The sequence below is a fragment of the Apodemus sylvaticus genome, chromosome 1 (assembly GCF_947179515.1).
Source record: "Apodemus sylvaticus chromosome 1, mApoSyl1.1, whole genome shotgun sequence".
Classification (NCBI taxonomy): Eukaryota; Metazoa; Chordata; class Mammalia; order Rodentia; family Muridae; genus Apodemus; species Apodemus sylvaticus.
In genome coordinates, this window is record NC_067472.1 from 179,342,542 (window position 1) to 179,403,489 (window position 60,948).

Sequence of the window (60,948 nt, forward strand, 5' to 3'; positions counted from 1 at the left end):
CTGCAAGCGCTCTGGGCTCTGTCCATCGCATTTGACCTTTTAGATCCGAGGTCAGCAAACATTCTTTTCAAAGGTTTCTGCCACAACCATTTCCTATGCCACTGTGGTATGAAGAAGGCCGCCCAGGTGGGATGTGGTGAATGAACATGGCCATTTAAATATCCCCACACAAACTCACTCGGGCACTCTCCTGCAATCCCAGCACTCGGGAGGTACGAATAAAGAGATCACGTTCTAGCTCCTAGAAAGTACGTGAACTGTCATATAAGCTCCAGGCAAGCCTGTGTGGAAGTAAACACCTTCAGTCTTGGCACTTGGAAGGCAGAGGCAGGTAGAGCTCTGTGAATTAGAGGGCCAGCCTGGTCTACATAGTGAGTGCCAGGGCAACATAGAGACCCTCAAAAAAAAAAAAAAATCTGCCAGGCAGTGGTGGCTCATGCCTTTGGTCCCAGCACTTGGGATGGAGAGGCAAGTGGATCTCTGAGTTCCAGGCCAGCCTGGTCTACAGAGTGAGTTCCAGGACAACCAGGGCTACACAGAGAAACCCTGTCTCAAAAAACCAACCAACCAAACAAACAAACAAAAAGTCCAAACAGAAAAGGCCAGCCTGGATTACTGAAACTCAGTGTTAAAATATTTTTTTAGGAGAAGGGTCTAAAGGAGAGAGGGCTCAGAGGCTAAGAGGACTTGCTGCTTTTTCAAAGAACCCATATTTGGCTTCCCAGCACCCACATTGTTTGACTCCCAGCCTGTTACTACAGTTCCAGGTGATCTAACAACCTCTTCTGGACTTCAAGGGCACTACACACATACAGACAAACAGGCAGATGCATACACACACACACATACTTAAAAGCAAATACTTTTTAAATTTAAAAATAGGATTCTTGATATGGTGCACAGGGTAAAGGCTCCTGGGTTTGATCCCTGGAATCCACACAGTGGAAGGAGAGAATCTACCCCTGCTTCTTGTTCTCAGACTGCCCCACACACTGCGGCATGAGCACACAGACACACACACACACACACACACACACACCATAAAATAAAATTAAACATAAAAATAAAAGTGAAAAATATAATCCCCGTTGTGAATTAGTGAGATCAGACCAGAAGCCAGGCATGGCGGAAGGAGGCTACACCCACCGTGGTGGAGTACAACCTTAATCCCAGCATTCAGGACCCAGAAGCAGGGGGATCTCTCTGAGTTCAAGGCCAGACTGGCTCAAGGACAGCCAGGGCTACAAAGCTGAATGGTCTCAAAACAAAACAAAAACCAGAGTGAGAGCCAAGCCAAGGACTTTTAATCAGTGGTTAGATGGGGAAGGCCCTGCTCCCGGAGCACACTAGTGCGCATGTGTCAGAAGGCTCAGGGGTCAAGTCCACAGCGGACCTGCTAAGAAAGCCAGTGTGGCTCTGCCTGCACCTGCTCTCCATGTGGTGCCCTCTGTCATGCCACAGCCCGGCAGGATGGCCTTTGCCACATGCAAGTGCCCGTCAATGCCCTGTGAGACTTTTCACACTGCAGGAGTGTGAGTTAAATAAACCTTTAGTTCTTTAAGTCACCCCATACTCGGTTACCGCAACAAAGTTAGACTGTGGCCTTTGGCTGTTCTCAGGGAGATGGTATTTTTTCCTCCTGTGGGGTTTGCTGCTCTCTTCCTTCCCTGTCACAAACATACATGGATCTGTAGGGACAGTGTGAGGGCAAAACCCTGCTTCCAGAGTGAGGCTTCTCAGTGAGCTCAGATAGCACATGACAATTTACCAGTATGACATTCGCTGCACCAGAGTTTGCTGACACATATGATATATATATGTTTTTAAAGTTTGTACATGGGTGTTTTGCCTATATGTACATCGCATATATTATATGCCTGGTGCCTGTGGAGATTAGAAGAGGGTTACTGGACAGCCTGGAACTAGACTTACACTTCTAGTTGTGAGTCACTATATGAATGTTGGGAATTGAACCCCAGTTTTTCTGGAAAATCAGCCAGTGCTCTTATCCCCTAAACCATCTCTTCAACCCCCTATTTGATTTGTTTTTGTTTGTTTGCTTGTGTGTGTGTGTGTGTGTGTGTGTGTGTGTGTGTTTTTAAAGCAGGGTATCATTGTATTGTTTAGACTGGTCTTAAACCATAATCCTCCCAACGTCTACATCCAGCCTACTGACCTTGGTTCTAGCTCATTCCCATCCAGCAAAAGCCAAAGCCAACAGAATTCCATGCCTAAAGTGCCAAACTCATTTCTAGACTGTGTGGGCCTCACCCATGTCTTTTATCCTGAGAGATAAAAGAGGTAACGTTACCACTGCAGTATGTCTTTCTCTAGGATTTTGTGTGACCGAGAGATGGCTGCTTCGAGGATGTTTGCTGGGGTGTTTGTGACTGTGGTAAGACAACAAAACATGGCCTGGAGGCCTCCCTTCAGCTCCCAGGTTCTGAAGTGGAACTCAGAGGATCTGAGAAGTCTACCTTTGAACCTGGCTTTCTAGAACAAGTTGTAGGTAACACAAATAAAAGGGATATAACATTCTCGTCAACTGACTGCTATTTTTTTCTGTGTATGGCTACTTTGCCTGCATGTTTGTGTACAAGCCTGGTGTCCTAGGAAACACTGCAGCCCTGGAGCTCCTGGAACTGCAGTTACAGACAGTTGTGAGTGGCTATGTGGGTGCTGGGAATCAAACCGGATCCTCTGAAAGAGCAGCCAGTGCTTTTAGTGGCTGAGCCATCACCTCTCCGCCTGTACACAGTCAGACATAGTGTGTGGTCTCCACTTGAACCTGACCCCTGCTGGGTAGCACAGGGACTGCCTGTGTCAAACTGTGAACACTGAGACGAATCACTGTCACGCTGTGCTCAGTCACACGGGTGTTCAGGGACACGAGAGTCCGCCAGCTGCCACCTATCGGCATTGCCCCCCTGAGGCTCAGAGCAGAGCCCGGCGATGCCACCACCCTTCTCCTGCTTGTCCTGCCCACCCAGCTTGGTGCCAAGAACCACTCAGTGCTGTGCCTCTTAATGAACAGAACAGAAAAGCACCCAGACTTTTTTTTTTTTTTTTTTTTGCCTTTTTGAATTTGGTTTTTTTCGAGACAGGGTTTCTCTGTATATTCCTGGCTGTCCTGGAACTCACTCTGTAGACCAGGCTGGCCTCGAACTCAGAAATCTGCCTGCCTCTGCCTCCCAAAGTGCTGGGATTACAGGCGTGCGCCACCACCGCCCGGCTCAGCCCCCAGACTTTTAGTGGTTCTTCAGTCCTTCCACATTCTCTCTCTAGAATATCTTTTCTTTGTAACTTATCTAAATAGTTTGGACACAGGAATTTGGGGGCCAGAGACACAGGTCATGGGCATACAATTCTTTCAGAGGCACCTCACACCCATGTCAGGTAGTTGACAACTGCCTGTAACTCCAACTCCAGGGGCTTCACTGCCCTCTTCTGGCCTCCTAGGGAACTGCATGCATGTGTGCGACTCCCTCAAAACACATGGGTTGGGGGAGATGTATCGCACCTCATTTCTCTTGCAATAGAATTAAAATCTTTGGAGAGTTCTTGGCGTCTCTCATTCATTGAACATAGCCACTGTTGATGTCTGGGAATCCCTGCACAAATCACTCAGACGCTCATCTCAGTTGAGCAGTGCTCATTTACTGAATGCATACCTCAAGACTGATCAATCAGGGAGGCAGTTCAGACTCAAGAACTAAACTGTGACTCCCAACCAGAATAGCACAGGGTTTTTAAGCCTGAAATTCATAAACATCTGCCAAATTATTCCACCAATCAGGATTTAGGGATAGGGAACTTCCTTAGGAACCTGTCTTTGTTGTATATTATCCTGTTCCCGTTGGGTGGGATATTTAATTGTGGTGGGGGACTTGCCTCGCCTAACATTCATGATTAACTTGCCAGCCAGGATGTCAGTTACCCATGCATATGACTCTTTCTGACAAGTAGGATGTTAATTCCCAGGGAGGTCTCCAAAACTTAAAGCTTTACTTGACCCCTTACTCAAAATGGAAGTTTTATCCAAATGGCTTCTTATATTAGTGCAGATGTCTCTCTTGGGTTGGGGTCCCAGGGGCAGCTTATAAAGGCAAAAACCATAAAAGCTCATACACAGGTACAGGAAGTGCTGCCAGGTGGCTGGTTTGGACCCAAACTTGTTGTAGCTAACGAGACAAAGCAGTTCTAACTGACCTCTATAGTGACTGGTTTCCAAGAACACCAAAGCACAGAACGTAACAGAATATGCAATCAACTCAGGCAGGAGAAAGCTTCCTTATAACAGCATAAGATGGCTGGCTAAGCAGGCAACAGTTCCCCAGGCCTTGACAGCCACCGTCATTATTACTGTCCCCACCAACCCACTTGCCCCTGTATCTGTTATCCAATCAGTACAGGACTTTAAAATACCATCTCCTTGCCCAGAACATAGTTGGTAAATGTATGGTTGCTGTCATACCCACATATGCTTAGTGACAACACATTCTGATTCCCCGGGAAAACAAATAATATCACTATGGTACCAACATCAGTTTTTTTAATTTAAATGATTTCTTTTTAATTATGTGTATTATGTAGGTTTGTGTGGTGATTAATATTCGTATGCATGCAGTTGCTCACAACAGCCAAAAGAGGACCCCAAAGCCCCTAGAGCAGGAGTTTCTGGCTGTTCTAAGCCCTCACATGAGTGCTGGTAGGTAAACCTGCAAGGCAGTGGCGAGCACTCTACTAAAAACGTCCAGCTAAAAACGTTTTGGGTTTTCTGTTTTGCTTTTTAAAGATTTATTTATTATATATACAATGTTCTGCCAGCATGTGTGCCTGCACACCAGAAAAGGGCACCAGCTCTCATTACAGATGGTTGTGAACCACCAGGTGGGTGCTGGAAATTGAACTCAGGACCTCTGGAAGAGCAGCCAGTGCTCCCAAGTCAGCTCTCCAGCCTCCAAATTTGCAGTTTTGATACTTTGAATCTCTTAAGACAAATTTCATGCAAGCAGTTTGCAAACATATATTGATCATTCTGCTGTTCTATTTGATATTGTGTCTACTGGCATACTATTTGTATTTTCAATAACTCAAGAACACATTATCAAGATTGGGGGTAGGGGACGGTCATAACCTCAAAAGGAGCAGCCCAAGCTGTGTCTGAGCGTGTAACCTTCCTACCTCAGTCTCCTGAGTACTGGAATCACAAGCATAGATTACCACATGCAGGAAATGCAGCTAACAGTCAAGAGAGGTGGACAAAAGTATGGGGATCTGTACCCAAAAAGTATTCACATTAGAATCAGTTACTAATTACTTTCTTGAGGGGGGGTAGCAGGGGTGCTCAAGACAGGATTTCTCTATGTAGCCCTGGCTGTCCTAGAACTTTATAAACCAAGCTGGCCTTGAACTCAGAGATCCATCTGCCTCTGCCTCCCCATCGCTGGGATCAAAGGCGTGCACCACCACCGTCTGGCTGTTGATGACTCTTGTAACATAAAACTGTCATGAAAAAGAGCTGAGGGGGCTGGGGCATGACTCGCGTCATTAAGAGCACCTACTACGCTTGCAGAGGACCCTACACGTTTGGTCCTCAGCACCCACATGGCAACTCCGAGTCACTAATAACTCGTTCCAGGAGTTTGCACCCCAGCTAGTGTTAAGACTGCTTGTACAAGAGCATGGTTAATGGTGACCTTGATTTCTGAGCACGCAGGCTTCCCTTTAGGCTGTGATTACTACTGTTTGACTCGCATTTCCTTTGGCAAGTCAAAACAGCTAACTTTAGGTGTGGCCTTAACTGTAGGGGATGCTAGTAAAACACTGTTTCTGGACATTTTGCTAAGAGGGGGTTGGAAGGAAATTTAGCTGGACCAGTGCACTGAAGAAAGAACAGCCTCTTTGTCCGTGCAAGCAACCATTAGCCAACCCACCGAAGCCCCACAGCATAGAGAGGCAAGAGCTATAGCTTGTTTGCAAATTAAGCATCTCACAGAGGTCCAAGTGGTGAAGGCTAGCTCCCCAAGGAGCCATTTTTGGGAACTAGTGGAGCCTGTAGGAGGTGAGGCCTAGTGGGGAGGATTTTCAGGTCACTGGAAGCATGCCCGTCAAGGGCACAGTGGAACCCTGTCCCCATCTTCCTCCTCTCACAAGGTGCCTGGTATCGCTGCACCACCTACTTGTGCCTGGATGAGCGGCCTGGCCAGGCCAGGCCCGAGCAAAGGATCCACTCAGCCACGGACCAAGCCCTCACAACCCACTAGGCAGGCATAAGTTGATTCCTCAGAATTTCATGTGACATTTGTGCTGTGCTTTGGGGATGGGATTCTTTTTTTTTTCCTTTTTCTAAATAAGTGACTAGTAATTATATAAAAGAATAGTTTGGCTATGTCATTTTCTCCTACATAGACATGGAGGTACGCATTTTGTTTTTTCTTTGATACGGGGTCTCATTCTGTAGCCAGGCTGGCATCGAATTTGAGAGCCTTCTCCCTCAGCCTCCTGCAGGGCTTGGTTTACAGGCATGGCATGTGTTGTGTGACGCTTCCCTCAGGAGGCGGGGATAGATTCAGAGTCTTTTTTGTTTGCTTTTTGTTTTTTGTTTTAGACAGGGTTTCTCTGTGTAGCCCTGGCTGTCCTGGAACTCACTCTGTAGCCCAGGCTGGCCTCGAACTCAGAAATCCACCTGCCTCTGCCTCCCAAGTGCTGGGATTGCAGGTGTGTGCCACCACCACCACCGGGCTGACTCAAAGAGTCTTAAGAGGTAAAGAAAAGGTCATATCTCAGAAAGTCAAAATTTGGAAGGTTACTGAAGTCCCTCCCTAGCTTTAGTGAAGGGGTGAACACCCGAGTGGGTGCGGGGCGGGGCGGGGCAGGGGTGGGGCGACAGCTGAGCTGTAGAGACCACTGAGGACTGTTAGTTGCCCGTGGGTTGCTCGGTAGACAACTCATGTTGAGGTGGGTTTTTCTGAGTCACCCATGCTGCTGTCGGTAATCCTAATACCAACTTGACTTTCACCAACTTAGACGCTGGTGTAACTATTACAGTGATCTGCTGTGACTTCTGATTTTGGGTAAGTAGATGTGTGTTGTCTCCCCCTAGGAAAAAGTTTCTTTCACTAGCACCTCATGTTCTCTCCCATATTCACCTCCATCCTCCCAACCTTCTCCATGTACCCCATCCCCAACTCAGGCTAAGGCATCCTCTTCCTCCTGCTTCTCAGAACACACCTGTCCTCATTAGTTTACCTGACAACGGGACACAGCCCAGATCAAAGGAAGCCTCCGCTGAGAAGAATTGCCTACACAGATTAGCCTGTGAAGTTATCTCTAGGGGGCTGATTATTAACGGACGCGGGAGTGGCCAGCCTGTTGTGGGCAGCAGCACACCTCGGAAGGTGGTCCTGTGTGAGAAAGGCAGCTGGGCATGAACCTAAGAATGAGCCAGCAGGCCGCAGTTCTTCCCAGCTCCTGCCCTGACTTGCCTCAACGATGGATTGTAATCCGAAAAAGAGTCAAATAAACCCTTTCCTCCTCTGGTACTTTCTTTTCTTTTTTTTAAGATTGATTGATTTATTGATTGATTGATTGATTGATTTATCTAACGTATATTGAGTACACCATTGCTCTCTTCAGACACACCAAAGAGGGGTCAGACCCCATTACAGATGGTTGTGAGCTGTAGTCGGTAATAATTATAAAAGAGTGCCACCCCACCAGGCCTCTGCACCACTCCTTCCAACTATCTGGTAAAGCATAACTCTTTTTTTTTTTTTTTTCCTGAGACAGGGTTTCTCTGTATAGCCCTGGCTGTCCTGGAACTCACTCTGTAGACCAGGCCTGGCCTCGAACTCAGAAATCTGCCTGCCTCTGCCTCCCAGAGTGCTGGGACTAAAAGCATGAGCCACCACCACCCGGCAAAGCATGATTCTTAAACTTGAAGTTAACCAAATATATTTATGTATATAAAATTCCCAATTACAGAATGCCAATTTACAATGATAAAGTATTATCCCAATATTTCTAACCTCTCCAAAACACCAGAAATACTCGATATCCATGACTCCTGCTCTGTTGTATTCTTCTGGTCCGCCCAGTCTCTCTCTGCCCGTCTCTTCTCTTAGCTCCTCCTCCTCCTCCTCTCTCCCCTCCAATCACTGGACTCTCAAAGCCTCAATGTGAATGGATATGAAATATCTTGCTACAGTGAGTCACCACGTGGTTGCTGGGAATTGAACCCAGGACCTCTGGAAGAGCAGTCAGTGCTCTTAACTGCTGAGCCATCTCTCCAGGCCCCTCTAGTACTTTCTGTCAGAGCATTTTTTATCACAGAAACTGGAACAATATTCAACCCGGTTCCCACTCCCCCACTTGGACATGCTGAGGCCTGTAGCTTCAGGATAAATTATACCACGTACTTTACTGGATCCCCAGCTTTACAGACAGCAGATGGTGAGATCCCTTGACCCCTGTAATCTCGTGAGCCAATTCCTAACTAAACCTCTTCTTATAAAGCTATATATATCCTATCGATGTGTTTCTCCAAAGAGCTATCAGTGACACACACATGTGCTCTGGACATCCCTGTGCAGACAGCAGTAGTGTGTTAGAGCAGAGTTCCATCTCTGGGAACTGTGCCTTAGACATGAGGACCTCCTAAACCCTGTGTTCCACCCTCTTCCTGCCCCTGTCCCTTGCTGAGGAAGCATGCGGACATAAGAGCGAATACAGATCCTTTCCAGGTCAAACAGGCCCTGCTTTCTGACACTTCTTAACAGAGGACTTGCCTGTCCACATTCCTCTGCACTGGGCTGTCACTAGATCCAGAAAGCCCAGTGTTCTCACGTGCCACATGGCTGTAATTCCCTTCCTATCACTCTCGTCGAGCATTGCGATAGCCTAACGTGTTAACCCATGAAAATACTGATGTTGGACTGTAATCCAATGCACAGGAGACTGGGGCAGGGGCATCTGGAGGTCCAAGGCATCCTGGACTACATGCTGAGATCTGGTCTCAAAAAATAAGAACAGGAGACTGGGCATGCAGGCAGAGGCAGGCGGGTCTCGGTGAGTTCAAGGCCAGCCAGGGCTACATAGAGAACCTTTGGCTTAAGAAAACAAAAAAATCCATAAGAGAAAAAAAAACAAATGAACAAAGAAACAAGAACAAAGGGCTGGAGAGGTGGCTCGGCAGCTAAGAGCACTGACTGCAGTTCTAAAGTTCAGTTCCTAGCGCAAACATTAGGCACCTCAAAACCTCCTGTCACTGTAGCTCCAAAGAACCGGATGTCGTCTTCTGATCCCCATACACATGCACACAAGTGGCATCCATTAGTACAGATACACACACACACACACACACACACACAAATAAAAGAACAGTGATTTAAAAACTAGTGCCCCTACAAATGTGTCACTTAGAGTTTGACTAGTGAAGCTCTCCAGTGACTGAAGCATACTACAAACACAGAGCCCCCAGATGAGTTATTTATGATCTTATTCTCATATATGTTCCAATATGGCCGCCAGACTTGGACAGAGAGAACGAGAGTTTGGTCCCCAGCAGCACCCACATCAGGCAGTTCACCACATCCTGTAATTCTAGCGTCAGGAGATCCAGTGCCCTCTCCTGGCCTCTTGGGTACCTGTACGCATGTGCAAGTCCATATGTAAATATGTGCATGCACATAAATAGAAATAAGTCTTGAAAAGGGATAGGAGCTGGTGGTACAAGCGCAGCATGCCACCAGACAGAGTTAAGCATGCCCGCCTCCCTGGGAAGAAGCCCGCAATGGCTGCCACGCGCATCATGATGTGATGGTTTAATCCCATGCATTTAGCCGTGGTATTTCAATCTGAAAATATTTTCTTCAAAGAGAAATGACTGAGAGGTTTTCTTTTTCCTTGTGTAGCTTTGTTTCATTCTGGAATCTTCCAATTAAGCTTTTGGCTAAACACATAAATATGATAATGATAATTATTCAGGAATGGAGAGGTTTGTGAAAACACTGTGTGCCATTAGAGTAATCAAGCCAAGCTCTCACACATCTTGGCTTTTCAGGATAATTACACCACACTGGAGGCCCAGATGGGGTGAATGAGAAAGCCATGGGTGTCTGCCACATAGGAACAAGAAAACACCCCACACAACTACTCAACTGGCAATTGAAATTTGCAGTTAACATTGCACACAAGAAAGGAATTGAAATGCTTGGATTGGGGGCAAAACATTTATTTTCAAAAACTAAACATAGAACAGTAGTAAGAAATACTCCTCACAACTTATTTTGATCCTGTGAGTTAAGACACAATCTTTAAAGCTGGAAATAGTTCCTTTTACATAGTCTATTTTTTTAAAGGCTTACAATTTTTTTCGATGTATTTTATGTGTATAAGTGTTTTGCCTGCACGTATGTCTGTGCACCACATGCACGCCTGGTGCCCTCTGAGTTGCGGAATGTTGTCAGCCATCACATGGGTATCATGAACTGAAGCTGGGTCCTCTGAAAAAACAAGTGCTCTTAATTACTGGGCCACCCACCCACTGTGTAGCCCAGGCTAGCACAAACCTCAGATTTTTCTGCCTCCAAAAGCAGATTACACGTGTGCATCACTACCTGCACCACCCCTGCTCAGTTCAACTCCCAGTTAGACCTAAGCAATCAACTTCTGTTGCATATCTATTTCCTTTGTGGAAAAGAGAGGGCTCAGAAGATTCCCAAAACTAAGCACACATTAATCTCAGGAAGCTCCTGAAGTTTACATGTCTCAGGAAGCTCAGAAAGCAAGGTGATTCACAAGGCCTTTCCCCAAGGTTCTGTCACAGTAGGTAACTGTTGAGGGGAGTGTCTTCTGAGTGGTTTCCTGCAGTTCAGGTAGGGAACACTGGGGATGCATTTCTGGGAGCTGGGATCAATTTGATTCAGTGATGTTGCTACCTTTGATCACCTGTGCTCCTGTAAGTAAGCCAAGCAGACCCGTTTGTTCACGAGCTACACTTGTCCGGGGATAACACTCTGCCTGGCAGGATTAGGCTTTTCATCTCTCCCAGGAAAAGCCACACAACTGCTCTCATCCTATAGACTGGGAAAGGAAAGGCTCATCCTCTCTGGTAAAAAAACTGACTCTAGTCACTTTTAGTTCTTTTAAATAATGCATCTAGCATAAGTTGTAAAGGAAGAAAATGTAATTTACATGATTGCAATATTAGAATTAACAATGACTTTATATGTACTTATTATGTGTTAATGAACTGAAGCATTAGATAACATAGGCAAAAAGATGTAGATTTCAGGAGGAAAAGGAAATCAATTTTGGTTTTTTGTTTTGTTTTGTTTTCTTGAGACAGCAGGGTCTCGCTTTGTGGCTCAGGCCTGGAACTGACAATTCTCCTACCTCCCAAGTGCTGGAATTACCAGTGTAGTATATTCCCAGCTAAATTTAAATAGCCTAACTGCATATTCTAGAACTGAAAAAGACTATACTTACTGGGGTGAAGAGCTGGTTAAAGATGCGTACAAGTAGGGCCTGGAGAGAGAGTTCCACAGTGAAGGCTGCTGCTCGTCCAGAGGACTTGGCTCAGTTCCCACGAAGCACATGTGGGTCATAACAGACTGTACATCCAGTCCCAGGGGATCTAACGCCCCTTCTGGCCTCCACAGGCACTGCATATACTTCACATACACGTATACATACATACATATACATACATATAGGCCAAACACCCATATAAATAAAAGAAAAATCTTTAAAAGATCAGTACAAGAAAGACTAATTGAAATCAAGAGTTTGGAAATGAGCTCAGTGGTACCTATCTAGCACGGACATATAAGGCTGTGGGTTCAATGTCCAGCACCGCACCACACACACACTACACACACACACACCACACTACACACACACACATTACACTCCACACCATACACCACACACTCCACACACACACACACACACACCACACCACACACCACACACTCCCCCCACACACACACCACACACACACACACACACACACACTTTTCAATAATGCCCCAGTGGGGATTAAACTTTACATGAATTCTTGGGAGACACAATCAAACCATAGCAATACAAACCTTGGGCCACTGAAGACCCTAGGAACCATGGATAAAGGCAGTGTATTTAGGGGTGGGGTAGATACAGTAACGGAGAAGTTATCAAATTGGCAATTAAATATCCTATGTAATTAGGGCAGGGGGTACAGCTCAGTAGCTGTACCTAATGTGCATGAGACCCCTAGGTCCATCACCGGCTAACACCATGGAAGAAAAACCAACAGAGATGGCAGTGGTGTGGTACGTGTGCAGCCGGGAGATGGAAGAGATGTAAATTTGAGGGCTGGCTATCATCAGTTTATAGAAACTGACAAGGGAAAGAACGTGCTCACTATGGAAGCAAGAGAAGGCAACTTTGGCCTGAGACCTACAAAGGGAAGGTGAGTTTGCACACCGAGGTAATGACTTTAGGTTGAAGGGGGACCCCCTTGAAGCCACTGTGCGCCAGCCACAGCACAGCCCATCAATCTTCTCTCCTGCTTTCCCGGAACACCCAGATAATCGCCGTGCCTTTGCTCAGCTCACCAGACGTCCTACTCGCTGCCTGGGCTCGGCTTCTATCCCAGTTGTTCAGTCTTGCGGCAAATGTCTGCCGAGCAGCTGTCCTGGGCCGGCTGCTACACTTGGCCCCGAGGATGATGCAGACCGTGACCAAAACCAAAAACCCTTTCTCAAAATATTTGCATTCTAAGCCAAGAAGGGAAACAAACACCTACGACTAAACAGACATACTAGGAGAGATAAATGCTATGGGGGGAGGGGGGATAGTAGGAAGGGAGCAAGCCAAGAAGAGGGGTGTAAAGCGAGATCTACTGTAGTACTGTAAATAAATCACCTCTTAGGGTGGTTTTGAGCAGAGTATAATGAACTGTGAAAGCTGTGTGAAGAAGGAATGCTTGGAACAGTATGGAGCCGTGTAACAAGAAGCTAAATCATGCATGCCCTCATGTAAGCCAAACCAGGAAGTCTGGTTTTCACTTTGTATCACATGTAATCTGTGGAGAGTAGTGAGTAGACGGATGAATCTTGATTTGAACAAGAGTTCACCATCTCTAGCTACTTGAACATGATTCCCCCTAACTGCTGTGTTAAGAAAAACTTAGAAGGGCTAAGAGCAGAGGAGGGAATTCTTCGGGATCTACTGCCAACAATGCCAGCCAGAGTAACTGAGGCGTCTTATAGAGCTGTTCAGATGGAGATGATCCAGATTGAACAGACAAGATTTACAGTGATTGACAGGTGTGGAGGCGACGAAGACAATCCTGGTAGCTAAGTAAACGGTCCCGGTTCATAGTTACCTCCGAGAACAAGCCATAGGGACGAGTTTGGAGTAAAACCGAATAGTTACACCTCTGGATGCAAAGTTTTAAGATGCCAATTTGGCATCCGATCGGAGAGAGATGGTCGTGACTAAGAAAGTGGAGTTGACATTAAGTGATCAAAGCTGCAGAGAAACTCTTAGACTGGTGTTTCCTGCATAGTTAGTGACCAGGAGCTTATTGAACGCTAGAGTCCCGGATCAAGCCGCAGAAAAAGGGTTTATGAAGGAAGGAAAGAGAGTTCGGGGCACCGAGTTCCAGCGCCTCCTGGAGCAGCAGCCCTTGGGGTGTGAAACTCCTTAGGCGAAGATGGCTGCTCTGGCGCAGACAGTGAGAGCTCCGTGACCCGCGGAAACTGGCTCAGGAGCTAGGAGGCGACCGCTTACTAAGACCCTGGGCTCATAACAAAGCACAGCCCGCCTAGAAATGGCAGAGGCCGCAGTCACCATGCGGGATGAGCCCTCGTCTAGCCTCGTCTAGGCGCCACGAAAAACTTTCTCCGAAACTCCTCCGGAGCGCAAGCCCAGCGAGCAGTCGCATCAACCCGGCTTTGGGCCGCCGCCGAGAGAGCCCGGAACGGTCCGTGAGCTCCCTGCCTGAATCTCGCGAGAGAGCACGCAGCCTCGCCCTCCCGGCATGCCCCGCGCCGCCGCCGCTGCCGCCGCCGCCGCCGCCGCGCCGCGGTCTGAGGGCGGGAGGCTGGGGGAGGGTAAGCGGAGCCGGCGTAGCCGCCATGTTGGTTCTGAGGCGGCTGCTGTGAGGCGCCGACGGAGCGAGCGGGCGGGCGGGCGTGCCGAGCGGCGGAGCGCAGCGCGGGATCTGCCTGTGTGTGAGCGGCGGGCGACGGCGGCGGCGCCATGAGCGGGGGCACCCCTTACATCGGCAGCAAGATCAGCCTCATCTCCAAGGCGGAGATCCGCTACGAGGGCATCCTCTACACCATCGACACCGAGAACTCCACTGTAGCCCTCGCCAAAGGTACGGCGGGGCGGGCCTCGGGGTTGGGGGGCGCGGGCCGAGCGCCCCGCCGCCCTCGCGCTTTTCTCCCTCAGCGGTCCTCGGGGGCCTCGCTCCCGGCCCCCGAGCGACAAGGGCCAGGCTGCGGCCTCCCCAGGCTCCCCGGGCTTCTTCCTTCCCCCGGAGCTCCGCGCCTTCCATCCGGGGAACGAGTGCGCGGCGCCCGGGGCGGGGCGATCCTAAAGTCCCGGGAACCAGGCGGAGAACACACCCAGGTTCGTGTCTTCCAAGACCGAAATTCGGTCGTTCCGTCTTCTGAAGAGCCGAACAAAGCCGGAGGAGTCGAAGAATCTTGACGCCTACCCAGAGTTGAATTGCGGATGTGTTGCTTCCCCCGGGCACCCATTTTCTCGGAGTTCTTCGTCGGGGTTGGTGGCGACGGTTCTCGAGTGAACTCCTTTCTAAGGAGTGTGCTCCAAACTTTGGGTTTGCGCCGCAGACTTGGGATCGCGAAAGGCCATTTGGTGCCGTCGAGCCCGATGGCATCCCGTTTGTCTCCTCGGTGATGGTTACCTGTTAAGCCGGAATTCTTATGCAACCGAAGGGTGCGCGTTAAAATGCTTGCTTGCTGTTCCCACGGGTCGATTTTCTGGAACCCTGGTAGAAAGGAAAGTTCAAGTTTTGATGATCCGGGACTCTGGTACACGGTTCAGATCGAGTACCGTCGGGGCGCCGACCGTACTCGCAGTCCACGGGGAGAGGAAGTTGTGCGGAAGCGGGGGTCATCCCCACCTACCCCGTAGTCCGTACCGCCGATACAGTTTGTGGGTTTTGTTTCCGTTCACGCGTGCTAGACCTTCGCTGTGCCAGGAAGGCAGAAAGAAAATAAACGTGAGCTTTTGATTTTAGAGGAAGTCTTATAACAGTTTTTGATACCAGGGAGGTCTGTTTTCCCACCACACCTAGTGGAATTGTTAAGAACTGAGTTCTCTAGGAAAAGAGGTCCCAGGGATAACAAGATTCTAAAAGCGTGTCAGCTTGTTAGCTGGATGGAAGGGTCTCTTTACATTACCCAACAAGTTTTAATGACCCCCTTTTTTCTAAAAGATGTTTCTTTTAGCATTTTCCGTTTTTGGGTCAAATCGACCTACGGAAGAAAACTTTAAGTTGTTTAATTACACCTAATAGGGGTTGGGGATTTGACCTGATTGACAGCTCTTTCCTAGCAAGTAGGAGATCTGGGTTACCTCCCCAGAACCACAAAAACAAAGCTTTAAAAAGGGACACCATAAAAGATTAGGGTGATGTTTTCCACAGTTCCATTGTGATGATACTTATGTAACTTTTGGCAATTTACTTTAAAAAAATTCTTAAATCAAATATGGAAAAGTCAAGGAGTCTACTTTTTAAAAAGCAGTGTGAGGCCCGGTGCTGTGACACTCCCCCTGTAGTCCCCGATATGCCAAAGGCTTCTTGAATCAGGACTGCTAAAGCAATACAGCTAGGTCTTCTCAGTTGATGAGTGCTTGCTTAAATGTACAAAAACCTGGTTGGCTCCCCAGGGATGCATGTCTGTGATTCCACCAGGAAGGTGTAAGCAGGAGGTCAGTCATTCAAGATCTGCCTGGTAATCATGAAACAATCTCAAAAAAGACAAAAACTGAGAAGCCAGGGCCTTATGTAGTGTTGTAACACATTGCCTGTTAAAGAACCTGCTTTCATCTCTGTAGACGCTCACTATACTTAAGACTGCATGATTCTCCCTAGTAATTACTGAAGCCTTGACTAATGGTGTGAAGCTGGGATTGGTGGCACAGGCCTTGGTGCCACATTCAGGAGGTTAGTGACAGGTGGATCTGAGTTCCAGGCAACCCTCCTCAATTTAGGGCTTTTCAAAACTTCAGAGTGAGACGCTGCCTCAGAAACAAAAGTTGACTGTGATGTCCTTAACTTAAGTTTTGCTTGCTTTTTTTAAATCTGTTCTTACCGATGGAGGTTTTGCTTCATGGTGTTTAGCTTTAATGACTTTATTAAAGAGTGGATTGCCGGGCGGTGGTGGCGCACACCTGTAATCCCAGCACTCTGGGAGGCAGAGGCAGGCAGATGTCTGAGTTTGAGGACAGCCTGGTCTACAGAGTGAGTTCCAGGACAGCCAGGGCTACACAGAGAAACCTGTCTCAAAAAAACCAAATCCAAAACAAAAACAAAACAAACAAAAAAAAAGAGTGGATAAAACTCTCAAATTCTTGGTGTTCTCACCAGGTGTTCTACACACTGGTTGAGAACAGTATTTCTCACTGGAGTGTTTTTGTAGAGGCTTGGGGATTATTATTTGCATGGCCTCATGTTGTTTGGGCTGGCTTCAAACTAAATAGGTAGTCAAGGGTGACTTTAAAGTCACCTGCCAGCTTCCACTTTGAATTCCTAGTCCTCCAGCCACCACCAATAAGCTAGGATTGTAAGCATGAGCCAGCCAGGCTTAGTAACTTTTTTAAAATATTTTTTATTTATATGTGTGTGGTCTGTGAGGTGCTAAGTGCATGTGAGTACTGGTACTGGCAGAAGCCACAGGTGTCAGATACACACACACATACCCAACATACACACACCAACACACACACACACACACCAGCTGGAGATATAGCAGTTGTGAACCACCTGTCATCAGATGCTGGGAATTAACTCAGGTCCTCTGGTAGAAGAGTAGTATATGCTCTTAACATCTGAACCAACATATTTTTTGAGATTTTTTTTCCTTCTCTTTCCCCTGGGTTGGTTTGTTGGTCTTTTGGTTTGCTTGTTATCCAGGCAGTCCTAGAACTCATTATATAACTCAGACTGGCCCTAAATTGTCAGTGGTTCCTTTGCCTCTGCCCTCCAAGTACTGGTACTACAGGTGTAAGCCCATGCCCCAGCCTTTTGGTTTTTTTTGAGGTAGGTAGGCTTTTCTCACTATGTGTGCCCTACTCAGGTCTTGAATGTGAAATTATACTGCGTCCATCTCCTTGATTACAGACTTGCCATCATAGCCCCCCTTTTTTTTCTTTTTTCTTTTTTTTTTCTGGGGGGGGGTGTTTTTTCGAGACAGGGTTTCTCTGTGTAGCCCTGGCTGTCCTGGAACTCACTCTGTAGACCAGGCTGGCCTGGAACTCAGAAATCCGCCTACCTCTGCCTCCCAAGTGCTGAGATCAAAGGCGTGTGCCACCACCGACCAGCTACAGCCTATTTTTAAGATTTTGAATGTATTAATTATTTCTTAGTTGTAAACCTATCCTATCTTTAACCTTCAAAAAATTTATGACCCAAAGTTTTTAAAAATGTGTCTCTCCCAACAAAATATTTTATTAGAGTAAAATTTGGGGCATCTTATTAGTTCATAATTATGATCATTTTTAGGGTTTTTTAAAAATTATTTTATTTATTTATTTATTTTGGTTTTTCTCTGCCATTTCCAACCATTTCTCTGCCCTGAGTGCATGATCCCCCCCCCCCCCCCCCCCCCCCCCCGAGACAGCGTTTCTTTGAGTAGCTCTGGCTATCCTGGAACTTACTCTGTAGACCAGGCTGGCCTCGAACTCAGAAAAGCTCCACCACTGTCTGGCATGATCACTTAATTTCTATTTATAACATTGTTATTTAATCCATGTATTGATATATACTTTTTCCCCTTAATCCAGTACTTAACACTTCATTTTTCAAAATTAGAATAAGGTGTCTGCCACCAAGCCTGATAGCTTGAGTTCGGTTCTTAGGATCCATATGGTAGAAAGAGAACCAACTTCAGCAAATTGTTCTGTGACCTTCACAGATGCACAAAAAATAACTTTATTTTTTTAACGTTTATTTTTATTTTATGTGTGTGGATGTTTTGCTTGCATGTATGTGTGTGCACCACACGTGTGTCTGGTGCCCATTGAGGCCTAGAAAGGGCCTCAGATCCTCTGGGAGTAGAATTACAAGTGGTAGGGAGTACTGAAAGAGAAACTGCTGCTCTGAACCCTGAGCCGTTCCCCAGCCCCCAAAATAATCTTAAGTTATCAAAGAGCTGGAGAAATGGTTCAGCTTTTATGAGCACAACAGTTTGAACTTTGTATAGAGTGAGTGAGTGAGTGTGTGTGTGTGTGTGTGTGTGTGTGTGTAAATTTTAGCTTTTAACTCCCACAGGTTTGGCTATTTGACAGTTAACACTTAGCTTGTTTACAGTTTGGGGCTATTGAGAACGGTGCTTTAGGAAAATTGATGTTTGAATGCACTGATTGTTGAAATTATTTTCCGGAGGGGGCACATACTTAGAATTTGAGTTACAGGAACTTAGGGAGTATATGTCTTTACTGCATAATGCAAAGTAATTTTCTCTAGTAGGTGCTTATGCCTGTTTATTTTCAACAGTAAGACTTATAGTTGTTCCATATGTCTCACCAGCAGTAGTACTGAATGCCATATATTTTAATTCTCACCAGTTTGATGCGTAGGTAGGTAGTTGAGTGTATTTTGTATTTATTTATTTTTGTTATTAATTGGATGTGTGTGGAGGAAGGTATGTTCACTTGAGTGCAGAAGCCCACAGAGAGCAGAGGGGTGGGTAGGGTACTTCTGGAGCAGGAGGTACAGGTGCTTCTGAACCGGGTAATGTGGGTGCTGCTGAAAGTGAGATGTGCTCTTAACTACTCCAGCCTCTTGACTGTGCTTTTAGTCCCTGCATCTATGTCAGCTAGGGAGTTTTGGAGGTATTTCCATATCTAAGCCATTTGATGTTCATCTTTCCTTGAGTGCCTTTGAAGTCATCACTTACCTTCCCATATCATTTTCTGGAATTTTGAGTTCTAATAACATCCTTTGAGTGTATTTATTGCAAGTGTCTTTTCCTATGTAGTGGTTTCTTATTGTAAATAGATCTTTATTTTAATTTAGGCATGTTTATTAGGCTTTTCTTTTAGGGCTAGGTGGGTCATGTTTCTTTTCTTTTTCTTTAATAAATTACTTTTCCTTAATCCAATACTATGGAAATACTTTTTCTTTTTTATTCTCTTTTTTTATTAGATTTTTATTATATATATATATACATATATATGTGTGTGTGTGTGTATGTGTGTGTATGTATTTTACTCTATCCTTTTAGAATGTATTTTATTTTGCCTTTTCACATTTAGGTCTACAATGCATCTAAAACTGGTTTTGTGTATGGCATAAAATATTTAGATCTTTAGCTTAAGTAAAGGATTCACTTGGTTTTTATGGTTTTTATTATGATTTAGGCCTTTTATATGGCTATGACATACAGTTTACATATGCCTGGAACTATATAATTCTTTTGATATTTTGGCTAGTTAACATTTGTATGGTATAGAATTAGGGTGACCGTACCTGTAACTTTGCCTGATTGAAAGTCTCATTGATGCTTGTTTTAATGTCATTATTAAAAGCATTGCTCTTTTAATGTTCCAGTTTGGGTAATAAATTGTGTAGGCCCACAATAATAAAAAAGTGAAAGCCCAATGGGGCTGGACTCATAATGGTTGGTTTCCCTTGTATTCTGCTAGAGTTTTTATACATTAACTCTCTTCTAGAAGGTGAAGCTCAGATAAGCTTCATGGCCTTTGATCTTAACAACCCAAGTAAATGTCAGGAAGTCTTAAAGGGCAATCTGAAATGACATGAACAGATGCCTTTTGAGTGCGTTTGTAGATAATCTGGGTCATTGTGTTTTCAGCAGCTCCTCCAGTTTGTAGTCCTGTGTTATTCTCTTAAAATTAAAATGTCTGGGACTGGAGAGATGGTTCCGAGGGTAGGAGCCCTGGCTGTTCTCCCAGAGGACCTGGGCTCCCTCCCTTCTCAGCACTCACATGGCAGTTCCCAGCCATCTGTAACTCCAGTCTCTGGAGATCTGACTCCATCTTCTGGCCTCCAAGGGACTGCTTATGTGTGGTACACATATATGTGGTACACATAACAACAAAACATCAATACACGTAATTTTTTAAAATTAAAACATATGATCCCCTAAAAGAGTATTGGTGAATTTCCATGAATGAGTATGTAAAAGAAATTTTATAACAAAATAGACATGAGGGGAAAAAAACAAAATAGACATTATTAGGAAGGTAAACTTATACTCTGTGACATAAGTTTTCATTTAAAAGAATGAGATTTGGATATTGAAGAAAATTATAAAGTAAGGGATAGGCACAAATAATTTGTGGAGTAGTTCTGGTATGTTTGCACTTCACATATGGATGAATACATTTAATAAGTCTGTGCTAAAATGAGAGAAATTTATACATAAATGAAAAAAATGTTCTCTGTTTAGTTAGCTGTCCTGGGGAGTCATTCAGGTTGCCATTGCAGAGGGAAAAGAATGGCAAGTCAGTAGCTTTTAAATGAGTTGCCCTTAAACTTGAGGGAATTTGTGTCAGATACAAAAGTGGTAAACTGTTAACAAAGTTTTTCATCATCTGGTGAGTCTTGTCAACTGGGCGAGCTTCTCCTCCTGATTGTTCATTGGCCCATAGTCATAAACCACTGCCCCAGTGGAGTGAGCAAGAGAGCATCAGAAGTTCCAGTGAGGTGTTTTACTGACCTTCTAAGACTAGGTCTTTTTATGTAGGCTAGCCTCAAGTTCATGGTATACCTTCCTCTGCCTCACTGGCACTGACATTAAATGCATGCACCACCATGCTTGGCAGCAACTTGCATGATGGGAAAATCTAAATCTAACAACTCACAAAATTGCTACCTCAAACAGCAAAGATCTCACGAAATTTAAAGCTCAGATTTCTTTTTTTTTTAAATAAATATTTATTTATATATTATATGTGAGTACACTGCAGCTGTCTTCAGACACCCCAGAAGAGGGCATCAGATCTCATTACTGATGGCTGTGAGCCACACCATGTGGTTGCTGGGATTTGAACTCAGGACCTTCAGAAGAGCAGTCAGTGCTCTTAACTGCTGAGCCATCTCTCCAGCCCCCAAGCTTAGATTTCTTGTGTTTGTTCTATTTAGTGAAGTTGTCTGAACTAAGGCTTCAAAGCATTTTTGTTGTTGTGCCTATGCAAGCTACAGAAATATGGGGTACTTCTAAGAGTCTGAACTCGTGCTGTTTTTCTTGCAAGATGGATAAGATGAGCCATGACTTTCTGTATGATAATAGTGAAAAAACAGTGTACACCAGAAGAAGATAACAGAGGAGAAAATGAGAGCAAGGAAACATTATTGACTCAGTAAGAGCAGGAGCTGTATTTAATTCAGTGCTGCACTAATAACAGCAGTAAGTACAGGTAGCTTAACTTGAATTTAATTCTTCTCCAGGAACACTTTGCCCATTTTCTTTCATAATGCTATAGAGTAATACTTCAGCTATTTTGAAACATGATTATATTAACATATTTTGTGTAGATAAAGTGTGAGTTGGTCAGGCTTAATCTAGTTTTATGTGTTTCTGGAAGAGCATGTGACCCAACAGGTTGATTGTCATACAGAATACTCCTTGACCATGGACAAGGGCTTTAGCATCTTTTATCTTTTCCATGGGAATGTAATGCCTACCTTTTACTCATCCTGATAATTATGTGAAGTGTTGCATAAAAATTAATCAGCTACTTAATGAAACAGCAGAGCATTTTTAAGTGCTCTGTGGCTAAAATCCCAACTTTTATCATCCGCTTGGCTCTTCTTTACTATGGTGCCCCGGTGCCCCTCATTCACCTCTTCACTGTCTTTGTCCTGTTTACCTTCCAAGATCAGTCGTTCCAGTCAGAGATTGTACCTTCCTCTTCCTGACACCTCTCCTGTCCATGGGAGCTTGCAGAAGTCACAGCTCTCATTCTATAACCATCCTCACTCTGCGTTTACTTGGATTCACACTCCTCAGCAGTCCTTAGCCGCTTTGCAGGAGTCATGCTGTATTTCCATCCTTTACTCTTTTCTGTGAGGCTCCTGTGTTCCTGCTCTTTTCTTCAACATTTGTACCTCATTTTTACTTTCAGTCTGTTAACTTGCTTTCTTTTTAACTCAGCAAAAGAGGGCGGGGGCTGGAGAGATGGCTCAGCAGTTAAGAGCACCGACTGCTCTTCCAGAGGTCCTGAGTTTGATTCCCAGCAACCACGTGGTGGCTCATAACCATCTGTAATGGGGTCTGATGCCCACTTGTGGTGTGTCTGAAGACAGCTACATTATATATACATTAAATAAATAAATAAATCTTTAACTCAGCAAAGAATAACAGACAACATGCAACAGAAAACAGTAATGTGCTATAATTTTCAAAAGACTAGAAACAAGAATTTTGAAAGTTTGACAATAAAGAAATTAAAGTGAAAAGGTCTCTGTATTTAGGATCAGTTAGGATCCATGTAACAAAACAGTACATGGTACCCCATTGATATGTACAATTTCTATGTTCTTATGTGTCAGCTTAAGAGAGCAGTAGAGGCAGTGAAGTAGGCACTCACTGCTTAAAGGCATTTGCCAGCTGACCTGAATCAATGCGTATAACTCGGGACCTATGTGAATAAAGGAGAGAGCCAGCTTCTGCAGGTTGTCCTCTGACTTCGTGCAGTGTGTAGCATATGTGTATACACACATAACATGTCTGCTGGTCAGTAAGGACAAACCATACCTCCACCCCTTCTACCTGAGCACTTTGATCCTTTGAGCTCTCCCTATTGTTTTCTCTAATTGCACTTCTGGTTTCTATGGTTGTATCACTGGGAGATTAAACTATAGTGCCAACCACACGAAAGAATTCCCAAATGAGTTAGAGTCAATATAAGGCCACATGTGGCAGATGTCATTAATCCCAGCACTGGGGAGACTGAGGCAGGCAGATTTCTATGAGTTCAAGGCCAACCTGGTCTACATAGCAACTTCCAGGACTATAGAGAGAGACAAACAAAACAAAACAAAATTAAACAAGAGTCAAGGTAAAAAATGTAGACTGCTGAGGAAGGACATCAAATTAGACAGATGCTTTTTTTTAACTTCCTGTTAATTTGTAACAAAAAATGCACAAGATGAGCGCTTTTAAAGCCATAAATCCAGGACTGGAGAAGTAACTCAGCAGTTAAGAGCACTGACTGCTCTTCAGAGGTCCTGAACTCAATTCTCAGCAACCACATGATGGCTTACAACCATCTATAATAGGAGCCGATGCTCTCTTCTGGTGTGTCTGAAGAGAGTGACAGTGTACTCACATACATAAAATAAATAAACCTTTTTATTTTAAAGCCACAAATCCACAAATACCAAGTAGATTTGGAGTAGAGTATTAGCATTAACAAAATTTTGGAGGACAAACAACAAGTAAATGAGTTTAAAAAACAAATTCTGCCGGGTGGTGGTGGCACACGCCTGTAATCCCAGCACTCTGGGAGGCAGAGGCAGGCAGATTTCTGAGTTTGAGGCCAGCCTGATCTACAGAGTGAGTTCCGGGACAGCCAGGGCTATACAGAGAAACCCTGCTCGAAAAAAACCAAATCCAACCCCCCCCCAAATTCTTAGTAGAATTGAATCCGTATGCTAAGTAGGTAGAAGGAAAGCAAAGAAGTAACCCTAAAAGGTGCCCCAAAAGCTCAGAATTGGCATTGGCAGATACAGAGGAAACTAAAATACTGTAAAGTAATTGAGGACTGTCAATAGAGCTAAAAACTAAAGGATTAGCCCAATTTGTTCAGACAGTGCTCAGAACAGCAAGTTCTTTCTTCATTTTTTTTTAAATATTTATTTATTTATTATATGTAAGTACACTGTAGCTGTCTTCAGACACCAGAATAGGGTGTCAGATCTCTTTACGGATGGTTGTGAGCCACCATGTGGATGCTGGGATGTGAACTCATGACCTTTGGAAGAACAGTTGGTGCTCTTACCCGCTGAGCCATCTCTCCAGCCCCCTTTCTTCATTTTTATAACTGGTTACTGTGTTGTTCTCTAGAGACAATAAAATAAATAGTAAAGCTGGTTCCAGAGAAACTAGACACATCTGAGAGCAGATGGAATGTGGTGAGGATAGACAAGGCTGGGTGCTGAGAAAACCATGCTCAGTGTGTTCCGCTCAAGTTATGCTTTGGATTAATAAGAATTAATGGGTGTGTCCTTTTTGTCTTTTGTCATAATAAAACCCCGGCTGCCTGGTAACTCTGTAGATGAGGCTGGTTTTGAACCCGTCTTAGATTTTTTTTGTTGTTGTTAAATATTTCTTTTTTTAATTTTTTTTAATTGAATATCGTCTTCATTTACATTGCTAATGGTAAAACCTTTCCCGATATCCCCCCTCCCTTTGAACCTGTCTTAATCAGCTTCTTTCTGAATGCTGGGATTATAGGTATTAACCACTATACCCAACAATTAAGTTGTATTAAGTACTATTCAGCAGCTAAAATTTTTTCTTTTTTTTTAAACAAAATTATTGAATATAGTTTCTATGCCATAAAATCCATCCATTTTAAATATGCAAAGCAGTAATCATCTCTTTTTTTTTTTTTTAAGGAGGATTTATTGGCTTAAGGTGATGTGGCACATGTCTCCATGGTGGCAGGCTTATACAGCTGAGACTCCTCCCACCTTAGTAGAATAGGAAGCAGAACTGGAATCTGATTTTGCAACAGTTCCATCAACCTAAAGTTTCTTTGTGTCTGGTTAGTCATATCCATTCTCCTTTAACTCTACCACTACTGCGGAGCTACAGTTCCTTTGCTTTTAATATGTGAATTATACTGATTGGTTTTCTAATTCAGAACTGTATTTTAGAAAACAGTAATTCAAATAATTACACTGGAGTTCCCAACTTAGTACCATTTTTACCTGCATGTATGTATGTACATCACACATGTACTTAGTGCTAAAGTCAAAAAGTATTGGGTCCTCTGGAACTGTTGTTATAGGTGGACATAAGTCTCCATGTGTTAGGAGCCCAGCAACAAGTGCTCTTAACCACTGAGCTGTCTCTCCAGCCCTGTCTAATGGATTCTTAACATGGAGTTATTGTGTGGCTTTCACAGGACCTTTGGTCCCCTGATGTTATAAATGAATCTTGTCTTGTGTAATGTTAATTAAGGAAGAGAGTTCATAGATTTTTGTAGTTTTCTGAGCCACAAAGGAGTAAAACCTATCTTCTCTATGCCTAAGAATTCGTTTAACAGAATTTTTTCAAAAATGAAGGGAGAGAAATTGTTTTGGACTCTTGAAGTATATGTCTGCCTATGTCTTACTACTATTCCTATGTGTGTAAGAGCTTGCCTTACCAACTGTTTTGTCTCGGTTCCAACCCCTCCCCCAGTGCTGGGAGTAGGATTTAGGGCCTCACACAAATTAGGCAGGCATAATACCAACAAGCTGTCTCTCTAGATGCTCCTCTTCCCATAGACTTTTAAACCTTGTTCTGTTGTTTTTCTAACATTCACTTTGTCAGATAAGTTTGGCACCATTCTGATTTTCAGTTCTGTGTAGAGAACATCTTATTTAGGTGCGTTTGGTGGCCCTCCCTGTCTCTCTAGCACTGGAGATGCGGAGCCTGAAGGATCACCACAAGCTGAAGTTCAGCCAGTGGTGGATACTGACTCAAAAAAAAAAAAGAAAAGAAAAGAAAAAAATCATATCATTGGTGAGCTTTCTGGCAACTTCCTATTGAGCTGTTGGGACTTTCTTTCAACAGTGTATCTTGTACTACATCTCCATGTTGAGCCAAGGAAATTCTCCTTTCTTTAGACCAGAAAAATGTTTGCTTCTTTTTTGGTTGTTGATTTTTATTGTAGTTCTCTACTTTACAGATACTTAGTTTTAAATATTTTTCCTTTGTGTGGTTGTGGCTGGCTGGGTACTTGCTGCATAATCCAGTCTGTCCTTGAACTTAGAAAAATCTATCTTGTCTCTGCTGAGTGCTGGGATTAAAGTAAAGGTGCTAGTATAGCTTTGTAAGTACCGAAAGCTAGGAGACAGCATTCTGAAGCTTTTTAAGAGGGTTGGCCTTCCTGCCTTTAATAAACCAGCACCTAAAATCTGCCCCTTCTCCTTAAAGGTTACATGCTAGAGAAACCTTTTTATTTAAAAGATGATTTAGAGGTTTCAGTCTATGGTCAGCTTGCCCCTTTGCTTGAGGCCTCTGACAGTACAAATGCCTCAGGATCCTGTGGCAGACAGGAAGCAGATAAAGAAGAGGCAAGCAACAAAATAGGTCTTGGCAGGGCGTGTTCATAGGGATCCCTCCTCCAACAAGATCCTGCTTACTTTTCAGATTTCCCAATAGAGTTGTCATATTGTGACTACATGGAGAGATTCATCCATTGTTTATGTCAGAGCCCTTAAGATCCAATCACTTTCCCAAAGCTTATCATCTGGCAGCCACAATTTTTCATATTCAAGTCATAACCTATTAAGATGCCTTTTGATTGACTGCATCTCTACAGTAGCCATCCTATCCAAGACCCTGCCACCTCTTACCTGGCCCACTTAGTCCCTGTTCTACATGTACATGCTAAAGCACATAAAACCTCAAGTCACCTCACTCTGGAAACTAGTCTTACTGTGATCTTTACTCTTTTGTTCAATACATTGCTTATCCCTTTTTTATATTTCATTACATGTGTATCTGTGCTCTGTTAATTCTAATTTGTCCTCATACATAAGAGGAGTCTACAGCTGTATAAGGCTTGAGTTTCAGCTTACCCATTGTTCTTGGCTTCCATGTCCATGTCTGCTTCATTTGTCATTTGAATGGCAGGCTAATGTTTTTCCTGCTATGCTATAGGGAACCTTAAAAAGTCGTCACCAATAAGTGACATATCAGGGTCTAATTTAGGAAGTTTATACTGACAGCATTTTGTAAAGGTTGATAGTCTGAAGTGGGAAGCTGTGCTGGTGAGATCAGTTGTACTGTTTCAAGAGGTTGGAGAAGAGGAAATGCAGGCTTAAACCTAGCTTTGTGCTTACCAAGCTTTATCTTTCTATTTCCCTACAAGACATCAATGTCTTTGTACATAGCATATTCGCTATTTATTAATCACATGAAAGGTACTCTTTCTGACAGTTTTACCTAGTTGGCAAAAGTATGGTTCAAATCTTGAGTATATATTTAAAGACAGTAGAATGACAGTGGGGGCTGCTTTTTAAGACATAGTCTCACTGACTTCATAGTTTGAATCTTGCTTCAGCTTCAAGAATGCTGGAGTAACTATTACACCCAACCTCAAGACAATATTGGGGATATTTTTTCCTCAGATATGTTTATATCAGTTTTCTTTGGATATCCTGTGTTATTTAGAAATGTTTTGAGGTCTCTTAGCTGGCAGATCCTTGTAAAAGTTTTACCTTGTAACAAACAGACCCAGGGGCCGTATTGTTATTATATCACCATGTAAACTTAAGTGTTTTGGGTTTTAACATTTCTGTGTTGTTATTCTAGAACTTTTTATCTCTAACAGAATCTGCTCAGTTATCTGTCTTTTGTCCTGCTACATTTCCCCCCCCCCCCCCCACACACACACCTTCAGTATATGCTCCCTTTATAAACAAGGAAAGAAGTTTGGGGTTTTGTTGTTGATTTGTTTTTTGTTTGTTTGTTTCTGTAATTCACCATGGATCCACCTGAATTCAGGTTGAAGGGAGGTCTAATTGAGCTCTCTGATTTTATAGAAGGGCCTTTGACTTACCCACTGTACTTTAGAACAAGACATGGCAGCTGTGAGACCTGGGATATTATTCATTGTGGTGGTGATGAATATGGAGTCTGCTTTCTGTTCTCATCCTTTCATGTAAAAAGGGTTGAAGTGGGAACTGGAAAGATGCCCAGTGGTTCAAAGCAGTACAGCCTCTGCAGAGAACCCAGATAGTTCGCAATCACCTATAACTTTATCTCCAAGGCATGTGATGCCCTCTGCTCTCCCCTATGGGCATTTGTACTCATGCACATGCTTATTCATAAACACATACAAATCCACATAATTCAAAATAAAGCAAATCTCTTTTTTCAAAGGTCAAAGTCTAAACCTTTTTTTATTACTTTGTGGGGGAGGACGTGCACCATGCTTTCTGCCTACTGACGTATCATTTGGCCATGAACAGATGGGCTGAAGAGTGCATGCTGCTCAGCTAACGCCTTCTGTATCCGTTTCTTATCATACCTGTGACCTAGCCTCCCTCTACCTATTTGAGTCTGCTAGTGAGATTTTCTTTGGAGGAAGAGTGGGCAAAGGATACTGCCTGAGCATTCTACCCTTGTTTAACTAAGACTATCCAGATGATTGTCATTTTTGAGATTAGGTCTCCTTTGCTGTAGCTAATATTGCTCCCCTGAACATAGATTTAAAGGAATATGGAGTATACCACCATGCCTGGTTGTTTAGGTATTTGGTGTGGTTTGGTTTTTGTTGTTTGGTTTTGTTTTAAGTCTTCTAAGATATGGTCTCATTATAATCCTGGCCAACCTGGAATTTATAGGCAGTCCTTCTGCCTCAGCCTCCCAACTGCTGGGATTATAGACAAGAGCTGGTGCTTGTTTTAGTGTTCTTGGTGTGTGTGTGTGTGTGTGTGTGTGTGTGTGTGTGTGTGTGTGTGTGTGTGTGTGTTGAGCTTCCCTTTGACTTTCATCTCTTCTCATTTTAGAGACAGTCGTTCTGCAAACCCCATAATGATTCTATAGTCTTTCTTGAAACATCCTCATATATACTAGGAATATTTAGAATAAGGAAACAAGACATTAAACTGAAATAGCATTCATTCTCTATAGCTGTGGATCACTTTTACAAAAAATTAACTGCAAATCCATCTCTGGCCTCCACGCACTCTTGCCATGAACAGTATGTGATCTTTCAAGCTTTCTTATTTGGAACATCACATGGATGCTGACATTTTCAGTAGTTTCTTAAGATAGTAATCGTAAAACTAGTAGAAGAGACTTGAGAGTGGCTTCAAATGCAGATTCTAAACCCTTCTCAAAGAGTACTTCAGTGGAGCTCTTCATTTATGCCCAGCTTACTCGAGTGCATGTAAACCACTGTTTAACTTTGATTAATTCCATCTTCAGTGTTAAATACTGAGAGTTAATTGAGCACAGCTATTTTAGGTGACAGGCATTTTACTCTTGCCTGTGGAAACTCAGCTTCTGGAAGGGTTAGTGTTCACCAAGGGAGATGCTGCCTTCACTAGTTTCTCCTTGCCTTGGGTTTTGTATACTAAAAAATTTTTGTCACCCTTTTCCAACCAAGAACTAAGATGTAAATTATCAGATCTTTATTTTGCTGAATGAAAACACTAAAAATAAATAGCAATGAAAAAAGGACAATTTCATACCTTACCACAAACAGCCACCAAAAATAGAAGTAAAATTGTGAGAACACAGCCTCGTGACACTAGGCTTTTAAATGGAATACATTCTTCTTTGAGCAAAATGTGTTCTATTTTACTCTTAAAAATGTTTGAATATATGGTAATAAATACTTTCTTATGAATGGTGTTTGAGAACTGATGCTTGGTATTTGTAACAGAATCCTCAGGTTTGCCTAAATACAGTGAGTAGCAAATATGCATCTCATGTCTTCTATCTTCTTACCAGTTCGATCCTTTGGGACAGAAGACAGACCAACAGATCGTCCAATACCGCCTCGAGATGAAGTCTTTGAATATATTATATTCCGTGGGAGTGATATTAAAGACCTCACTGTTTGTGAGCCACCCAAGCCACAATGTTCTTTGCCTCAGGACCCAGCTATTGTTCAGGTAACTGAAGAAAATTGCTTTTCAGAGGTACAGTTACACCTTGCTAGGCTAGGCCTTTGCCTTTCCTGAACCTTCATGTAACCTACTAATTAGGAGTTACTTGAATATGTAAAATTACTTGAATAATGTTCTTCTATAGGTTTCTTTGAGGATCTTAAGTTGAAACTGATAAGTAGCTGAAGAATTTAAATAAATTTTATAATATTTTCTAGTTTTAGCACTACTGTGTTGTTAACCATGGCTAACATTTATTGAACGTTAACTGCATAAGACTTTAATACAAAGCACACACACTACACTTAAAGTTGGTCCTCCTGGAACGCTTTCAGCTTGATACTCAATTCTCTTTTTCTTTTTTTTCTTTTTCTTTTTCTTTTTCTTTTTCTTTTTCTGTGTGTGTGTGTGTGTGTGTGTGTGTGTGTGTGTGTGTGTGTGTGTGTGGTGTTTTTGGTTTTTCAAGGCAGGGTTTCTCTGTGTAGCCTGGCTGTCCTGGAACTCACTCTGGAGACCAGGCTGGCCTCGAACTCAGAAATCTGCCTGCCTCTGCCTCCCAGAGTGCTAGGATTACAGGTGTGCGCCACCACCACCGCCCAGCTTCTCTTTTTCTTTTTTAAGTGAGGAAATTGAAGAGGAACCACAGTTTAAGTGGATTCAGGTAGTAAGACTCTAGAATCAGGATCTGTACCTCTACACTAAGCGGATAATGATTCATACTACAAACCAGGGTGATAATAGCTACTCTGGAGTAAAATAATTAGTTTAAATGGAAGAGGTGCTAAATTACAGTATGCAGTATGCAATGGTATATAGCAAGATACCACAAACATAGAAGGATTTTAACATAAATTCTTTAAAGTGCAAGTTAAAAATTAGCCAAATTATTCTTTTTTTAAATGAATTCTTTATGAATTTTTATTGATTCTTTATGAATGTCACATCATGCACCCCAGTCCCATTCATTCCCTTCATATCCTCCCTCTGCCTTTGCAACCTCCCCTCCTCAAAGAAAATAAGATAGAATAAAAAAACAATAACCATCCTGTCATGGAAGCTGTAATGTGTCAACACAGTATACCCTTTTGATAAGACATCTTTACTTGCAAATGAACATTGCAATGAGTCCTCTGTTTTAAGGCCTCTGGCTTCTGATAGACTATTAGTACTAAATTCTTATTGGGGCTCCTTGGATATCCTGGTTTTGCCCTGTGTCATGGAGATGCTACAGCTTTGGATCTGCAGGACTGGCCTTTTTGCACACTCTAGCAATTCCTCAGTGGAGTGGATTTGGATTGGGCCAACTCAGAGCCCTGGTCATCCCAACAGCACTCCCTCACCCACACTACCAGGGCAGGCTTTCCAGCACTGCCCTAGTTAGTTAGGCCACCCAATGCTGCAGCCAACAAGGGACAGGGCCAGCTTACTCACACCCATACCCATACCACCTGGGTCAGCTCTACTGTGCTACCCAGGCAAGATGCAAGGCCTGCTTTCCCCAGTGCTGCAGCCATTGAGGGGCAGAGCCAACTCTCCTGCTCTCTTACCTGTCTTGAAGTGGTGAGAGGCTGGGCGGGCATCTTTTCCTTGCCTAAGCCACCTCGTGGCAGATTAGTTAACCAAAGTATTCTTAGAATTGAATGTTTGCATTTTTTATTAAAAACAGATGTACCTTCTGGGCAAGCCACCCATGGGTGCAGTTCCAACACTTCAGAGGTGTGCATGCAGGAGGCTGAGGTTTTTCTCCCCTACATAATTGACCTCTGGACCAGACTAAGCTGTACAGACAGACCCAGAAACTAAAATAAGCAAGCAAAGGTGAAGGGGGGAAAGCAGGAGACAGGGACTATATAGACTTTACAGGTGTTTTCTCTTGGCTGTGTATCATATTTGTAATCTTTTTTCCAGTCATAAGTCTTTTATTTCAAATGTTGGTTTTTCAACAAGTCGTGCATTGGAAAGTTTTAGTTTTCCACAAATTATTTTAAAAGTGTATCTTTCCTAGAATTTTTCTTCTGACTATTAAAGGAAAATATTAGCCCATCTAAGTGAACTGAGGCAAAGAGCATACGTAGCTCAGTAGAGTGCTTGCCTGAGCATAAACAAAGTCCTGGGTCTAGTCTCTAGTACCAGAGTTAGAGAAAAGAAGATATATGAAATATTTATTAAAGTAAATTTTTTTTTGTTGTTGTTGTTGTTGTTGTTTTTCGAGACAGGGTTTCTCTGTATAGCCCTGGCTGTCCTAAAACTCACTCTGTAGACCAGGCTGGCCTCGAACTCAGAAATCCACCCGCCTCTGCCTCCCAAGTGCTGGGATTAAAGGCATGCACCACCACTGCCCGGCATAAATGTTTTATTTTTTAACTTAAGATCTTACCATAAATTAGTTTATATCCCTGTAGTCTTCAACAGAATTCATATTTGTATTGTAGAATGTTTTATAAGATCATTAGAAATATATGTGTATTATAAATTGTGTGTTTATAATTTTACTTTGTTTTGTTTTTTTGGTTTCTTTTTGGATTTGGTTTTTTCGAGACAGGGTTTCTCTGTATACTGTCCTGAAACTCACTCTGTAGACCACACTGGCCTTGAACTCAGAAATCTGCCTGCCTCTGCCTCCCAGGGTGCTGGGATTACAGGCGTGCGCCACCACTGCCCGGCTTCGGCATGTTTTTAAAAAGTTTAAAAAAATACCTGATCTTTGTTATATACATGTAGCTTTGAATTTAGAATAACCTGTGGTTTTCTTTCAGTCTTCACTAGGTTCGTCGTCATCTTCATTCCAGTCGGTGGGTTCCTATGGACCTTTTGGCAGGATGCCAGCATACAGTCAGTTCAGTCCAAGTACATTAGTTGGGCAGCAGTTTGGTGCTGTTGGTGTTGGTATGTGGTGCTATTTTTTTATTTCTTTTTTTGTTTTTTGTCTCAATTTCTTAATTACAAAGGTATAGAAAGCTTGCCAAAACTTTTGAAAATGTAATTTTAAGATTATAAGTACTTATGTTGTAATGTTATAAACTAGGCACCATATCTATAATCCTAGCACTTGGGAGAAATGGAGGCAGGAGGATTAGAAGTTTGAGGTCATCCTTAGAAACAGCAAGATTTTTTTTTTTTAATTGAATATCGTCTTCATTTACGTTGCCAATGGTAAAACCTTTCCCAATTTACCCCCTCCCCAAAGACCCCTAACCCCTCTTCCCACCTCCTGCCTCCACATATATGCCCCTCCACCCAACACACTCCCACCTTCCCCCCCCCCCTTGGTTTCCCTTTGTTGGGGCCTCTAAGGACCACTCCTCCCACTGATGCCCAACAAGGCCTTCCTCTGCCACATTTTTGGCTGGAACCATGTGTACCCCTTGGTTGATGGTTCGGTCCCTGGGAGTCTTGGGGCGTCTGGGTGGCCAAAATCATTGTTTTTCCCATGGTGCTATAAACCCCTTCAGCTCCTCTGGACCACCCTCCAGCTCCTCCATTGGGGACCCCATGCCCAGTCCAATGGTTGGTTGCTAGGTTCTGCCTCTGTATTTGTAAGGCTCTGGCAGGGCCCCTCCAGAGACAACCATGACATGTTCCTTTTGGTATACACTTCTTGTCGTAGTATCAGGGTTTGGTGACTGTTTATAGGATGAATCCCCAGGTAGGGCAGTCTCTGGGTAGCCTTTACTTCAGTCTCTGCTCCACACTTTGTCTCCCTTATTGCTCCAGTGAGTATTTTGTTCCCTTTCTCAGAGGAACCAAAGCACCCTCACTTAAGTCCTCCATCTTCTTGAGCTTCCTGTGGTCTGAATTGTAACTTGTTTATTTTGAGCTTTTGGGCTAACATCCACTTATTAGTAAGTGCATACCATGTGCATTCTTCTGTGATTGGGATACCTCGATCAGGATGACACTTTCTAGTTCCATCCATTTGCCTAAGAATTTCATGAATTCATTGTTTTTAATAGCTGAATAGTACTCCATTGTGTATATATACCACAGTTTCTGTATCCATTCCTCTGTTGAGGAACATCTGGGTTTTTTCCAGCTTCTGGCTATTATAAATAAGGCAGCTATGAACATAGTGGAACATGTGTCCTTATTACATGTAGGGGCATCTTCAGGGTATATGCCCAGGAGTGGTATAGCTGGATCCACTGTGTCTAATTTTCTGAGGAATCGACAAACCGATTTCCAGAGTGATTTTACCAGCTTGCAGCAAACCGATTTTCAGAGTAATTTTACCAGCTTGCAATCTCACCAACAATGGAGAAGTGTTTCTTTTCCCCTACATCCTCTCCAGCATCTTCTGTCCCCTGAGTTTTTCATCTTAGCCATTCTGACTGGTGTAAGGTGGAATCTCAATGTTGTTTTGATTTGCATTTCCCTGATAACTAAGGATGCTGAACATTTCTTTAGGTGCTTTAGAGCCATTCGAGTTTCCTCAGTTGAGAATTCCCTGTTTAGCTCTGTACCCCATTTTTTTAATAGGGTTATTTGACTCTCTGGAGACCAACTTCTTGAGTTCTTTGTATACATTGGCTATTAGCCCCCTATCGGATATTGGGTTAGTAAAGATCTTTGCCCAATTTGTTGGTTGCCGTTTTGTTCTATTGACCATGTCAGTAGGACGGTTTGAGATTTGTCTAAAATATAAAATATATGGGACCTTGTCTCAAAAATAAGAGTATGTACTGGGGCTGGAGGTTAAGAGCACTGACTGCTCTTCCAGAGGACCTGAGTTCAATTCCCAGCAACCACATGGTGGCTCACAAACATCTATAATGGGATCTGGTGTGTCTGAAGACAGTGACAGTGCACTCACATAAAGAGTACATACTGCTCTTACACAAGACCCAGGTTTGATAGCCAGTGTCTCATATAGTACAACCATTTGTAACTCTGGTTCAGGTGATTCAGTGCTCTCTTCGGCCTAGGGTTCTTGCACATATGCATATACTCTCAGCTACATACATCTAAACGTTTAATAGATAAAGGAGCAAATAGATGTTTAGTCCTCCTAACTCACCAAACATGTTAACTCACAGTACCACATTAGTCCACAGTTTAAAAAATTAGTCTAGCCCCAAACCCACTCTTCATGAAGTGCAGAATTTCATGTATAAATGCAGATGATATTTGCAGGCATGATAGAGGTATGGGAATCTGGAATATCTTAATAACCACTAGCCTGGTTACTAAGTAACCACTGTGGTTACTGCACACCACATAGGAAAATGGGGACTGTCTGATCCTCCAATAACGTGGCTGACCAAGAGCTTTGGCTTACTGCATATGACTAACTAGTCTAGGAAATAACTTAAAAGAATAATTTTTACTAAATCGCCATGCTTTCTAATTACTATAAAGTAGACTAATTGTAGTCAACTGTCTTAAATTTGGAGCTATATATAGTATTACTATTCCTTCATAATAGTTCTTTTTGCCATTGATTTCACTGTATTACATTCTTTAATTTCTTTCTATAATGAGAGTTTCCAAAAATAGTGGAGATCAGCAGTTCAACACAATTAAAAATTTGGATCTCACTGCAACAAACACAAATGTCCAGGGCTGGAGAGTTAACTTAGCCATTAAGGACTATGAGTTTACTAGTGATTTTCAGATCTCTATTACTTACATAAACGCTAGGCACAGCAGTTTAGAGGGATAGAGAGGCCAGGGGCAGAGATAAATGAATCCTGGAGCTTGCTGCCAGGCAGTCTAGATGAGTCAGTGATTTCAGTTTAAAAATGAAGGTGAGGAACAACTAAGGAAGATACCCAATGTTGACCTCTGGCCTTGACACATGCATATATATTTTAAAAAATACAAACCAGGCATAGTGACACATACATTTAATTCCAACAGGCAGATTTCTGAGTTCAAGGCCAGCCTGGTATACAGAGTCAATTCTAAGACAGCCACAGATGGCTAAACAAAGAAACCCTGTTTCTTCCCTCCCCTGGCCACCCCCCAAAAGAAAAAAATGCAGAGGTCCCATAAACATGTAAAAAAAAAAAAAGGTGTTTTACCCTTGTGCCCAATAAAAAAAAGTTACAAAGCAAGACTCCGAATGTAGCCCAGTTACTAGAGTGCTGCCTTGCATGCAGGAGGCCCACCCTGGGGCTGATGCCACACCACAGTAACTGGGTAGGTCGCTGTGTACTTGAGTGCCCACCCAAGGTACTGGGGTAGATAGAGGCAGAGGGTCGAAAGATTGATTGATTGATTGATTGATTGGTTTTTAAATGTATTTACTTAAATTGTGTGTGTCTCTTTCTGCCTGCTTGAGTGCATTTATGTACACACATATGTACAGGAACCTACGCCATCATGAGAAGCATCACATGCCCTAGGACTGTGGGTGCTGGGGACCAAGCCAGGACCTCTGCATGAGCAATAATGTTCTCCACCTGAGCCACCCCCCTAACACTGAGGCAGAGGATCTAGACATGAACGCTTTATGTATAGCTGCCTTCAAAAATAAATCACACTGAGGTACCCTTTGTTTGCTCTCAGTTTATCCCAGTTGATAAGTTCAACAGGAGTAATTTAACACAGGTTTTCTGGAATTCCATGATATGCTGAAGTTCAGTACTCTTAACAGGCAGAATGTTGACCAGATAGAATGTTAGTTGGTTAATTAACCAACTGTTTGATGGTTCTCTTAGGTCTCCAGTTTAAATAATATTTTAAAGATTTATTCTATTTGGAAAGGGTGGGAGTGTTCAGGAAAGGATCAAATCCTTTAGAACTAGAGTTACAGGCAGTTGTGAGCCACCTGACATGAAGGCTGGGAGCTGAACTCAGCTCTTCTACAGGAGTATTATGTACTCTTAACTGCTGGACCATCTCTCCAGTCCCTTGTATAGATTAATTTTTAATTAGCAAGAATAGAAAAAGGCACTGAGATGGTGAAAAGAACAGTCAGTGATACATACTAATAACAAACACATAAAGGTCCCACTGCTATCAGTCTTCCTATTGCTACAGAAGTCAGTTAAGTAGAATTATAACAATCCTAAATAATGGCTGGACGTGGCACTGTACACCTTGAATCCCAGCACCTGAAAGGGAGAGTCTGTAAGATTGAGTCCAGCCTGGTCTACATAGTTCCAGATCAGCCCCAAAATACACAGTGAGACCTTATCTCAAAAAACAAAACAAGATAAGTAAAATGCAATCCTAGATGTTGTGTTAGCTTTTAGAGCCCTAACAGTTGGTGAATTCTCTGCAAATAGAAATCATTGATCCTATCAGGGGCCACAGATAAGTTACATAAGCCACAAAAAATAAATTTGCAATTATAAAAGTATTTCAAATGAATAAATAATTTGAAATAGTGCAAACTAGTCGATCGGTAACAGATCAAAGATGAATTCACAAAGACCACCTGCAGAACACGTTTGCTGTCATCTGATCTGAACCGAATATTGAAATATGTAACACATCACTAATTACAACAGTAGGGTAGTAAGGCACGCCACAGACCCAGGAGTGAAAGATGTGGAGGACTTCTGTGGTTGTTTCCATCACTGGACATGAACCAAACTGCCCACATTCTCTAGAGGACATTTGATAATGAAGGACCAGTAGAGCTGTATTGGTGTGTGGTAGATAGGGAGTCTAGGGTGTTGGGACAGCTCCTAATAACAAAGCATTATCTGACCCAGAATGCGGTGAATGGTGAAGTTGAGGTCACCTTGCTCCACAGAGAACCACAGAACTGCTGAGAGACTAAAGCTCTACATAAACAGCTAATCCATGCTTATTAAGAGTCAAAACATTTCAGGTGACACTCTCTCCTAAATTGATTCACAGAGTCAAGATTCAAGTCAAAATCCCATCAGTCTTTTTAAAATAAAAGTTTAAAGTCTATACCACCTTGTAATCTATACCACCCTGTTTCAAGAATTATAAAGAATATTAAGAGCTGTGAATTATTAGCATAAACATAGACAAATATGGATAATAAAAAATAGAGAATAGAAGATCTACCCAAATACTGACTTTTCCATAAAAATACTGGTACATCTAGAGACTACAAATCCTAATTGACCCTTCTCAAGCCATGGATAAAAGGTGATTGAGAGACTTGTGCCTGTTAGATACCCCATGAGCTGGAAAGTTGAGGCAGGAAGGCTTTGAGGCTAGCCTGGCCTACATAGCAAATAGTAATGATTACTGTTTGAGGAGAGTTACAGACATGAATCAGTAGTAGAACTGAGTCAAGGAGCAGAGGGCATGGTGAGAAGATTACAAGGTACAGTTAGCTGTCATTGAATTTCACTCCAGCCGTCTGCAGAAAGGTGGTCAGAGCCCTTGGAGTAGCTTATGTTCACCTTGCCTAGCAACGTAAGTAGGATCTTTTAAAATGCTCACTACTTTCCCAGGGTTTCAGGGGTGATTTTTGGTGTCTTCCAAAGCTGAGCAGTGCAGACACCTGACTGGAATATGCCTGGGTGGGTGAGAATGCTCCCACATGTGAGACTGCTACATTCTGATGGTCCATTTTTAGGGGTTTGACGAGTAAAAAATTAGGAGGGTTCTGGGAGCAGCAAAGGGTCTTAAACAGCATGGCTGAAGTGATTAGAAGTAGTTGAAAAACTGGGGTTGACCGCTCTGGAAATAAGCAGATTGCATTGCAAGAGCAAAGTGTAAATAAACGCTTTACAGTTTACATGGGTTCAAATACACAGAGTGATAAAAGAGGGGCAGAGAAGCAGGGCTGTATAAGCAGAGGTAGTAGTTTATAAAGAGGGTCCCAAACACTATAATGGAGTGATTATATTAAATACCATCATAGAGTAGTATACACGTGAGAGATGAGATAGGGTTCAAATACCAGGAACAACCTAGATTGAATATAGAGAGTACTGTATATAAAGGCTTGACTATTCATAGTGTACAAACTTAAGAGAAGGATGGTGGAACAAGTATGCCAGAGAACTATATTCTTTTAATCATTTTGTTATTCATGATTCGCATTGTTTTTATCTGCTTGGGGCAGAATGCACAGCACAGCTCCTTCAGAGTGGGAAGCATCGCAGTCTGTTGTCGGCCTCAGTGGTAGAAAGCTCGAACTGAAGGATTTGTGGGTTCACCTGTTGGTACAATAGTTGAAATTATATGTGTCTAATGTATTATTTCTGCTATTCACCATTTGATTGTGTCCTTATTTTTGCAATTTCCTAAGCCAGGGCTACCTGTGTTCCAAAAGCTGTTTGCTTGAAAGCTATAGGACTACAGAGTCCCTTATTTTTTTTCCACCCTACACCGCCATAGATGTCCCAAATTGTTTTGTATAATTTTGTTTGTTTGTTTGTTTGTTTTTACTTTTTCAAAGCAGGGTTTTCTCTGTGTAGCCCTGGCTGTCCTGGAACTCACTCTGTAGACCAGGCTGGCCTCGAACTCAGAAATCCGCCTGCCTTTGCCTCCCAGAGTCCTGGGATTACAGGCGTGCACCACCACTGCCTGGTGGGATTATTAATTTTTAAAGTGCAGAGTGCTTACTAAGACAATCAGGAAAATGCTAATCTTTTTAAAATCTTTTCAAGCTGGGAGCTCCTTGACATCCTTTGGAACAGAAGCATCAAATAGTGGTACCTTATCCCAGAGCAATGCAGTTGGTTCTGCCTTCACACAAGACACGAGATCCGTAAAACCACAGCTAGCCCAAGGTAAGCTGCTCTGTCCGTCGAGTACTTGTCAAACTTCTATAGTAGTTTTTGCCTTGCTCTGAAGGTTTATAAACAACATGTTGGTGTTTGCCTCTTTAATTTTTTGGGGTTTTTTTGTTTGTTTGTTTGTTTGTTTGTTTGTTTGTTTTTTTGTTTTTCAAGACATGGTTTCTCTGTATAGCCCTGGCTGTCCTGGAACTCACCATGCAGACCAGGCTGGCCTCAAACTCAGAAATCCATCTGCCTCTGCCTCCCAAGTGCTGGGATTAAAGGTATGCGCCACCACTGCCCAGCTTGCCTCTTTACATTTTTGAGGGAGGGGGCTCACTGGTTATCTTAGGCTAGCTCAGTATTTTCTCAGTATATTCCTGCCTCAGCCTGCTGAGTGGTAGGATTATAGGTATGTGCCAGCATACTTGACTGGTTCGGGATTTTTTTTTCCTATTTACTATATTATAATGTTTTGCTGAATGGCTTCTACTATTTTTTAATTTTTACACATTGAAATAATATGCATTGTTTTACATTTGTTTAACAAAACAGATTCGTTGCAGATTTGCTACTAAACGTTGAACTGTGGTAGGTTAATTTGATAACAAAGAAATAAACTGTTGATAGGCATGTTTTTTTAGTATTACCTAACATCCCACAGAATGTAAAACCATCTGACTCAGTGATGGTTCTCGAAAAAGAACCATCTTGTAGTGCTTCTGAAAATGCAGGTCCTGATTGAGATCTGGACTGGTAGACGCCCTGGAGCCTAGACATTTTAACAATTAAATAGGCTAAACTGATCCTATTTTCCTTTTGAAAAAGTCCAGTCTTAGAATCTTTAATCAGGCAACCTTGTTTTTGCTGTGTCCATTGCTACCACCAGTTTAATAGGGCCATTGTTTTATGTTCATTATTGCAGTGTAGGTCACTTCATAAAGGTGAAGCAATCACAGGGCAAAGCTAATAAGTATCAAAATCAGGCCAGTGCTAATAAGAGTAGTCCTGTATGTTTTGTTGTTGAGCCTTAAAGTCATTGTAGCCAGTGTTGTCCGTGCAGCTAACTTACTGATCATGGAGCTGGAGAAATGGCTCCAGTTAAGAGAACTTCATTAATTAGTCTTGCTGAGGATCTGAGTTCAATTCTCAGCACCTACATGGGACAGCTCAGAACTGCCCATGAGTCCAGCTGCAGTGGGATCTAAACTGATAATCTCTGGTTTCCATGGGCACTGAAACATGCCCTTACATACAAACATAATTTAAAGTAAAAATTAAAATATAAACATTTGTAATTGTTTTAAACATTTTAAAGCTTTTTCTATAAAGGACTAGGAAATAGAAGCATCAAGAATGAAAAAAAAACATAATCTTGCTTCCCATAAATGAGAATATTTACATTTTATGTGTTTTTTTCAGAATTTTCTAGGCTAGTGTAAATGTATGTTTGTTCTTTACTTAAAGAAAAGAAATAAGCCTTAGGGCTGGAGAGATGGCCCAGCGATTAAGAGCACTGACTGCTCTTCCAGAGGTCCTGAGTTCAATTTCCAGCAACCATGGTGGCTACAACCATCTGTAATGGGATCTGATGCCCTCTTCTGGTGTATTGGAAGCTACAGTGTACTCATATACATAAAATAAACCTTAAAAATAAAAATAAAAACTCTTCTTGCAGAAGACCTAGGTTCAGTTCCCAACATGCCTATTGTGCCTCATGGCCATCTATACTTTCATTTTCAGGGGAGTCTCGTGCCCTCTTATGGCCTCTGAGGGCTTTGCACATGTGCATTTCCATACACACAGGCAAACATTACTAACACATAAATAAAAATAAAAAATGTAAGTCAATAGTTGTCTTAATACAGTCTACATGCTATAATGGAGATAAAAGAAACGGATCTCAATAATGAGAAATAAATATTATGTCTGAAATATGTTAAGAAATGTAACAATCTTCTCTGAGGAAAGTTTCGTGTAATGAGAAAAGCATACTTTGTTCATGGATAAGAATCAGTATTGAGAAGTCTTCTCATGATCTTTAAATTTAAATGGGAACAGTAGAATTTAATAAGCCAAAAAATTGATTATATTTAAAATAAAAATGAAAGTAAAAGGAATTTTTTTTAAATAGAACAGGAAAGGATTACTGGTAAAATGACTCAGTGGGTTGACTTGCCACCAAACCTGATGTCTTGACATTGATCCCAGAAACACAAACAAGGGAGAGGGAGGGAGGGAAATTTGAGAAGTAGTTTGCTGGGGGGTGGGGGTGGGGGCACTTTTAAGAACATTTGCTGCTTTTTTTAGAGGACCCAGATTTAATTCCCAATACCCATATGGATTTTCACAATAACGCATAACTCCAGTCTCCGGGGATCTAACTCCTTCTTTTATCCTCTGTGGACACTGAGTGTGCATGGTACATACATGCAAGCAGATAAAACACATATACATGAAAATAAAAAATAAATTGTAAAAAATAAATAAGACTAGACATACATCAGAACATACTTGAAAAATAAAAATAACAAGCTTACCTACTTGGTATAATAAAATTGTAAGAATTAATTTAGAGATGACTAAAAAGCACAGTGTTGGGACCAGCTCTGCTATATATATATACAGTGTAATGGGGGCTGGTGCACAGTACTCCCTAGCTGTGTGATGAGCTGGGTTTGGGCCTCAGGACAGCTGGAATGGGGAAAGGGGTGGGATTAAGTAGACAGTTACTATTTCTAGGTTAGGCTGGGCAGTGGGGATGCATACCTTTAGTCTCAGAGCTTGGGAGGCAGAGGCAGGTGGGTCTCTGAATTCGAGGCTAGCCTGATCTACATAGCCCAGGACAGTTAAGGCTTCACAAAGAAACTCTGTCTCAAACAAAACAAAACAAAGCAAAACAAAAAAGATTTCTAGATTAAATTGTAGTGGAGAAAGGTTGGCTATTTCCATAAGTGACGGTGAGTTATAGTTTTAAAAAAGTAAGGCTGGATTCCTTCACTCATACTGAAGACTTGAAAACAGAAGTATTTTTATTAAATTTTGATTAGATATTTACATAAATCTGCCACACAGAAAGCCTAAGAATTCATTTAAATTTCACCAACTAAAATGTTTGAATTTCAGAAGCTGGACAGGTAGCTCGGTAAGAGCTCTTGATGCTCTTGCAAAGTACCTATACATCTTTTTCCAAAAAAGTAATAAAGCTGAGAGTGATGGTACACACCTTTAATCCCAGCACTCCTGATGCAGGAGCTGTGGATCTGTTAGTTCCAGGCTAGTCAGGACACTACACAATGAGACACTGTCTCCAAAAAAAAAAGTTTCTGAATTTCACACAAAACTTAAGATTTTTTTTAACTCTATATTAAGAATGTGATCTTTACTCAAGAAGATTGTTTTGCATTTTCTGAAGTTATTTTTGGATTTGTTACTAATCATATACACCATATTTCATTATTTGTAGCAAAATTAACACTGTGATTAATAAGTTGTTGGGAAAGGGAAATTAATATGCAGCCAAAGAGTCAGTAACTTGTTTTGCATTCCCCTTGTGTTTATTGCTATACTACTTCAGAGTCACAGGCTTTCTTCTCAGGAAAGCAATGATAAAAGATGTTATAAATCTGAAAGGTCATTTGGTAGAATATTATAAAATGAACTGCAGCAATAGGCTTGTCTCAATCTTTTTGTTTGGTTTGGTTTGGTTTGGTTTTTTGGACTTAATACTTCCTTTATAAGTATTATAAACTGTTTCTTAGGAGTCAAAATAGTATAACAATAAAGAGTGAAAACTTAATGGTATAGTACCATATGTTTTCAGTGTTCTCTGGTAACTAAACTTTTCACTAAAGTAACTTGCCATCAATGTCTGGAAATAGGTAAACATTGTTACTGTGTACTTGGAGTGTCTAAGGCATTGTCCCTGGGTTTTGAGTACTCCACAACCAGAGATAGGTCCGCCTTGACCCTTCTCTCCAGGTGACTGAGTCTGCCCTGTAGCATGTCTGGGGATTTTCTTTTTTAAAAACGAACATAATTTTTAAACAAAATCCCCTATTTTAGTACAATATCATGGAATCTAAGATCTTTAGAAATTTTGAGCAAATGTTACAGAGACAAAAAATATGAGTAGAGTATTTAATGTCATTCTGACCTCATAGAAGGAAAAATGGAATTTGGTAAGTGAAACTTATGATAAGCAGAGACATGGCAAGAGACCCTTAAGATGACTTAGGACTGAGGTGAGACCACTCTGCAATTCTCAGAAGGCTTTTTTTTTCCTCCTGGGCTTTTTAAATTCTGATATTTAATTATCCAAACATGTAAGACTTCTAATTTTTATTTTATTTTATTTTGGTTTTTCAGAAGGGGGTTTCTCTGTACAGCCCTGGCTATCCTGGAATTCACTGTAGACTAGGCTGGCCTCAAACTCAGAAATCCACGTGCCTCTGCCTCCCAAGTGATGGGATTAAAGGTGTAAGCCACCACTGCCTGGCTCGTATAAGACTTTTAAAACCCCATCTACTGGGCCAGCGAGATGGCTCAGAGGTTAAGAGCACTGCTTGCTCTTCAGAGGTCCTGAGTTCAATTCCCAGCAACCACATGGTGGCTCACAACCGTCTGTAATTGGGTCTGATGCCTTCTTGGTGTGTCTGAAGAGAGTGAGTGTACTCACATATATAAAATAAATACTTCTTTAAAAAAATAATAAATACTATTTTTAAAAAAAAAAAACCAAAAGTCTCTTCCTGCCATGCTTTACTGTTCTTTAAGTTCTTGTGACAGACCTTCCTGCTTTAGTTATTTATATGGACATGCACACCTGCAATCCTAGCACGTAGGTGTTGAAGGCAGGAAGATCAGAAGTTTAAGGCCAGCCTGGGCTATATGAGATTCTCCAAAAAAGGAAAAGAAAAGAAATCCTCCATTTGACATGCCTACTCTGTGATCTTTACTGATATTTCTATTATAGGTACAAACAGGCAGATAAAGTCATGGCAATAGTGTTACTTTGGGGGTTTTGTTGTTGTTGTTGTTGTTTTAGGAGTTTTGTTTTGTTTCTTTAGCTTAATAACCAGCCCTCTGAAGATAACCAGGTTGAAACACTGGTTTAATAAAATGAATTCAGTTTTATGCTAAGGATTTAAATTGGCAGAATAAAATTCTATACCTACTTTTATGAGATCTAGATGGTTTTGAAATCCCAAGTTAGGGTAGTTTATTATCTTTTGGTTACATTTTTAGGTCGATCAAGCCCTCAGTTAGACCCTTTGAGAAAAAGTCCAACCATGGAACAAGCAGTACAGACCGCCTCGGCCCACTTACCGGCTCCAGCACCTGTTGGGAGAAGGAGCCCTGTGCCAGCCAGGCCTTTGCCACCTACCAGCCAGAAAGCAATAGACAACCAAGAGCACAGGCGAGGTAGAGCTGAGCTGTCTCCTGTTCCTGCACTGTGACCATTCTCCATCTCCTCACGACATCAGGACTATTACTTTATATGAATGGTGCTAGCAGGTTGAAGCTGAACTTTATTTTAATAGTGTTCAGTCTTTCAAATTTGATTCAGAGTGAGTGAGTATGTGTGTGTGTGTGTGTGTTTGTGTGTGTGTGGTGTATGTGTTGTTGGTATTGCAGATGTTGTCATCTCCCCATTCTAACATTGCAAAAGTTTTTGGTTATATATTTTAAATTGATTTGTTACTTTGCATGTCTTTCTATAGCTGAAGTGCACAAAGTCCCAAGGCCAGAAAATGAGCAGCTCAGAAATGACAGCAAGAGGCAAGTAGGTAAGTCCCCTGGGTCTGAAGGCCACGTGCCATGGATCTCAGTAGGAAGGGCCGCTTCAAAGATGCGTACTTGCTACTAAAATGAAAAAAGGTGGGAGTTGCGAACATCAAAGGATTGATCCCAGGGGGAGGGGGTTTGTTGTAAGTCTGCACATGTGGCAAACTGTTGCTGATCTCTACATAAATACATGCCTGAAGATGCTTGTCAAAAATTCATGACATCTGAGTAACATCTGTAGTTTGTTTAATTAAACTCTCCCAGTGTCTCCTTTCCTAGTTTGCTAGTGTCCAGTAGTTCAGCTGGAAAATGAACTAACACCACAGTGTGCTTTTCTTTTCTTTTTTTTTAAGATTTATTTATCATTATATGTAAGCACACTATAGCTATCTTCAGACACTCCAGAAGAGGGCATCAGATCTTGTTACAGATGGTTGTGAGCAACCATGTGCTTGCTGGGATTTGAACTCAGGACCTTCGGAAGAGCAGTCAGTGCTCTTAACTGCTGAGCCATCTCTCCACCCTTTTCATTCTTATATCTGTATTTAATTCTTCTGAAGTACTATTTCTCTGTAAAGGATTGTATTTGACAATACACAGTTGTCTTTGAGTTTGGGGTGGGTGTATATGTATTTGTGGATGTCTGCATGCAGGTACATAATGCATATGTGTACACATGGCGGTTGAGGTCAGAAGACAATATTAGGTATCTTGGTCACTCTCCACCTCATTCTTTGAGGTAAGAGTCTCTCAGTGAACCTGGAGATGATTAACTTGGCTGGGATGGCTGACTAGCATGCACCTGTCTTCAGAACTTGGGTCCTCATGCTTATCTACCCTACATAGTTATGTTCAGATAGAAGCCAGAGGTTGACATCAGCTGTCATCGTCAGCCACTCTTCAACTTATATATTGAGGTTGAGTTTCTCCCTTGAGCCCTGAGCTTGCTAATTGTGCAAGTTTAGTTAGCTAGCTTGCTCCAGGGATCCCCTGTCTCTGCCTCCTGAGAGCTGGGACATGGGTGTGGGCTGCTGTATCCTCCAAACATTTATGTGGGTCCTAGGCATGTGGACTGCAACCCTCCTGGTTGTGTGACAAGAGCATTTACCCCCACGAATGCTTTCTCAGCCCTTTTAATTTGTTTTTGGTTGGTTGGTTGGTTGATTGGGTTTTGGTTTTTTGGATTTGTTTTTTTCGAGACAGGGTTTCTCTGTATAGCCCTGGCTGTCCTGGAACTCACTCTGTAGACCAGGCTGAAATCTGCCTGCCTCTGCCTCCCAGAGTGCTGGGATTACAGGCATGCATCACCACCACCTGGCTTTAATTTGTTTTTTAAGTGTTTTGAATATCTGTCTGTTTGTATATATGATTACCACATGCATACCTGATGTCCACAGAGGCCAGAAGAGGAAGTCAGATCACTAGAAACTACAGTTACAGAGAGTTGTGGAGTACCCCGTGGTTGGTGGGAATCCTAGGTTTTCTGGAAGGGCAGCCCTTCACTACTGAGCAATTTCCAGCCCCCAAAATAAAATCTTTTTAGAAAAACATTTAAGACACCAACAAGATAGTTCATCAGATAAAGGTGCTTGCTGCTAAATCTGAGGAAATGGATGTTTCTTTGTTTTAGGCAGAGTCTTGTGAAGCTCAGGCTATCCTAGGAATTACTGCATAATTAGGACTGACAGGGCTAGCCTCCAACTCCTAATTCTGCCTCCCCGGTGCCCCACCACAGGCAGACCAACAATTTTTGCCTTTTTGTTTTTTAACTTATTTTATGTGTATGAATATTTTTCCTGTATGCATATATGTGTGCCATGTGCATGTTAGATATCCTGGAACTGAAGTTACAGATGTTGTGAGCCACTTAATAATAGGTGTTGGGAACCAAACCTTTTTCTTTCTTTCTTTTTTTTAAAAATATTTATTTATTTATTATATGTAAGTACACTGTAGCTGTCTTCAGACACCCCAGAAGAGGGCATCAGATCTCGTTATGGATGATTGTGAGCCACCATGTGCTTGCTGGGATTTGAACTCAGGACCTTCGGAAGAGCAGTCAGTGCTCTTAGCCGCTGAGCCATCTCTCCAGCCTCCTGAGTCATGGATGTTGGTGTTCTGTCTAAGCTGCACCCCACACCTACCTGGCAATAGCCAGGTATGCCCCGCCCCAGAGATCTGGCCCCCTATAAGAGGGGCTACTTGCCCCTCCTCTCCCTCTTTGCTCTCTCTCTCTGCTCTCCCACATACCCTCACCTCTCTGCCCCTTGGGCTCTCCTCCTTCCCCCTCTCCACATGGTCATGGCCAGCCTCCACTCCACTTTTCTCTCTCTCTCTCTCTCTCTCTCTCTCTCTCTCTCTCTCTCTCTCTCTCTCTCTCTCTCTCTCTCTCTCTCTCTGCCTCTCTCTACCATAACTCCCATCTCCTACTCTGAATAAACTCTATTCTATGCCATGCCTCTGTGTATGTGGTCCCTCAGGGAGAAGAGGTACCTGGACAGGGGCCTGCTTGGGCACCCCCTTTCCCATGCTGCCGTGCCACACTCTCTTGACCCCTCCTTTTTAAGGAGCCATGACTTGGATGAGAAACACTGTGGGTTTTGCTTAAGCCCTCTCATTGGTGCATTGTCCGGGAATCGAACCCGGGTCAACTGCTTGGAAGGCAGCTATGCTCACCACTATCATGTGTTAAGAGCAATAAGTGCTCTTAATCCCTGAGCTATCCCTCCATCTTTGCTTTTTGTTTTTTTAAAGAATTATTTATTTTATGTATATGAGTATACTGTAGCTGTCTTCAGACACACCAGAAGAGGGCATCTGATCCCATTACAGATGGTTGTGAGCCACCATGTGGTTGTTGAGAATTGAACTCAGGACCTCTGGAAGAGCAGTCAGGGCTCTTAACAGCTGAGCCATCTCTCTCTCCAGCCCCCCTTTTTGCTTTTTTAAATGAAGTACTTATTTAAGAACTTTCTATTTTCTTTCATGATTATTGATTAATAAGGCTTTATTTTTTGGCAATATTTATGTTTTTGTTAATTTCCAATCTATTAATGGAAAACAAAATCTAAAACTGTTCCAAGTGTAAAATATAGCATATATGGTGATTAAAAAGTAACCTTTGTATTTATTGTTAGACACCTCCGTATCCTTTTGGGGTGGATTTTGTTCATTTGCTTGGTTTGAGACAGGGTTTGAGACTGTATATAGCCCTGGCTGTCCTGGAATTCACTTTGTAGACCAGGTTGGTCTCAAACTCACAGAGATACCCCTGCTTCTCCCCCCCTGACTGCTGGGATTAAAGGCAAACACAGTTAAGAGCACTGACTGCTCTCCCAGAGATCCTGAGTTCAATTCTCAGCAACCACATGGTGGCTCACAACTATCTGCAATGGGATCAGATCAGATGCCCTCTTCTGATGTGTCTGAAGACAACTACAGTATACTCACACATATAAAACAAATAAATAAAATTTTTAAAATATTTATTTATTTAAAAAAATTAAAGGTGGGACTGGAGAGATGACTCAGTGTTTTAAGAGCACTGACTGTTCTTCTGAAGATCATGAGTTCAAATCCCAGCAACCACATGGTGGCTCACAACTACCCGTAACGAGATCTGATGCCCTCTTCTGTAGTGTCTGAAGACAGATGCAGCGTACTTATATATAATAAATAAATAAATCTTAAAAAAAAAAAAAGTAAAAAAGTGAGCACCACCACCCATCCTCAATATGCTATTTTTAAGTGTATAAGTGTTCTTATTTTTCCTGTACTTGTTTGTGAGTGCTGCGTGGCCTGGGCTGAAAAGAGCCTTCTTCCTTTACCTCCTGTGTACCTGTTGCTTTCTATGTAGTTTTAGATATCTATATGCTGTGGAGTATTTGATACATTTTAAACAGGTGAACCTCTTCTCTCAATCATTGCCGTATTTTTATCATGGGGAAGTTATACAAGGGGCTGTACAGATGCCTCTGCAGTCAGAAGCTCTTGCTTCTCTTACACAGCAGGGTTTGCTTCCTGGCACCACACCTGGTGTTCGTAGCTCCACCTACATCCAGGGAATCCAGCACCCTCTTCTGACTCTGCAGGCACATATACATCATACACATAAATAAAAACAATTTAATAATATGTGAAATAATAAATACATTTATCTTAACAGTATCCTCCAAAACTCACCAGCTGTGTTAGAGATAAAACTTAATGATAGTTTGCCTAATATCTAGGGGACTTAGGTCTCCAGTACCTCAAAAACAAAAGATAAACTCAAAGCATCACTACCCTCCTCCACCACTAAGGGTCGCTGGCAGAACAGTGACTTTTCTTGCAGTTTCTCCTTGGATTTTACACACATAGATATTCTTTTTTGTAGAACTTTAAGGTGAATCCTCCCCTGTTTCCTAGCATGTAACTGAGTTACTTTTAGTAATAAAATTGAGTGTGTTAAAGACCTGCTTATCTCGACATGCCTGGACATGCTTGGACATACTGCTGCACGGGTTTATGCTCAAACTCAGGCAGTGTGCCATCCTCACCAAACAGTAGCACAGGCCTCCTACCCTATAGGACTTCCGATTTTTGTCAGTATGTTATACAATTCATATAATTATTCAACTTGTACTTCATGAAATTAATCCTGCTTTATGTTCTGCATATTTTTAAGCTAAACTCTCACTAAGAACTACTCCAGATTCTGGATTGTTTTACTGTTAGTCACACATGTGTTGGATATTTGGGGTCACAAATTTTCACTATGAATTTTGCTACTCTTTGCTGTTTATTATATCTCAGATGACTGGCTGAAATCCTGTGGTGATGTTATAGAAAGAGAACACATAAATTCAGGAAGACTTGAATACATGGAGCTAGGTAGAGGGAAACAGTGAAAACAGGAAGTGCTTGGAGCCAGTAAGGACTGGTGCTTCTCTGTTTTATCTGAATTGTGAGAGAAACATCTCCTACTTTGCTGTCTGTGCTAATTAGTGTTCACGTACATTGTTATTGTACATCTTGTTTCCTCTTACCCATTCCACAAAGGACCTTACACTTGGGATTGAGGGAATGGGGCAGAAAGAAGAACAGAGCTTTCTAGAGCCTGGGTTAATATAGTGGAGAAGGCCCCAAATCTCTCCATTATACATCTATTTGTTGTGCTCTTCATAAATACATCTATAAAGGTTATATTAAAGTTACATAAAATCTTCTATGCTTTTTTTATGTAGGTACTAACTTCTAGCAACTTAATTCTTTTTGTTCTCTGTGTGTGTCTGTCTGCCTTTCTGTGTGTTTATGCGTATGGGCATGTGCAGAGATCAGAAGATGACTTGCAGGAGTGCTTTGTTTTGTTTTAGTTTGTGTATATGTGCCAGTATACACAGTATAGATCCGGAGGTCAACGGACAACTGTGGAAGTCAGTTCTCTTTCCATCATGTGGGTCCTAGAGATTATTATACTTGGGTCATGAGGCTTGACTGTAGCTCCTTTACCCACTGAACAATCTTCTTGGGAGTTGTTTTAAGATTTTTTTCTTTTATATGTATGCATATTTTGCCTGCATGTATGTATGTGTAGAGCAAGTGCTTAGTTTCAGCAGAGTCGGAAGAATGCATAGAACTAGAGTTTTGAATGTGAGCCATGCCAGGCATGGTGGCATACACCTGTAATCCCAGCACTTGGGAGGCTAAGGCAGGCGGATTTCTGAGTTCGAGGCCAGCCTGGTCTACAGAATGAGTTCCAGGACAGCCAGGGCTACACAGAGAAAACCCTGCTTCGAAAAAGTGAAGAAGAAAAAAAAAAAAAGAATGTGAGCCACCATGTGAGTGCTGAGAATTAAACCCAGGTTCTCTGCAAGAATAGTCAATGTTTTTAATCACAAACCCTCTCTCCAACCCACCCCCATTTCTTATTTGTATAAAAATACATATATACTATACATATAGAGTTTAAGCATTTATGTTATAGATTGTTTCATGCAAAAACTACAGTACTATTCTAAACCAGTTAATACATACTGAATGTTTATTATAAATACTCTTTATTAACATAGTTCCTGGAGTTCCTTCTGTCCCAAGAAGAGGACGTGGGGGTCATCGTGGTGGCAGGGGAAGATTTGGTATCCGTCGAGATGGTCCAATGAAATTTGAGAAAGACTTTGACTTTGAAAGTGCAAATGCACAATTTAACAAGGAGGAAATCGACAGAGAGTTTCATAATAAACTTAAATTAAAAGGTAAATTTTATTTTTATACTGAAAAATAATTAACTTGATCTTTGAGTGAAAGATGATTTACAACTTAAATGGGTAGAGTCTTAACTTGCATGTCTTTCCTTAGAAGATAAACTTGAGAAACAAGAGAAACCTGTAAACGGTGAAGACAAAGGAGACTCAGGAGTTGACACTCAGAACAGCGAGGGGAATGCTGATGAGGAAGATCCGCTTGGGCCCAACTGCTACTACGACAAGACCAAGTCCTTCTTCGACAACATCTCTTGTGATGATAATAGGTACTGGGTTCTGTAAGATTTATTCAGTTTCATTTTATGTATATTGTTGTGGTGTCTGTGGCGTTGGATAAACTACATGTTTATCCATGTATGCCATATAGATGCAGTGCCCGGAAAAGGACATCAGACCCCTTGGGATTGGAGGTGGAGATGTTGTGAGCCACCATATGGGAGCTTGGGATTTACCTTTGATCCTCCGAAGAGCAGCCAGGGCTCTCCTAACTGTTGAGCCATCTCTCCAGCCCCCACAGTTGGGGGGGCAGTGTACATGCGTATTATTTGTATTTCCTAAAAAAATTTATTTAAAAGTTTTTGTTCTTTGTGTGTGTGTTTGTGCACATGCATTCTACGGAGTAGGTGTGGAAGTCAGAGAACAACCTACGGAAATCTGTTTTCTCCTCCCATGTGGTTTTTTCCAGGGATGAAACTCAGACATTAAGCTTGAGTCTCCATCCACAGAGCTGTCTTACCAGCCTCAAAGTTGTAAATTTAAAGAAAGCAAAAGCTAGGGATGTAGTTGAGTGCGGGAACACTTGCCCAGCATGTGCAAGGCCCTGGGCTTCATCCTAGTGACACGAAAAAGAAAAAGAATCATAGACTTTAACCTGTAACCCAGCACTTGGGTAGCAAGTGGAGTCAGGAGGATCAGGGGCTTAGGGCCATCCTTGGCTATACCTAGGGCCAACGTAGGTTATAGGGGATCCTGTCCTGGGAGGGGGGACCTTACACTATTGTTTAAAGATGTAGTCACACCTAGATATTAGTTAAACAAGTGTTTGTGTAACATAAACTTTTGTGTTACCTGTCTACATTGTAATTCAAATGAAACCAGACCCAAATGGAAAATACTTCTTCAGAATTGACTCATACAGTAAAACTGTGACATAGTAAAAGAAGATCCAGAAATTTCTAATTGTCAAAAAGAAATGACCTAGCAGGCTGCAGAGATGGCTCAGTAGGTAAGAGCACTGACTGCTCTTCTTAAGGTCCTGAGTTCAAATCCCAGCAACCACGTGGTGGCTCACAACCATCCATAATGAGATCTGACGCCCTCTTCTGGTGTGTCTGAAAACAGCTACAGTGTACTCACATATAACAATAAATACATCTTAAAAGACAGGAAGGAAGGAAGGAAGGAAGGAAGGAAGGAAGGAAGGAAGGAAGGAAGGAAGGAAGGACGGACCAAGGAAGGAAGGAAGGACCGACCGACCTAGCACATAAGAAGCTAAGAGCTGCAGAAGTTTGCTGCGTGGCGCCACCTGGAGGCAACTGTGGGCTTCAGTGTTGGCAGGGAAGCGAGGCCTGAGCCCTGCTAGGCTGCGTGATTGGTGGGACAGTGTAGGCACTTGCTGGGTTAGTTTCATCAAGTCCTGAGATTAAACTAGGATACGTAAACCTCCACCTCCTACCTCTCTACCGAGGCTTTCCCTACCAACTCTGTCCTCTTTCTGTGGGTTGAGTGAAATCAATCACAAGTCCTTTGGGTCTTGTTGTCTTCATGTGAAGGCTTTTAGCATCTTTCTATCAAGTGTATGTATAAGAAACTAGCCCCTGTGTCGTGTGAAAACGTACTGCAGGAGTATACAGAGCGTGTATGCCACGAGAGCTGGGAGAGTCTACATTGACTGCTCATTTTTTCTTCAGTTAAGCTTGAGAAATCAATTAAATTTATCAGGAATTGGGGCTGCATAGATTTGCTAGAAGATGCGCTTTTTGAGTTGATGTGCTAATGTTCCTCTGCTCTTACATAACAGAGAAAGGAGACCAACTTGGGCTGAAGAAAGAAGGTTAAATGCTGAAACTTTTGGAATCCCACTTCGTCCAAACCGTGGCCGTGGGGGCTACCGAGGCAGAGGAGGCCTCGGCTTCCGTGGTGGCAGAGGGCGTGGTGGTGGCCGAGGAGGAACCTTCACTGTGCCTCGAGGGTTTCGTGCAGGATTCAGAGGCGCTCGCGGGGGTAGGGAGTTTGCAGATTTTGAATATAGGGTAAGTATAACTGCTTGCTGTGGGATGGTATTCAGAACATTTTACTTGGATCAATTTTGGCAGAATTATTTTTTAAATATTAGGATAACTTTCAGTTTAACTTCTTGGAGAATATACATGATTAGATTATTTATTTTAATTTAAAGGATAGTAATTTCTTGGCTAATGAATAGAAAAGAGCTGAGCATAGGTGATGCATGCCTTTAATCCCAGCACTGGAGGATCTATGAATTCCAAGACAACCAGAGCTCCATAGTGAGATGTGTCTCGAAGAAGAACCCTGCATTGAGTGCTAACACCGTCTTGGACTGAGCAGGGGCTGGAGTGCAGCCTGAAGCCTGACTGTTCTTTCAGCCCCAGGAAGGAAGGGTAGGAAGGTGGCATGTTTGTCTCTATGAGAGCCGTGAGTGTAGATCTCATGAGCTAGGAAAGTCTCTTAAATGCTCCCTCCCCACAAGAAAAAGGAAGGATCTCCTAGCAATTAAATTAGTGTTACCTTTTTTCTGTCTTTTCTTTAAAAGAGAAAAAAAATTTTATAGGAAGTACACTAAAGATCACTAAAGCTATATAATAAAAAAATGACTGTAGTATCACCTTTATTTCATAGTACTAGATTTTTACAATTTAACACCAAAGGAAGCAAAGCAAACCTGTACATCTGAGAGCATTCTCGAGGTGGTTAGTGAGTAACAGGCATGGTGCTGAATATTTTTCACACTCACTCATTTAAGCCTAGTGTCAGCTTCTATTATTATCTAACTTTTACAAAGGAAACAGATACAAAGATATTAAATAGCTTGTCCAAGGTCACAGAACCAGAGGGATGACACTGAGCATTGAGCCTAGCAGGTCGGCTCTTGAGTCACTGCTCTTAATATAGGTTTGTAGAGGACTCACTTGGCCCCTGTTTTATTAGTAAGGCATGTTCTCGAGAATATTAGCATTCACCAACAGCTGTGGGAGAACTCTGTGGCTCTATGTAGTGTGTTTTTGTGTATAATTTTTCCAGTGAAAGAGGCCAGCCAGTTAAGGCAGGCATTACAGCTATCTTAATAAAGGATCTTAGTTTTTTTTCAAGGAAAGAAAATAGAAAAGGACAAAATCCTATTACACGGAGATCCACTGATAATAACAAAAGACAATTGCAAAAATTTGATGATAGGAGTTTTGTTGTCTGGTTTTTATAACTAGCCATTGTTGAAGGTCTATGTGGAAGGACATTGGTATTCGTGGCCTTGGGACCAGCTATGTTGATTTTAATGTCTTGGATATTGTGCCCAGCCACACAATTACAAGACCCCTTCAGCTCAAAGCGCCTCCCATCATGGACTGCTCTTGCTTATCTGATGTCTTAGAGTTACCAGTGACCCCATCATAGCTCTTTGTCAAGTGTTAGCCTCTGTGGAATACTTGACACTGATGATTAGCCACTGACCTTAGGTCTGTCTGTCTGTCTGCCTTTGTTTCATTCCTTTCTTTTTTTTCCTTTTGAGACAGAGTCTTACTGTGTAGCCCTGGATGTCCTGAAATTCATTATTGTAGACCAAGCTCACAGACTCCTCTCTGGGACTAAAGCTGGATGACACTCTGCCTAGCGTTAATTTCTTTAATACTCTGGGATTTTTTTCTGAAACAGCCTATATGTCATTTGATGATTGGTTTCTCCTGATCAGAAATCTAGTGTTGTGTCTAGTCCTGTTGACAGTGGGGCCACCCTCTCTGCAGCCTTGTGCTTTTTTGAGTGCTCATAGTATTCCTATCTTAGGGGTTTTTTTTTCTTTTTTTTTCTCACTTATAACTTCTTCCTTCCTCTCTTCCTTCCTTCTTCCTTTTTCTTTTAACCTAATGCTGCCTAGAATGTTTAGGAATTGGTAGAAGGTATCTTATACACAGAGTCAGAATTTTAGTGGCCAAAGCTGGCATCAAATTCCTGTGTAGTTGAAGATGATCATGAACTTGGATCCTCTTGCCTCTGCCTCCAAAGTGCTGGAATTACAGGCATGGGCCACCATTCCCAGATTTTGTGTGGTAGGGTTTGAGCTCAGGGCCTCCCGAATGCTAGGCAAGCACTCTTCCAACTGAGCTACGCCGCAGTCCTCAGGTTTTGAGAGCGTGAACGTGCGTGAGCTGCTGTGTGCGTGCTGGTGTGCTCACAGTCCCTCCCCCGTGTGCCCTTGCTCAGATTCTGTCACTCCCTCTTTTGTGAGCTCTTCTACTGGTGCTTTAGAACTTGTTTCTTGTCTTACACATTGCTTCTGCCGTATATTTCTTGGCTCCCACCTACTTTGTGTCCTTAGGCTGACTTTGGCTCTTTTCTGGGTTGTTCTGGGTAAACCATACGTGTGGTGGAAGTATGGGACCACCTCACTACATCCATTCGTTTGGAATGTCCCTGCCAACTATTTGACAGCACAGGGACAAAATTCCTGACAGCTAGCTTATGGGATGAAGGATTTCAGGGAACAGCCCACCCAGGGAAGGACGGCATGGCAGTGGGTGCCTGAGGAGGGGGCTGCTCACATGCCCCCAGCTGGAAGTGAGGACAGTTGAGCTCTGCTGCTCATGTCTTCCTCCTTTCAGTCTAGGACCCTAGGCCTGTGCAGCTGAAGTGGTGTTCTCACCCCAGCCTCAATCCTGTCAAATAGACAATCAGGATTAGCCGTCACCCCTAAGCTCCCTTAGCATTCACAGTGGTTCTCACTGTGTAGCTAGAAGCTTTGCCCTGGATCACTGAACTCATTTCTAAAGCATCATGTCCTGCCACACCCCCAGAGTGCTGCCCCGGCAGTCTTCCTAAGGTCAGCTGGTTTAGTTGGTGGGAGTGTTGGTCAGAAAGGAGGTGTCTGCACTGGGGTGTGACTGCAGTCAGCTTCTCTCTCATGCTCCTGTTAAGTAGTTTCAGGGACTGTGGTGGGCTAGACTATACATTGGAGTCTTACATTCTGTCAGAGATCCTGAGACAAGGTGACTCAGTGGCTAAAAGTGCTTGCTACACTTCCGAGGACCCATGTTTGGTTGCCAACACCCATGTCACAGCTGCCTCTAACTCCAGCGCCAGGCCGTCCTCTGGCTTCCACAGCCATGCGCACACACACAGGGACAAATGAGACTTTTTGTTTAGTTTTGTTTTTGTTTTTGTTTTAAATTTGGGCAGGTATGGGAAGAATCTGAAATGACTCAGTCTCTTTCCTTCCCCTTTTATTTTCTCCTCCCTCCCTTACCCCCTTTCTCTCCCTCTCTTTCTCCTATCTTTTTTTTTAACCTTTCAGAAAACCACGGCTTTTGGACCCTAAAAGGTCTGGATTGGTCATACTGCTTTCTGAAAGGTAAAAAAAGAAAAGAAAGAAAGAAACTGGGAGGTGTGAAGGTTGGTTTGGTGGGGACAGAGGGTTGTCTTCAGTTCACTTGTTTCTGTACCAGCTTGTACTTTGCTTTGTGTTCTTCAGTTTAAAGTGACACTACATATAGTTTGATATTGTACCCTCAGAGGAAGTCTTTCAGCCAGGAAGTAGCTGACCTGCCAGTAACTGGGATATGCATCTATAAAAATTAGGTGTGGTACGGGGTGTGGTTGTACACACCTTTAATCCTAACACTTGAGAGGCAGAGGCAGGAGAATCTCTGAATTCCAGGCCAGCCAGAGCTGTTACACATAAAAACCCTGTCTCTAGAAACAAAAAAAAATAGATATGGCCATCATTCTGCGTATATGGCAGATTGGCTCCAAGATCCCTATGAATCCCAAAATCCATTCATGCTCAAGTCCCTTCCCATCGTGTTTACATAGAACCCCTCGTGTCCTCTTACCTGTTTGCAGGTGCTAGGGGCTGAATGTGGAGCTTCATCTAGGCCACACAGGCACTGTACACTGGCCTGCACTGCCCACTCCCTGTACTCTAACCTGCAGAAGACTTATAATACAGTCAGGCAATGCAATGCAACTGATACGCAAATAGTTAGTCTACTCTGTTGTTTAGACCCAAAGGAGCATAAGTACAGAGAGATTTCTACATGTTTCTTGTAAATGTAGACACATAAACACACATGCTTAGGTTTTATCCACACCTGAAAAGATAGAGGGAATGGACTGTGTAGTAACCAAGTGTCTGCCGGGCAGTGGTGGCTCACGCCTGTAATCCCAGTGCTTGGGAGGCAGAGGCAGTCGGACTTCTGAGTTCAAGGTCAGCCTGATCTACAGAGTGAGTTCCAGGGCAGCCAGGGCTATACAGAGAAACCCTGTCTTTTAAAAAAAAAATTTTTTTAACTATGTGTCTGAGAGTAAACAGAAGCCTCTGGCTACACATAAACCTTGAGTTGATCTCACTGGAACCTCCTTCAGAGCTAGCGTGCATTTCTTACTGCTTCTGGTGTTTACTTTTCCCAGTTAAGTTTGTTTTTCAAACTTATTTCAAATTGAAGTTTCTTTTTTTTTTTAATTTTTATTAGTTTACAAAGATTATTTTGTTATAGACCTGATCTTATATGGCTTAAAATGGCCATATAAATGGGGGCTAGAGAGATAGCTTAAGGTTCAGCTTGCTGCTCTGCAGAAGACACAAGTGTGGGTTCCAGGATTCATATTGGGTTGCTCTGATCTCTTATACCCACCTGCAACTCCAGCTCCAGGGATCCAGTACATTCTTCTGGTCTCTGTGAAAACACAGACATATACACAGATAATAAAATCAAAAAAATTAAATATATTTTAAAGTTATTTTTTAAAAATGTATTTCAAGTCCAATACTGCTTTCTCCTCTCATGTAACTTTAGAGAGAAATATTACTTAAACTTATGGATTATTGGATTGCTTGGAAAAGGATGTCAAAAATTTAGGGATTTTATGAAACTTGTTGCAAAAGAGTTTTATGAATGACCATGTGAAAGTTCATGTGACTGTTGTCTTTAAATTGTTAGGGCAACCAAAGGTAGTGAGGTCTCCCCACATTGCATAGCCGCGCAGGCGTGTGTCAGACCAGCCACTGCTGCAGCCTCCACTGACTGGGGATGCAGTGAGTAAGCAGAGTGGGTGTGGACAATAGAGCAGTGCTTCCCAAGAACTGGTGGGACAGAAAATTTTTCCGTGAAAATTAGAGGAAGGTTGTATTAAGGAACCCTAGATAAACGTAAGCAAAGTAAGGAGGAGCCATGACTTGGAGCATGAACTAATGCTTCTTTTCCTTTTTAGAAAGACAACAAAGTTGCTGCATAGTCTACAAACAAGTCTTTGAGAATAGGTGACTCCTAGCTCTTCGTGGTCCTGGAAAGTGGTTGCAGTTTTTGTGAAGAATGAAGAAGTGAAGTTGCTGTCTGTCTGTCACCAGCACTGGGTTCTGTCTGTTTTCTGCTTCATTTCAAAGCTACACTGCAGTTGCTTTGGGGCAGGAAGGCTCGTCTTAAAACACAAGCATAAATGTATGTGGAGTAGCAGGTGGTTGTGAGTCCTTGCTTAGAGTTGAACTAAAGCCAGCTAAATGGAACTGCTAAGTATTTTTTCATCACTGAAAGGATTTTCTTATCACTAATTAATTGTATTTGGCAATTACTTCGAGTTGCCTGCAGATAGGCCGTGATACTGTGTTTTGAGCCACAGAAGGTTTTGTGCATGTATGCGTGCGTGCGTGCATGTGTGTGTGTATGTGTGTGTGAGTGTGTGCATAGGTGCGTGCATGTGTGCGTGCGTGTGTCTGTTTTTCTCTTTCTTTTTTGGAGATCCTATAATATGAGGTAGCTTATTTCGACACTTAATTAGGGTGCTGGATGGTAGAGAATTTTGTTCAGTCAACTATGTACACACAGGTAAATACTGTTTCTTAGGCAAAGGTAACTTTTTTATATAGTTGTAAAATTCCATTATATTCCATTGCCAAAGAAACAATGAGAACTTTGTATAGCTGTATAAAAAGCAACTAATTTTTTAAAAGAATAAACGTTTTAAAGTCAGCAAACATACGTGTCCTTGCAGAAGTCAGTGTGCTGAAGAGCAGGGATGGGTGGGTCTTTTCCCCTTGCTTTCCAGGCTTAAGGTTTTTGATTTCCTTTGTAATGTTTGGACCACAAATGAAGATTTGGTAACTTTATTCCATTATCTAAAAAGCATAAATTATTCATGCATAGTGTATGGACTTCATTTTGTAGCAAATCACAGGATTTGTTCAAATAGCAGATATTTTAAGTGTGTGAATGTAAATAATCATAGATGAGAATGTACCTCGCTGTATTTTCAAATAAGTAACCTTCTCCTTTTTAAGACATTAAAACTTGTTGATATATCAGTTGACCTGTTCCTCCTGCTATGCCTGGAATTCTGTTGTGGTAATGCTGACTCCTGTTTTAAGTCAAAAAGATGGAGTTTTCAGAATCATCTGGCGCCTGTAAAACATCACTAACATAGTATGCAGGCCTGTGGCCTACCAATGACTCTCTGTACACGTTTGTTGCTAACTGTAAATTACTAATAAATCTTTTTTGATATTTAAGCTATAGTGAAAAAAGATCTGGCCACTTTGTGTTTTTAATAAAGGCCATGGAATAAAGGGATCCAAAGATTTCAATATTTTTAACTATATTGATTTTTGTTAACTTTCTCACTAAAACATTCAGTAGTGATAAAGGCATGGGAAATTCCACTGTGGGAGAATTGGACTACTTAAGGATGACTGGTTATTTTCTAATTTCAATATATTTTGTAGAGAGCAACAAGAAAATGTCTTACAATTTGGTTTCATTGTTGAGATCCAGAACTTGACAGCTGTCATTAATGTGCACCTGCATGTGAACAGCAGCCCTTTTGTAGGGTCCACAGATCATGTGATTGAACACATTTTTAGGCACGTTAAGCATCAGAGCACATGCTGTGGTAATACTTGTAGACTGAGATGGCCCAACCCAGTTCTCCACGCTCATGCAGGGTAAACTCGCACTTTTTCTCATTCCCCTGGGTCACTAAGTGGGGCGTTCATTAT

At 42.4% G+C, this 60,948-nt stretch overlaps 1 protein-coding gene across 4 annotated transcripts; it reads left to right on the forward strand.

The window, feature by feature from the left end:
* Nucleotides 1-14,135: 14,135 nt before the first annotated feature.
* Lsm14a (LSM14A mRNA processing body assembly factor) lies at nucleotides 14,136-60,537 on the forward strand. Of its 4 annotated transcripts, XM_052165629.1 has the most exons (11): nucleotides 14,136-14,371; nucleotides 29,892-30,055; nucleotides 32,806-32,935; nucleotides 39,595-39,717; nucleotides 44,953-45,129; nucleotides 45,429-45,494; nucleotides 51,543-51,725; nucleotides 51,829-52,000; nucleotides 53,755-53,986; nucleotides 57,256-57,312; nucleotides 59,172-60,537. In XM_052165629.1, exons 1-10 carry the CDS (start codon nucleotides 14,251-14,253, stop codon nucleotides 57,277-57,279), a joined length of 1,392 nt encoding a protein of 463 aa, XP_052021589.1. In that variant the 5' UTR covers nucleotides 14,136-14,250; the 3' UTR covers nucleotides 57,280-57,312; nucleotides 59,172-60,537. The 4 variants fall into 4 exon arrangements, with proteins under 4 accessions (XP_052021589.1, XP_052021598.1, XP_052021606.1 ...); XM_052165638.1 differs by lacking the exon at nucleotides 57,256-57,312; XM_052165646.1 differs by lacking the exon at nucleotides 44,953-45,129.
* The last annotated feature ends 411 nt before the right edge of the window (nucleotides 60,538-60,948 follow it).

Coding starts and splice junctions, on each gene's coding strand:
- Lsm14a (XM_052165629.1), top strand. CDS start 14,251: ATGAGCGGGGGCACCCCTTACATCGGCAGCAAGATCAGCCTCATCTCC. Junction 45,130..45,428: donor CAACCAAGAGCACAGGCGAG/GTAGAGCTGAGC, acceptor GTCTTTCTATAG/CTGAAGTGCACAAAGTCCCA. Junction 45,495..51,542: donor TGACAGCAAGAGGCAAGTAG/GTAAGTCCCCTG, acceptor TTATTAACATAG/TTCCTGGAGTTCCTTCTGTC.